Source organism: Pinus tabuliformis, chromosome 3_2 (assembly GCF_031772625.1).
Source record: "Pinus tabuliformis cultivar Carrire ecotype Pingquan chromosome 3_2, CPIR1, whole genome shotgun sequence".
Taxonomy (NCBI): Eukaryota; Viridiplantae; Streptophyta; class Pinopsida; order Pinales; family Pinaceae; genus Pinus; species Pinus tabuliformis.
In genome coordinates, this window is record NC_142302.1 from 956234829 (window position 1) to 956306917 (window position 72089).

The 72089-nt window shown below is 36.6% G+C and overlaps 1 protein-coding gene and 2 pseudogenes across 1 annotated transcript; 2 read left to right on the plus strand and 1 right to left on the minus strand.

Moving 5' to 3' along the window:
• Positions 1–17387: 17387 nt before the first annotated feature.
• Positions 17388–56697, plus strand: LOC149183816 (U-box domain-containing protein 13-like; annotated as a pseudogene).
• A 955-nt stretch (positions 56698–57652) lies between these two features.
• Positions 57653–58738, plus strand: LOC149183817 (damage-control phosphatase At2g17340 pseudogene; annotated as a pseudogene).
• A 7889-nt stretch (positions 58739–66627) lies between these two features.
• LOC149183818 (uncharacterized) lies at positions 66628–70944 on the minus strand. Its single transcript, XM_089415099.1, has 2 exons — positions 70039–70944; positions 66628–69852 (listed from the first exon to the last, which is right to left on the minus strand). The coding sequence occupies exons 1-2, from the start codon at positions 70942–70944 to the stop codon at positions 66628–66630; spliced, it is 4131 nt and encodes a 1376-aa protein (XP_089271225.1).
• Between the last annotated feature and the right edge of the window lie 1145 nt (positions 70945–72089).

A 72089-nucleotide genomic window follows, 5' to 3' on the forward strand; every position in this document is an offset into this window, starting at 1 on the left:
ACTCAGTCATAGGAACTGATATTTTCAATTTGGCCATCTCAGTCTTAATGTTGAAATGCAATTGAGTTTTACCTGATTGCGAGAGATCTTCTTGAGCAATTGTGGTTTGTGTACTTTTATCCTCTTTTTCGGCACTTGGTAATTCAGTTTGTGTACCAGCAGTTTTGTTTTCAATTCTCTTATTTGGAATAGTTTCACTAACACTTGAATTTTGAGTTTCAGCTGAATTTATATCTACAATTTTTGCGCTGGAAACCTCGTGAGTTCCTCTAGGGAGAATTTGTAAAACTTTAGCCACAATAGCTTCTGTTATTTTTTTAGTTTGTATTTGGACTGATTTCATAGTGGCAACTTCTGTATTCTTTTTACTTCTAAGGTTGTACTGTTTGTGAACTTCATCAATAGTAGATTCATAGCCTTGTTTGAAGTCAAGGGGCTCTCCAAATTCTAATTGTAATTGTTGTAACATGTACATTCGTGTTCTTCCTCAGTAAGAAAAGCAACATCTTTATTTCTAATCCCTAATAGGTTTATCTAGGTGCCATCCTCTTCTTCATGGTTTTGTGAACCTTCAGCATAATTTTCTTAGAAAGGTGGCCTAACCTGCTGATCAGATATAACATTTTTTCTAGTATTAACATTTCTCCTAATGTTGGGGTTCCTAATTTGGGGTGCCTTTTGATTTTCCCATTGAGTTTTTCTTTCCATATTTTCTAATCTATCCATTATCCTTTCTACACTTTTAGCTAAACTGCCTATTTTACCATCTGAAGTGGATGGTTCCTCTTTAATGGTAACTCTTTTCTCATTTCTCATCCTAGCTTTCTTACCTAATAAATTGGCTTCTACACTAACAACATTACTTTGCATTTGTTCCAATGTTTGATGGTTTCCTTCTCTCAATTGGTAAGACATATCAGTGTCAAAACCATCAAGAAATTTGATTAGTGCTAGGTCTAGTGGAGGTTTAATATTTGCAGGGATTGCATTATAGATATTGTTGAATGTAGTACAATAGTCCTGAACAGATTTAGTGGAGCTCTTCTAATTTTTTCATATTCAGACAATATTTGTAAAGGGTTTTTCTTTATTTCCCATCTATCAATAAACAATTTATGAAAAGCAGCTAAATCAACAATATGATGGGCAGGTAAACCTTTAAACCATTTCTCGACATCCCCTTCCAGTGTTTGTGCAAATAACCTCAATTGCACAATAGACTCATCAATCTCATGTAACTGAAAGTAATCATTCATTTTATCCACATGTTGTTGGGTAGTGTACTGACTAGTAGGATCAAACAGAAATATTTTACTTTGGTAATCTTGGGGCATGCCATGTGGTTGAGCTGGTAAGACCAAAGGTGCATATCTGTTTGCCATGGCTGAGGTTCTAGTTTGGCTGGAAGGTAAAGTAGTGGAGCTCGAAGTAGAACTTGAGATGGTTGTGGATGAACTAGATGAGCTTGAGCTATTTGGTTGAAGAGGAAGTTAAGGAATAACTGGTTTAGGGGAATGAAGTGCGGTTGATATTATAGGTGAGGTGGTAGTAAATGAAGTTGTATTTACAATTTTTGAAGAATCTTTGGAAATTTAAGGGTAGCAGTAGTTAAGGCAATGAATTCAACTAATTGTTGAAGATAGGCCTCGTCTATATGCCTTATCAATGTTGAGGTTAAAGCTTCTAGTTTATCAAAAGTATTAAAAATATGTTGATCTAAATCTGGATGTATAGGAAACTTCTTTGACTCAATAAATTGAATAAAATTGGGGTCTATTATGGTATCACGAATTGAATTTTTAGATTTAGTTCTAAAAAAGGAAAGCTCAAATGATAGATCAAATTGAATATCCTGTAAAGTTGATATCTCCTTAGGGAGTGAATTTTCTTTAATTAACTGACTACTACTTCCTTGAGTTTCTACGTTCTTTGGTTTTCTTAAAATTCTATCAGGATCATCAACTATTGTACCAGGGTTTGGATTTGGATTTTCCCTGGTAGAGTGTGTTCTGTTGGAAGCCAGAATTTTACTTTTTAATTATTTAATGAATTTTTTTTTAACAGCTCTAAAATGATCTTAAGGTGCAAAAGATGAGATTAAAGATTTCCCTAAAGTTTTATTAAACTTAGGACTCATCCCTAGTATAGGTCGCCAATATGTTATCACTCCAAAATTTCTCTAGAGCTGTTAGGCAAGAAATGATAGTGGTAACCTCAAACCAACTTTTGATCAAGATCTAGCCTTCCTAATGCTCAGAGAGGGCTCTCCCTTTATAATTTAAATTTTTTTATTTAATTGATATTAGGCTAGTTATTTAAGCTTTGGTTGGGTTTTCGTTTTGAGTTGGTGGTAACATCATTTACTTAGATGGATAGAGCGATGTATTTTACCATTGGGCTATGGGGCTAAGTGTCAAGAAAACAAGACTAGATCAAGTTCTAAAAATAGTCTTTATAGCGCAAGGTAGTTGAGTGAATTCAGATATTTTAATCTAGATGATGAAGTGGTTTTGAGTTGGGGTCAAGGAGAAATTAAGGGTTCCTCAAATCGGGTAATGTAGGAAATGACAAAGGTCAATCAAAACTAGGCAGCAATGAAGGATTCCCTAATCTGGATATCAGAGGAAAACATTAAAATGATTAATTGTTCAAGACAGAGTATACTTTAACAAATTTTGTAATATAATTCCAGTTAATTAATTCAATTAGATAACATGCAAGTTTGTGAAACACTTGAGAACATAACAATTTGACAAAGAGAAAATACTTCACTGAAGTGGCCAAACACATGAATCCTGTAACGCAATGTCTTTATTACTCAGTCCAGTCTGCTGGCTTGAAAAAATGGTACAATAACCCTCAAGTTTCAGATCAATACAGCTATAGTAATGTCAAGAAATCCACCCTCTATACTTCGAATTATGAAGTTTTTATACAAAAATTTATTAGAAAATATCCCAAACTATTTATGGAATTAATCTAGCAAAAAGAAACATGATCATGCAAGAAGATAGAGACAGATATTACACTACTGCAATCTGCCCTTGTTTATTATGCTCTGTTGTCAGGTCTTTCGCTATCTCCACTCACTTGCTGTTTGTTTTCCACACTGACTATCTTTCTACTTGGCCTTTTACATGATACTCTTTCATTTGATACTCTTTTATCTAGTTGATCTGTTACTTTTCTTTCACTCCCCTGTATTTCACTTTTACCTTGCAATTTTTACATTAAATAATTTAAATTTTCCCATGTCTCTGCATCTAGTAATTTAATATTTACCATTTTTCTGTAGATTTCATTTGCTTTTGTGTATTTTGCAAAGGTGGGCTTCTTCACAAAAAGGTGTTTTACCTCATGCTGGAGGTAAAATAGGTTCTCAAATGTTTGGTATAGAACCTTTCCTATAGGCATCCCCTTCATAGAGGAATTATGGGCTTGATTTCTTCCCACCTCTCTAATTTTCTTGTTGTAGTCTTGTGGCATTAGGCTATCATTTATCACCAACGGATTTGGAAAACATTTCTCCCTTAAAGCATCAAACATAACCATGAACCTACCTATAGCCAACTCCATGGTTTGGCATTTGTCCTCAAGGTTCATCATTATGTTTCTCTTGGTGAGCACTTTCTTCACATCTAGAATGGTGTTAGTCCTGCCAGCTATGTCCAGCTCCTCCAATTCATATTTGTTCTTAGAGTTAAGGAATTGGCTTATTCTAGTAGCTTCTTCTGGCATCTTTCCAACCTCAACCTTAAATATCTGAATTCCTTCTATAACCTTTTTGACTAAATCATTTTGTTCAAAGATGGCATGTATAGATTTCCAATTATCACTGATAGGGTCAGTGATATTGGCCCATAGTTGTTCTTTAGCTTTGGCAACTGGCTCCTTCAATGTTAATTCTTTCTCTCAGTTCTTTATCCTCTTAGTCAACCTGGTTGACTTCTGAACTTCATTCTTGTGCATAATTTGTGTCAGTTTCTTCTCATCCTCCAAATTTGTTATTTGTTCTTTTAGTTTATTTACCTTAGTGGTCTGAATGGACATGTCCTCCATTTCCTTGACTAGTTTTCTTGCGTGATCACTTGGCTGAGTTGTTGTTGTTGTTGAGCCTATTGTTGATGTAGATGTTGCTGCAGTTGGAAGTGTTGTAGGCAAAGGAGCTATGGGGGGCAATGAAGCTACCAAGGTTGATGGTACCGTTGTAGTGACTTTGGGAATGGCAATAGTAGTGGCTATCTCAAGGCTAGCCTGTTTCCGCTATATTAAGTAGTCCAACTCCTTCTCCATTTCTTTCAATTGATCATTTACTTGGAGAATGAGATCCATCATCTCCTCTTGTTGAGTTTGGCTTTCAAGGACCACCTTGGTCTGTCAATGATCCTCATTTTTCTTCCTTATCAATTTTTCTGCAACCTTGACATCATTAGGATTATATACAAGCTCAATCACCAAGCCTTCTAGTGACTTGATTTTGTTATCCTTGGCTTGTGAGGATTCCTTTTCCAACTTGTATTGTGTTGTAATATTATCTAGTGAGCTTTGGAGTTTGTGCACATTCATTGATTTATTTGTCACTATGGAGTAAATAATCTCACCTACCTATTTATGGAACTCAATTTGGTCTATGGTGTGAACGTCGCTAGCCAAAACCTAAAAATCTATTTTCCTGTAGTCTGTTGATGATTTCAGCTTCTAGACTCTAAGTTGCATGAATGTAATTTTCATCCTCCCAATCTTCATGTCAAAGGCTAACATTAATCTATTTTGATTTTCAGGTCTTTTCTTGAAGTACTGGGCATATGTCTTAGCCTTTAGTGCCTCATTCCTCAACTTGACTTCCTTGTACTTCTCTTTAATGTCTTTCTCTTTATCCACATAATTGCTGGATGAAGAGACTTCATTGCTGAGTTGTTTCTCAATAAGTTGAGAGTTTTAAGTACGAGGCTGGTGAGTTTCCTCTCAAACTATTGGGCCTTTGCTCTTTCCCACCATTTTGTTAGTGTCAATGATTTCCACTGTCCCAATGGTGTCTTCTTTCTCAGTTATAGGATTAATCTTGGAACTCTTCCTCTAACTGATCTCAAATCTTTCATTTGTAGTGTCCATTGCTGAGCTAGAACCTTCTTCCCTAGTTCTTTTCACATTTCTATCTTCATTGGCTGGAGTCTGCAAAATGGATTAATAGTCATATGTTATTTTACGGCTAGAACATCCAAAAAGGAACTATTATCAATTTACTTTTCCACATAAATTAAGTACTCTCAACATCTATTAAAGTGTTCTCTAACCATTATGACTGGTTGGCATATCTCTCAATGTGTGGCCTGGGATCATGTATGAAAGGACTCAATTTGAATTCGAGCCTTAATTTATTTATGACTCCATTAGGTCAGACTTCCACATAAAATAGGTCGAGGGAGATCCTAAAGGTTGTTCCTATTTTATCTATTGATATCTTTTGATGGAATTTGTCATGTTGCACTAATTTACCTACGGAGGTATGCATACAGTCAGGGAACACTTTAGGGTGAACACCCATCCAAGCAAGTAGGGTTAATAGTTCAACATTGAGGCCATCTTCAAGTTTATCTCCTATAAGATTTTCTCTACCTCTTGTCTAGCTTCCCTATTATTACAAATAAAAGGGACCAATTGGTTTTTGATATTAAATTGAGTCTTCTTCTTAGCTGACAGGAAATTAACCTCATCAAAGTTTATGAGTTGCCTAAAATACTCTAATGCAAATATCTTCATGGGGAGGTATTTGGGGAGCTTGTAGGGTGTGAGTTGGCATCCAGATATTATAATTTCTGTGTGGTCCTGGTATAGGTACTAGTCTCCCACTCTACTAATCTTAGTCAACTGTAAAAATCTCTTAATATCCTCTCTTATCCTGGGTTGATAGCTACTGCTCAGCATGTTTATAATTGGATGAAAAAATGAATCAATGAACTATTTATAAGTTAAAACAATGGAATACATTTGGACCAATGGTGTCCAAAAGATGTTAGATCTTGGATTGCCCTTGGTGTCTGACTTTTGGATGATGACTAGAAACTTATCTGACTGAAAATACAGGAGCAAGTGAAACAATACAGATGAGTACTTGAATACTCTATCATTTGGAAATTTGATAAATTTTTCATGGATTATATTTGGCAAGAAATGAACATAGTTGTAAACTATAGTAGGAGGCTTGCCTGGGCAAAAGATAGAAAGGAAAGTAAGAGCAACCTCATCCACATGTCACCAGTGGCGTACCCTAGAATTCAAGAGAGCATGGTTATAATTTTTTTGCCTCTCTCATAGAAAATGGTGGCAACATATCAAAGAATATATGTTGGAGTATGAGACTTTTCAATGATAAAAGTCTAAAAGATCTGAGCTTTCTTGGGATGGTCTATCTTTGTGTAGAGTTCAAGTAAGCCTTCAATGGAAAGTTGGGTCTCCTCTGGGCTTGGCTGGATCTGCATCATTCAATTTATTGATTCTGCAATTATGGTGAACAAAACTTGTTGATGAGGGGTGACTATGGCTTCTGACTTGGAATATAGAAATCTTGGCAGAAGTGGATGATTTTTGGGAATAGGTGTACCTGTGGCAACAAGTACTTGTGAAAATTTCATTCATAGAGGTGAATATCATCATTTTGTTTCAAAAACTTGTCTTTACTCGAGTAGTGGAGTTTCAGTAGGTATCTAGGGGAGATAGTATCCTTGATTTAAAATTCTCTGTCATCTAATGGAAGGTGGTCAATATCCAGGTGAGGGGTTTGCAAAGGTCTTACATCCAGAGAGGTTTGAGAAGCCATAATTTGGTTTATTTAACTAAATTACTCTTTATGTGGCTTTAGCAATAAAGTCAAAAGCTCTGGAACAATGGGGAGGGTAATAACAACCTAAAAAAAGGGATTTGGGTGAATAGTAAGATTTTCTTCAATTTAGGAAGGTTCTTTAATTAATTTAATTAATTAACCTTTGATAATCACTGTGTGAAACTTTAAATTGCAAAGTTGTTCTGGTTCTATCAAGAATACCTAGAAATTTGATGGTTTGGTGCATAAACTCGGTTCTGTGATGGCTGCAGAGGTTAATGAGGCTTCAATTTGTCAATTTGCTGCTTTAATTTGGTGTCTACAGCTTCTTTGAGTGGCAAAAGGTGGTCAAATTTGTCACGTAGAGGTTCAGGGTGTCAGAATTAGTTAATAGAGGTTTGTAGTGAAAATAAGCGAAAAGAGAAAAATGGAGCTTTTTCAGTCTTTTAACCAATAACAGTTATATTTTGGTGTGAGATTTATTGAATGAACAATGGGCAGTTTTGGTTTAGGTGGGGAGGTGGTTGCAGGCCATATCGAACTGCTTTTGGATGGAGGGTGGTATTTTTCGTGAGCACGCAATATAACCTGGTGCTACCACTTAGCAAAATAGTGCCTGACCAAAACAACGAATCTTGCATGCTCTCGGACCGCTAACCGATAAACGATGAATCTGCGCAATATTGACATGATCTGTTGGATTTAGAGGTGGGAGATCAGAGGGATATCACGCAGTGAAGTTTCACTAGCGGAGTTGGAATGTGGTTGGCAGGGCGTAGGGTTTAATTACAATGAATTGTAATTAATTAACAAATAATGATGGGATTTTAATATATGCAGCGGGTTAATAAAAGGTGGGAATCATGGGTTATATGGCAGAGTTTTTTTAGCTACACACCAAGGTTTTGTGTGTTAACCACACCAAACCTTAGGATAAAGGGTTTTTGTGGGTTTTTAAGGGGAAGAGGGAAAATTAAAAAGGGGGGAATGTATTACCTATGATGGGAATTTGTTTTACACTAGGAAAAGGGATTTTGGAAAGGGGGGATGATTTTTGAAGGCTAATGTCTAAGGAAATATGGGGAACAATGGTAAAAAGGTCAAAATGAGGGGAAAGGGTTTTACAAGTAATGGAGGGATAATGAGGCGAAATTAATAAAGTAAGTATGTGGGGGCTAGTGAAATGAGGGGAAATTAGTAAATAAACTTTAGTGAATATCCTTTCTCTTTCACAATTCCTCCTGCACATGAAACAAAGGATTAAGCATGATGAATGTGTTTTTTGACTTAGCAACCTTGTGCACTTGCAAAACTTCTTCTACCTACCCTTTATTTACCCTATCATTTTCTCTTCATTCATTGAGTGCATTTGAGCTTGCTGGCCCTCCATTTCCTTTTCTTTTGATAAGAAAATTATCTAATTCTAACCTTATAACTTCCAATGACATAGATTAAACTGTTGAGCTCATTTTTATTCTCTACATAACTACTGATCTTCCAAGATTAAACAGTTTGGCCAAATATTTTTTCTCTATCTATCAACATGAAATTTAAAACATGTATGAATAAAGTTTAAACTATTTGACCATCATGGATTGTGGCATTTTGTACAGGTTTCACACAATCTTATTCTGCAAAGTAAAGTAAAAGGTAGTTTCATTTTAATTTCCAAAATTTTGTGATCTACTTTTATCTCCTTTTTGGGGTTCATATTTTTTACTTTTTTTTTATATATATATTTTTCTTTCTTTTTGTCCTTTTATTATTCTTTTAGGACATACCCTCTTTACATTTTTTAATTTTAATATCGGAATTTTTTTTGCAGAAAGCAAAGGTATGTACAATATTACAAGACTAACCATAGTCAATTCAAAATTATGAATCCTATTATTATAGGACCCTAACAGTACCACCACCAAATTTCCTTCATGCAACTTGCATGATGATAAATGGATGACATTTGAATGTTACAACTGTGTATGTAGTCCATATTCAACTTTGTTGTCTTAATTGTCCTTAGTAATAATGAAAATTTTGAATATTTCCTTTATTTATCATCACAAAAACATAACTCTTTGTTGTCCTAGACATAGCTAATATTGTTGGTGTATGATCACTTAATTTTGGAATGGTCCCTTAGTGATGATAACAAACTCTCAATCTCCAATGCTCATGAATACGATGAATGAATGATCTAATGCCTTACTTGTATAGACACTTTATGATTCATTTTCTATTTTTATTGTGCCATTGTATATATCCTTCACTAGCATCTCATGCTATATGGTTAATTGAGAAAGCTTTATCTTTCATTTTTCAAGTATAATTTGGTTGCATGAATAAGCATAGTTGTGTAATTAAAACCATTCAAAATTTATTAATAATGCATGGTTTGTTTTACTATTTGCACACTTATCCCTGACCTTTTACTTTGAGAGTAACTAGTGTCAAACCACTAGACTTCATTAACGAACTTATTTTCATACTCAATGACCTAGGTGAGCTCGATATTTAATGATTCCCCCCTAGATAAGGATATCCTTCTTCTAGTATAAAGAGTGATAGAAGGCCACGAAGGCGACATTGGGTGGCTTGCTTGATCGGTGGGGTCAAGACTTTCATTTTTCTATGAGTGTGTTTGAGTGGAGATACAATTTAGAAAATGGTTACAAGAAAATTAGTTTCCTTTATTTACATCACCTAAACTACTTCTAAAAAAATAATGTGCTTTTAATAAAATCTAATTTTGATAGCCTGAATGTGGGTGGTAGATAGGAATTTAATGTGCATGAGCAGCCGGATAAGTAGGTGGCCCATCCGTATGGCCACTTGTGCCTTCACTTGTGTGATCTTATGGCAAGTCCTGGCTCTCAGGCTGGTGCCATTAACCAATTGGGAAAATCAAGACATTCCCTGCAAGTCCAGAGATATGGAACAAAGTCATCCTCATCACCTCATTCAGCCTCTCAATTGCTCCTGCCATCCCTCTGTCTCTGAGCCGAGCCTTCGCACAGCCACTGGAAGACGTTGCAGACTCTTAAGCTGCGTCGACCTGGGCAATGGTGACCATTACTCCCAGTCCCTTCTCTGCCATTTGCGTACTGAGGTCTTAGCTCCTTCCTCTGTCCCGATTGTGAATCCCTCGGACCCCCACCTCTTTCCTCCCGTAGCGCCTAGATTGATCCCTTACCCTGTTTCCTCTTGTTCTTTGCAGGCTCCCACTATCAAACCCATGCAATATCGTCACAGAATGAGGAGCAGGCATGGAGGCAATCGAGGTGGGACCAATCATCCTGGGTATGGGCCCCCTTCTGTCCCATCCTCCCCTTCAGTCTCCCCTTCCCCTACCCTCTCCAATCCCTGCTCCCTTGGCAAGTACCTGAACACTCGAAGCTGCCATGGAAGACTAAGCACCAGTGAGGCTCATCACTCTGGAGGCATCCCCTAGCATGTAGCAACCAATGCTACCTCTCAATAAACGCACTTCTATTTTCAAAGCACCTTGAACACACTGCTCATAATTTTCACCATCACAGTGGATTTCAGGGAAGTCCCTACCTCCAATCCCGAACCAACGCTCAGTCGGGAATTCAATCAGGACCCTCCATATAGTTTCGTTCTAGGGGAGACGAGCTCCAAACACTAGCCAAAAGAGAAGGATATCCCATCTAGCAGCAAACAGCAAATTCTGGGAAGTGAAGCCAACCGTAAGGATAAGGGCATCCAAATTGAGGACAGTGCAGGTGGCGGACATGCAGAGAACACGGGTTCTGAGGATTACTGGTGGTATCCGATCTTGGAGGCAGAACCTATAGAAGACACTATGCAGATGCTTCTCAGGTCACAAGGTGAGCCATAAACCTGTTTCTGTTTAATTTTGTTATATGTCATTTTGATACTTGTCTCATGTCGGGTCTTTTTCTATTTTAATCTCCAACTCAGGCGACAAAATTTTGAATTTTTTTCCCACTTGTCGACTTACAATGGAAAAGTCTGAGTCAAGTCTTGGAATTTATAGTCTTTTGATTACATTTTTTGAATTATGGAACTATAGCCCCTGCACGGGTAGCTGGAACTTTCCTAATTTTGGGTTTGGACTAGTTTCCCCATCTGGGGCAGTCACGATTTCAATGTCGGATGCTCAGAATGGTCATACAACTGACCCAGTACCACTGAGGCCGGAGCCTCCTTATACATTATGTCTTTATAAATAGATAGGTTTTACTTAGAAAAAAAATTCTAATTTTGGTAAACAATTAATTCAATAAAATTTAAAAAATTAGATTATTATTATTATTGTTAATTTTTTTTATATGAGAGAATATACAACTATAGCATGTCTATACTTAAGGATCGATTATATCCACTACCACAACTACCTCGCAGTGTACCCACATTGCTTCATGCATGGCACACTAAGATAATCAATGTTTAAACCAATAACATCATATGAAATGCCTGAATAATACATTCTATCATCAACTAATCTACACCATGGGGAGAATTAAAAATAACTTTTAATATTAAAAAATATAGTTGATTTTCTTACTTGCACTAGGTCCATTAATTTTAGTGTAGACGTTTTTTTATAATCCAATTTTATTACGTGCACTAGATGAATATGTTTCAGTGTAAATGTTGATTTATAATCTTATTTGATTGCTTTCATTAGATGTAGTGATTTTAGTGTAAATTTTATTTTCTAATCTTATTTAATTGCTTGCATTAGATTCATTAATTTCAGTCTAAATTTTGATTTTTGTTTCGATGTAATTGGATATATGATGGTACATTAATTTTAAGGTGATTGGATTAACATTGTACATTGATTTCAGTGTAAGCACAAAAGGTTATTGATAATGTACATTGTCTTTTGTGCTATAGTAATTCAACCTATTAATATTGGAGAGAAGTAGAGACAAGGAATGGTGTTTACTACAATAGATTGAGATAAAGATTTAAATGGTTTATGGTTTAACTTGTCCTTTTCATATAATCGATATGGAAATATGACAATCAATATGAAAAGATGACAAAATTAAAAAGGGTGACAATAAGAATAATAAAAGAAAATAGTTTTAGATTAAACACAATGAAGACTATTTATAATTGACTATATTTTTATTATTCACATTTTCTATCATTCAACACTATTACATTGTCCCTTTACATTCAAAATTTATATTTCATCATTTTTCATCATTAAAGTTATTATCTTCACAACAAACAGAGGCAACTGAGCAAACTTAAAATTTAAACATACAGATTAATTTGAGACATATTAGCATATTTAAAATAACTATAGTAATGTTAGATGAATTTACGTATTATTGATAAAATTAATCATATTTTCGTTAGATTTTCTTTGGCCACACATGATTGAATGCAACCTAGTTCTATCTTAATTCTGGATCTATGAAGCGATGAGACGGATCACACCTCTTGAGGTGCAAACCTCCTTTTTGAGTGCAAAACATGAGGAAAGGTTTGTACCTCGAGAGATTTGATCCCTATCGGTGCTTGATATATCCAGAGTTAAGATGGATCTAGGTTGGTTTTAGTGATGTGTGGCCAACGAAAATCTAATGAACATATGATTAATTTTATCAATAATACGTAAATTCATCTAACATTAATATAATCATTTTAAATATGCTAATATGTCTCAGATTAGTTTGTATTTTTTAATTCTAAATTTGCTTAGTTGCACCATTTTGTTGTGATGATAATAACTTTAATGACAAAAAGTGATGAAATATAAATTTTGAATGTAAAGGGAGAATATAATAGTGTTGAATGATATAGTCTTCATTGTGTTTAACCTAAAACTATTTTCTTTTATTATTCTTATTGTAACCCTTTTTACTTTTGTCATCTTTTCATATTGATTGTCATATTTTCATATCCATTATATGGAAAGGACAAGTTAAACCATAAACCATTTAAATATTTAGCTCAATCTGTTTTAGTAAACACCATTCCTTGTCTCTCCTTCTCTCCAATATTAATAGGTTGAATTACTATAACACAAAAGCCAATGTACATTGTCAATAACATTTTGTGCTGACACTGAAATCAATGCACAATGTTAACCCAATCACTTTAAATTAATGTACCATCATACATCCAATTACATCAAAAAAAAATCAACATGTACACTAAAATTAATGAATCTAATGCAAGCAATTAAATAAGATTAGAAAACAACATTTACACTAAAATCACTGCATCTAATAAAAGCAATAAAATAAGATTAGAAATTAGCATTTACACTCAAATCAATTCATCTAGTGCACGTAATAAAATTGGATTATAAACAAACATCTACATTGAAATTAATGCACCTAGTGCAAGTAAGAAAATAGCATAATTAAGCAACATCTACGCTCAAATCAACGCATCTAGTGCAAGCAATCAAATAGGATTAGAAATCACCATCCACATGTAAATCAATGCATTTAGTGCAAGATATCAAATAATATTGGAAATCTCCATCTACACTGAAATCAATGCATCTAGTGCAAGAAATAAAAAAATATTAGAAATCAACATCTACATTGAAATCAATGCATCTAGTGTAAGAAGTCAAATAGGAATAGAAATCACCATCTACATTGAAATGAATGCATTTAGTGCGAGCAATCAAATAGGATTAGAAATCATCTACATTGAAATTAATGCATCTACTGAAAGCAATCAAATATCATTAGAAACCAACATCTACACTAAAATCAATGCATCTAGTCCAAGAAATCAAATTGGATTAGAAATCACTGTCTACACTGAAAAAATGTATCTGGTGCAAGAAATATTCGTCCCTCTCCCCCCTCCCATATATATATCTATATCGCCCTCCATCTATCTTTATTTTCCACTCTATCTCAATGCCCCAAACACACATGCTATCTCACTTCATATCTATTAGTCTCTTTGTCCCTCCCTCCCTCTCTCCATCTCTCTCTTCTTTCCTGTCTTCACATTCCATATATATCTCTATCTATTTCCCTATGTATATCACCACCAAAACATACACTCTATTTCTTCAATCTATCTAGTTATCACTCCCTCCTCCTCTCCCTCTCTCTCTCTTTCTCTCTCTCTTCCCCTTCTTTCCCTCTCCCCAACTTCTATCTCTCTTCGCTACTTCTTTCCTCTCTCCCTCTCTCCATCCTCTTTATCACTCTCTCTTTCTCCCCACCTTTCTCTCTATATTTCTTTTTTCTGTCCTCTCTCTCTCTCCCCCTCCAACTCCATCTCTCTTTCCCTCCCTCACTCCACTCTCTCACATCCTCTCTCTCTTCCTTCCTCTCCTCCTCTCTCTCTCCCTTAGTATTATGCCTCCAACTCTATTACTATATCCCTCCCTCTCTCCATCTCTCCTCCATTCTCTCCATCTCTCCTTCTTTGTCTTTATCTCAGCCCCAATCATACACACTCTCTCCCCATCTCTCCATTTTTACTCCCTCTCTCCCTCCACTTCTCACTCTCTATGTATTTCTTATTCCCTCCCTCTCTCCCCCTCCAACTCCATCTCCCTATCCATCCGTCTCTCCTCCTCTCTCCCTCCTACATTCCTCCTCTCTCTCAAATCTTCTCTCTCGTACTTCCTCTTTCTCCCTTTCTCTCTTACCTCCCTCTCTCTTCCCCCATCTCTCTCTCTCTCTCTCTCTATGTTACTATATCCCTCCCTCACTCCTTCTGTCTCCTTCTCTCCCCACTTCTCTCTATCTCTCTTTATTTATCTCTTTCTCTCACACGTAAAAATACACTCTTTCTCTCCATCTCTCCCTTGTCAATCCCTCGTTCTCTCCACTTCTCACTCTCTATGTCTTTCTTCTTCCCTCCCTCTCTCACCCTCTAACTCCATATCTATATCCCTCCCTCTTTACTCCTCTCTCTCATCCTTCCTCTCTTTCCCTTTCTCTCCTACATTTATCTCTCTTCTCTCTCTCTCTCTCTCTGACCTCCAATCCTCTCCATCTTTGTGTCTCCCTCTCCCTTGTCACTCCCCCTATCTCTCCACCTCTATAACTTTATGCCTTTGTTCTTACCTTCCATATATATAGAGTTGATATAGATCATGATATAGTAATATATATTATAATATGACAAATTTAATATTGGATTAAAACAAAGTTATTATATTTTATAATATCAATATTATGATATATTAATATGAATATTAGATTTAATAATAATAATAATAATCTTTTAATATTAATATTATGGTTAATAGTATTTTTTGCATGGTATTAATAATAATTTGGCCCATGGTATTTTGCCCATAGGCTTCACCAAAATAAAACCTATTTTTTGAGTGTTAGTAAGTGTAAAGAGGTTTATGGAGAAAATATAAAAAGAGGCTTTATTTATTTAGCATACCTCTTGTTTATTTATATTTTTTTTTATTTAGCATATTTCTTTTATTTACAATGGCATTTGGCCCATAGGCTTGGTATATAATTAGATGTTGATTTCTAATCTTATTTGATATGTTTTTATTCATTTACCATACATCTTTATACCTCAGTATTTAAGATTAATCAGATCATTGGGATTGGATCGACGTTTCAAACCAGCTAATGTGGTTCATCCTCATGACAAGGTGAGAAATGAGTAGATCTGAGGGAATAAATAGCAAGGATGCATCGCTACTCAAATTTAGTCATTGGAAATTAGTCATTAGGTAACTTGTTAAATTGTTTAATAATTTAGTTTTTATGTAATAAATAAATATTATGTTTGTGAGAATAATTTCGGCAAAATCACATAAAAATTCATTTGTCGACACGTTTCGAACCAACCAGTGTGGTTCATCGTCATGACAAGTTGAAGATCCAATCTGAGTGATAAGTTAAATAGGGACAGCAGGCCATTCCAACAACTATATTTCACTGAGTAACGGATAAACAAGACCTCTAACGGCTAGGTTTCACCAAGGCCCAAGGGGAGGGATCAAAATTTATTTATTTATTTAAGAATATAAACTAATATCATATTACTAATATGATATTAGTTTATAGTTTATTCATAAACTATAAACTAATATCATATTAGTAATATGATATTAGTTTATATTCTTAAATAAATAAATAAATTTTGATCCCTCCCCTTGGGCCTTGGTCAAACCTAGCCGTTAGAGGTCCTGTTTATCCATTACTCAGTGAAATATAGATGTTGGAATGGCCTACCATCCCTATTTAACTTATCGCTCAGATTGGATCTACTTGTCCGGACAATGAACCACACTGGTTGGTTCGAAGCGCGTCGACAAATGAATTTTTATGTGATTTTGCTGGAATTATTCTCACAAACATATTATGGATCATAGAAGTCTAATCTCTAAATAAATATTATGTTTCGATATTATAAAATGATAATATAAATTTAGCTGGAAAATAGTTGTTGTGTGATAAATAAAAACTATATCTTCATATTATAAATGGAATAATAATTTTAATATTATATTAAATATTACAATAATATTGTTAGTTAGGGTTTGACCCATAATATTATAAACTAGTTATTATGAAGAAATAAAATAAATCATCTATAACTAATTGATTAAATAATGTATTTTAATAATAATTTAATATTATTAGTTCATGTAATAGTATTAAATCTTATCAATAATGTGTTGATGGTATTCTTAATATTACTATAAGTATAGAGATTCATAATATTAAAATTATTATTTTAGAATTATTATTGTAATATTTGAAATCAATATATTAATTTCTAGAATAATAAAATATAATTATTTTAGTCTACTATTTTAATATCTATAAGGATAAAATGACTATAATTGGAATCTCGTAATTTGTTAAATAATGTATTGATGGTATTTATATTAAAATTATTACTTTCGAATTATTATTATAATATTTTGTATTCAATTATAATTCAATACATTATAAAAAGACTATAATTGGAGAATGGTATTCTTATTATTTTAAATTCAATATATTAATTGTTTTGACATTTATAAAAATAAAAACTATATATGGAAGGAGGAAAACAAATCGCATGGAAAAAAAAAAATCCACCACCAAACAAAGAAAAATAATACTAGATCAAGGGGGATAAAGCCTAAAGGCGAGAAGGGAGACCCAGCAAGAACAAAAAGGGGAGAGGAGAGGGAAGGGAAGAAGGATCAAGAGGAGAGGGCTGGAATCCAACTTTTACTTAATTTCCAGCCATCATCCCTATTGAGGTTTTTGGCATGCCTCTCTATTTCAATTGCTTCTCTGAGTTTCCTGTGGTGGAAATGGTCAACCCTAGCGATGACTTTGGATTCTTCAATGCAAACATGGTGTTTCGATTTCACAGAATGCTCAGCAAGGGCTGATGTGCGAGAGCAATTATGTCTAATGTCAGCTACATGCTCACCGATACTATGTTTAATATACCTACCCGTCTCTCTAATATAAGGGATACCACATGAACAGGGGATACGGCAGACCCCTTTCATGTCTTTAGGGTCAATAGGGTCCTTAACGGACCTAAGGGAATTTTTAATGGTCTCGATAGGTTTGAAAGAAGAAGAGACATTCATCTTTTTAAGGATATGGGAAATGCTATCCATGGTCCCTTGGATAAACGGGAGATGAACCTTGGTGATAGGATTGACGTGGGTCGGTTTTACTCTACGCACTTTGCTGGCTTTATGAAACGCCTTGAGGCCCTCGGTCCTACTGTACCCATTATTTTGAAAAACTTCAAGAAGATGAGATTTCTCCTAATCAAGGTGGATATCATTAGAGATTCTTAGAGTCTGGTTAGCAAGAGTGTTGAGAACACTGAATTTCTGAGAAGGGAAGTGATAAGAACTAGGATGGAGATACTGTTTCGTGTAGGTCTTCTTTTGAAAAACTTGGTCACAGATGGAACCATCATCCCTCCTTTATTTTATTTTTTAATGCGATTAGTTTTCCTCCTTCCATATATAGTTTTTATTTTAATAAATATCAAGAGAATTAATCTACTGAATTCAAAATAATATGAATACAATACTCCAATTATAGTATTTTTATAATATATTGAATTGTAATTGAATAAAAAATGTTATAATAATAATTTTAAATTAATAATTTTAATATGAATACAATCAATACATTATTTAACAAATAACCAAATTCCAATTATAGTCTTTTATCCTTATACATATTAAGATAATAGATTAAAATAATTATATTTTATTATTATAGAAATTAATATATTTATTTAAAATATTACAATAATAATTCTAAAGTAATAATTATAATATTATGAATCTCTATAATTATAATAATAATAATAATAATATCATCAACACATTATTGATAAGATTTAATATTATTACACAAACTAATAACATTCAATTATTAATAAATTACATTGTTTAATCCATTAGTTATAGATGATTTAACTTATTTCTTCAAAACAACTAGTTTCTATTATTATGGGTCAAACCCTAACTAACAATATTATTATAATATTTAATATAATATTAAAATTATTATTACATTTATAATATCAAGATATAATATTTATTTATCACACAAGAGCTTTTTCCTGCAATTTATTCCATCAGAACTACTAATTTCTCACCTTGTCCTGAGGATGAAATAAATTAGCTTCTTCGAAATGTAGACCCATTCCCAACAATGTGATTAATCCGAAAGGCTGATATATACATTATGGATCACAAAACTCTTAGATCTAACATCTTTATACCTATTTTATATTTATTTATTTATGATACCTCTTTTATGAATATGGTAATTGGCCCATGGTATCAATAATTATGTGTCCAATAGGATCCACCCAAATAAAACCTATTTTTTGAGTTTTCATAAATATAACAACGTTAATGGAGTAAATTTAGAAGAAGGTTTTATTTATTTACCATACCTCCAGGTTCTTTTTTTTTTTTTTTTCTTTAGCTTACCTTTCGAGTAAATATAAAAAAGTCTTATTTATTTACCATAGCTCATTTTTTTACTATTCCTAAACCTCTTTATATTTTAAATTTATGTTGTGTTTATACATAATAATAATTAGATTGATTTTTAAATAGGGCCGACATTAGATTATCAATGTTAAAAGTTAAATATTAATGCTTCGATTTACATTTATGTTTACATTTACATTTAAGTTTACATGTTTATGTTTTTAAGTGAGATCTACCCCATGGGTGCAATAATTATTTTATTTTTAATTTGAAGTTACAAATAACTTTGAAAAATATATATAAATAACTAGAAAAAATTTTATATTAATTAAAGTAACATAAATTTCAATTAATTGAAAGTTAAAATAATATTATTTGAATGAAAAGTTTCTTTCTATTTTCAAAGAGAGTAAAAAGATTTGTAATTATTTTATTTAAACTTTGAATTACAAAAAAAATTAATAATTTAATAATTTAAATTGTTGTAAATTTGGGGTTTTGGGTTATTTTTCCCTAAATTGTAGGGGTTATAGATCATCTTGCCTTCATAATTGCCAATGTAAAGGCATTGTTTTACATTTGGGATTGTTTCTACTAGGGTAACACCTATCTGAATCTCTAGGAGGATAAAACTCATCCAGATAGTGCCGCTAGATTTTCAGTCGATCCATGTGTTTGGAGCCCCTGAAACTGAACCATCAGAGTGATTTTAGATTCTATCTGCATTGAACTAGCGACAACTAGTTGGGAGCTAGAGAAAGAGAGATGCAGTGAGCTGCTTAAACTTGGGAAAAATGAGTAGGTTTTTAGATTCGAAGTTCCTTGTAATAAAGACCTGGTGGGTGCTTCAGATGTTGGCTACATGTCAGGCAGTTCGCAACGATGCCAGATCAATGGATGTCAAGGTTTCATGAAAGTTGGTCTTTGACAAAGTTGAAGAATCCCTTGGATCCAATGTTGGATTAATCTCACATTATTGTTGAGCTCAGAATGATTGATCCAGTGGTTACGAGATTAATATCATATTGTTGTTGAGCGAAATCAAATATTCAACTTGCAAAATGACTGATATAGATTAAAATAATTATATTTTATTATTATAGAAATTAATATATTTATTTAAAATATTATAATAATAAGTCTAAAGTAATAATTATAATATTATGAATACCATCAACACATTATTGATAAGATTTAATATTATTACACAAACTAATAATATTAAATTATTAATAAATTACATTATTTAATCCATTAGTTATAGATGATTTAAGTTATTTCTTCCAAACAACTAGTTTCTATTATTATGGTTCAAACCCTAACTAACAATATTATTATAATATTTAATATAATATTAAAATTATTATTACATTTATAATATCAAGATATAATATTTATTTATCACACAAGAGCTATTTTCCTGCAATTTATTCCATCAGAACTACTAATTTCTCACGTTGTCATGAGGATGAAATAAATTAGCTTCTTCGAAATGTAGACCCATTCCCAATAATGCGATTAATCGGAAAGACTGATATATACATTGTGGATCATAAAACTCTTAGATCTAACATCTTTATACCTGTTTTATATTTATTTATTTATGATACCTCTTTTATAAATATGGTAATTGGCCCATGGTATCAATAGTTATGTGTCCAGTACGATCCACCCAAAAAAACCCTATTTTTTGAGTTTTCATAAATATAACAACGTTAATGGAGTAAATTTAGAAAAAGGTTTTATTTATTTACCATACCTCTAGGTTTTTTTTTTTTTAACCTTACCTTTCGAGTAAATATAAAAAAAGTCTTATTTATTTACCATACTTCTCGTTTATTTATATTTTTATTTATTTACCATAGCTCATTTTTTTACTATTCCTAAACCTCTTTATATTTTAAATTTATGTTGTGTTTATACATAATAATAATTAGATTGATTGTTTATCAATGTTAAATGTTAAATATTAATGCTTCGATTTACATTTATGTTTACATTTACATTTAAGCTTACATGTTTAGATTTTTAAGTGAGACCTACCCCATGGGTGCAATAATTATTTTATTTTTAATTTGAATTTACAAATAACTTTGAAAAATATATATAAATAACTAGAAACAATTTTATATTAATTAAAATAACATAAATTTCAATTAATTGAAAGTTAAAATAATATTATTTGAATGAAAAGTTTCTTTCTATTTTCAAAGAGAGTAAAAATATTTGTAATTATTTTATTTAAACTTTGAATTACAAAAAACTTAATAATTTAATAATTTAAACTGTTGTAAATTTGGGGTTTTGGGTTATTTTTCCCTAAATTGTAGGGGTTATAGATCATCTTGCCTTCATAATTGCCAATGTAAAGGCATTGTTTTACAGCTGGCATTGTTTCTACTAGGGTAACACCTATCTGAATCTCTGGGAGGATAAAACTCATCCAGATAGTGCCGCTAGATTTTCAGTGGATCCATGTGTTTGGAGCCCCTGAAACTCAACCATCAGATTGATTTTAGATTCTATCTGCATTGAACTAGCGACAACTAGTTGGGAACTAAAGAAAGAGAGATGCAGTGAGCTGCTTAAACTTGGGAAAAAATGAGTAGGTTTTTAGATTTGAAGTTCCTTGTAATAAAGACATGGTGGGTGCTTCAGATGTCGGTTACAGGTCTGGCAGTTCGAAACGATGCCGGATCAATGGATGTCAAGGTTTCATGAAAGTTGGTCTTTGACAAAGTTGAAGAATCCCTTGGATCCAATGTCGGATTAATCTCACATTATTGTTGAGCTAAATCAAATATTTAGCTTGCAGAATGATTGATCTAGTGGTTACGAGATTAATATCATATTGTTGTTGAGCTAAATCAAATATTCAGCTTGCAAAATGATTGATCCAATGGTTAGCTATTAATATCACCTTGTTGTTGAGCTAAATCAAATGTTCAGCTTGCAGAATCATTGATTCAATTATGCACTGTGGCAAAGGTCAACTATCTTGATTCTTGGTCGATCCAGCTAGATTTGGTGAGTAACTCTTAACAAAGTGCGAAGAAGCATTTCGTAATTAATTTTAGATTTTCCAAAGTATTTCCAAATTATTATTTTTTTATTAGATTACATTTTTCATATATATCTAGACGATGAGAGTGGATGGCTCCAAACTTAGATTTGACATTTTTTAATTATTTAAATCATATTTATTTGATTTTTCTATAGCTTCTCTACATTATTTATTTCTCTTGGAAGATCAGATCTTCCATATATGTCTTCAAAACTTTGACCCAAAAAACCATTATCATTTTTCTCTTAAATGTGTTATTTTTTTTTTGGTTGAATTCAAATTGCAGATATCGGCAGACATGGTTGCGAATGCAACTTTAGCAGCCATGGCAAAACACATAGGAAAGCATGGCATAAAGGTTTATCAGGTTTCTTCTTTGGTGGTAAATCCCATAACAATTCAAGAATTTTTAAAAATAATATTTGAACATTTTAAATGTAATCCATACATTGATAGCAAAGGAAACCTAGTAAAATTGTTGAAGCAATTGACCTACATTAATACTATGGAGAATTATGGGCAGGATCTAGACACAGTGGTTAGTTCACCAAAAAACTAAGTTGTAACGATACTCTGTGTTTCTTACTCAAAATTTTGATGAATATAAGTGGAATTTGAAAAGTTAAAAATTTATTGATGTAAATTTTACTTTGCATATAATTTTTGTTCAAGGAGTATATTCATTATTTAATCTAGAAAATTAAATGAATCACTGCAAACTGATAGTCATATTGCAAATAGCGGGGTTATCAATATCATCTAAAAAATATATGTGATAGAAATTGAAGCACGTGGAGAAGATCTATGAGCCATATGCATTCTACTAAGGAATGTGAATTATGTGGAATGGAGATGAAATACAAATTTCTTGGTGTTGTATTGTTTTAAACATTTTGATTGGTAATCAAGGAACATACATAAATAATTTTTTAATATATTTGTGCAAATTCGATACAATTCTGAAAAATGGTTTAAGAGATCTATGAAGATGAACAAGACAGTTTTAGATTTGATGTGAAGATGAACAAGACATTTTCGGATTTGATGTTAAGATTATCTAGTGGAAAAATTACATCAGAAATATTTATATTCCCTCACTTGGTGAATATATCTTAAATGGGTGAATATGTATCATTGGATCATAATCATTGCAATGGCCATGAAGACATCAATTTTCCCTTCATATGGTTCACTATTTCTAGGATAGTGATGGGGCTTGTTGGAGTAGAAAGTTGTCTATATATATAAATGGAGGTTGCACCAATGTGAACGTTGAACTCATTTCCACCATAACTGATCTCATTAATGATGTGTTTATATTGCAGGGAGGGATTTACATGTTCTCAAATATTACTCCATGGAAATATAGGCTGGTTTATTCCCATCATGAATACATAAACTACATCAATCATTGAGGAATATACAAATATCAGGTCATATCAAATCCCACTAAAATTATTTTCAAAAAGGAAAGGCCATGATATTTTTCTCTCTTTGCCTTCATTTCATACATAGGATAAGTTTGGAGATTCCTTAACAATGAGTGTCCAGAGGACAGAGTAGCCCTCCATGAAATCAAACGTGAATAAGTGGAAAGAGCAAGCTCTATGACCCAATTGTTAAACAGAGGAAGAAGATACAAGGTCATACCTAATATCGATCCTAGCTAGGATGGCACTACGCATGAGGTACAATTATTGAGTTTTATAGAGTATATCTTCTATAATATTATCTTTCAAATATTTAATTCTCATTTTCCCTTAACAATTATCCAAAGAGGCTCTACAAAGATGGATTTGGGCTTTGGAAATCTTGTAGTAGATGACATCTTTTATGTCCCAAGTTACGATATGGATGGCTTACAGGGGAAATTTTAAGAACCCCCCCTAAATTTATAAATATAATAAATGGGCGAATCTCCATGGTATATAGGAAAAATGGAAGGCGATTTTATCAATAATATAATATGTATATATAATTTTTTGGCGAATCTCTCACCAGGCATGGCGAATATTTTACTCAATTATAAAATCTTGTAAGATCTTGGCGAGTCTTTAACTAAATAATAAAACTTTGTAAAGTCCTAGTGAATCTTAGCATAGGCTACATGCTGGTTTAATTCCCCCTTTTAAATAGGCTACCTTCCAGGTGAATACCATGGGTCAATACCATGTGCCATTTTGGTGAATACCATGGGTCAATACCATGTGCCATTTTTATTTTTATTAATTCTAATATTAGGGTTAATAATGGTTTTTTGCATGGTATTAATAACAATCTAGTCCATGGTATTTGTCCCATAGTATTTTGGCCATAGGTTTCACCTAAATATAACCCATTTTTTGAGTGTTTGTAAATATAAGGTGACTTATGGAGTAAATATAAAAAAATGTTTTATTTGTTTACCATACCTCTCGTTTATTTATATTTTTATTAATTTATCATACCTCTTTTACAAATAAAACCTCTTTCTTGAGCCTTCATAAATAGAACGAGGGTTATGGACTAAATATAAAAAGAGGTTTTATTTATTTACAATACGTCTAGTTTATTTATATTTTTATTTATTTACCATATCGTTTGAGTAAGTATAGAAAGACGTTTTATTTATTTACCATACCTCCACTTTACTTATATTTTTATTTGTTTACACCGTTACATGTATATAAGGTGACTTATGGAGTAAATATAAAAAATGTTTATTTATTTACCATACCTCTCATTTATTTATATTTTTATTAATTTACCATACCTCTTTTATAAATATGGTATTTGGCCCATAGGATTCACTTAAATAAAACCTATTTTTGAAAATGGGCGAATGGATTCACTTAAATAAAACCTATTCTTGAAAATGGGCTAATGGAAGGTTGTAAGTCCTAATTTCAAGGGCTAAATTTACCTTTTTTACCCTCTCCCTTAAAATAAGGTGGGCTATTTGAGGTGATTTGTAAAAATGTACTATGATACAAAATATTCGCCCACTAAAAATTTAAAACCCCTTAATTTCGCCAAAGGGCGAACATTCGCCCCTAAAATTATCCTTGATGGCTTAGTTGTTTGTCAGGGTAACTCTATTTTAGGTGTTCATGTATGCCTTTATTTAGGTAATTTCCATGAGGTGAAGTTCCCTCAAAGAAGCCCCTTGGCCAAATCAAGCGCTTTGTCATGCAATATCTGATGCATATGGGAAATTTCCTTTTAATTTTATTCCATGTGGAAAATAAAATTTGTTTCCATTCTACAAGGTTGAGAATAGAATATTTGATGTTTCACTTCCATCTATAGAGGTTCTCGTTGAGCACAGTGATTTTAATATATCTTAGCCATTTCAAGTCACATGTTTCTCAGTTGGAGGACTTATGGTCACTTTTGAAGGAGTCTGTTTTGAAGGTGTTAAGATATTAGTTGATGGACGAGAAAGAGCTACAACATATGTCTAGGGATATTAAAAACTTGATCATGCAACATCGACATGCTACACAATCAAGGCTGGGAAGGATCACTTCGCGTTTAGCAATTTCGAGAATTTCATGGTTGTGCCAAACATGGCTTTAATTGAAAATATAGAAGAAACACATTATAATATTTGTGGTTCCCTAAAATTAATGACAAATGGCTATTATGGCAAGCATCAAGTTAGATTGACACATGGGCCAAACAATGTTAAGCCTCAACTAAAAAGGATTGATGATATGGGAAATTTCTTTTCGAGGTTCAACCATGTTAATATCGAATATGCCACTGACCACAAGAGTAGAACGTGATTATTGTCTTCAACTTTCACCATCACATATTGATGTGATAGTAACTAGACCAATGTTTGGGATTGAATTTATAAAGGCCCTTGTTGATATCCCTAGATCGATGATATGCAAGGAAGGATGTGACTCCTCGGTTTCTATATCACTTACTTTTCTAGTTTTTGAACCCTAGGTTCAAAGAAGATTAACTCTTTAAGTTTAACAAATGAGAGTAGTGACTTCATATTTGAGAAAGCCATACATGTTTCATTTCATCTTGAGGTAAAACATGGACCTTCATCTAATTTGTTAGAGTGGGATGATGACTAGTGTTGGGAGAGAAAGGTTATTGATGTCATTGTTGGTGTTTCTGATCATTTAGAGATAGTGTTTATCCAAAAAGGCTATTGGTTGCATATTATGTCTACTCATTATGTGGCTTCTTACATCGTACAACCAAATAAATAACCAATGAATTTGTTTATTAAGAAAGAATGGTAGCAAATCTTCTTAGAAGCTTCTCATGTGCACATGCTTCATTTCTTTAACTTGTGCATTTTCTATGAAATGTCCTCATTAGAATTCAATGTATTGAACCATAAGCATATATATTTGACTAGTGAAAAATATCTAATGAGTGGTGAAATACATGTTGGTTCAAGTTCTTGTCCCAAAGCAAATGGTTTGTCTCGAAGCATTATCATAGACATATGGCAAAAGGAGGGTGCATTTATAGATATGATCAATAATGTCAAAATTGTTTCAAGTGATAATGGACCTAGCAACATTGTTGTATATCTTTACACTCACTGGGTTAATCTTGAAGATGAAATGGTCTTTGTTTTGACAGATAAAAGGAATGCTAGTGAGAAAAATAGTTTTGAAAATGTGTTATTTCAAGAGGTCGACACGTTGTTGTTAAAACTGATGGATGCAAACTTGCTATTACTTCCTTTGTGGGGTGCCTAGAAAAGTAGATTTAGGTTTAGTGCTTCCAGCAATCCCAGTTGTTGACATTAAAATAATTTCTCAAAATTAGAGTAGCAATGGTCTTCTGAAAAAGGGTGACTTGGTTCTTCAAACTTTGATAGGATCAGATGGTCTGTTTTTGGGTGGTCCTTTGTATGATGATACTGAGTACTATGTTGAAGCTTCCAAGGGATATCATTCAAAATAAATTTTGTAAGACACTTTCTAAAGCTTAGTTGTATGCTCATCCAATTTGATCAGATGCCCTACTTGACTAGCCAAACCATAAAGAATATTTGATCATCAGTATTCGACCTTCTATGCACTCCCTACATTTGTGGTCCTCAGTAATGGAATCACTGAATCTGCATCACACAACAGTTAGATATAGACAAAACCTCTTCAATCGCATTGCTTCAAACCACAACCATGTAAGTCTGGATTTTACTATTACTTTCAACAATTTAAAATGAAACCAATGTAAATGCAAGTTGTATGTGGATAAAATATAAACCACTGTAAACGCAGGTTGTCTTGTATGTGTATGCAGGGGCATATATGGTAAAATATTTGAGAGTGAATGGGATACTATTTCAAGAGCTTTCATGCTCTATCTTGAGACTCAATATGCAACGTGGAAGTAATTTGATCGTAATGGAAATAGACTCATATCTCGATAATGCATGCAATTTCTTTGTGGACATATTGATTGAGATGATGGGGAGATTTAAATCATTAAAGGAGTTGGTGATATGTGTTGTGCCCTTGCTTAAAGAAATATGTATCTTCTCAATTTGTTGTTCAAGATGCTTCCTAATCTCCAATATTTGTTAATGAGTGACAACTTTATCTTGGTAAAAACATAATTTCGGATTTTCTTTTACATGTGCAATGAACATCATGTTTCAATGTTTAAGAATGTTTGCATTTTCTACATAGTTGTCAGGTATAGCATAATTGTTTTTTATACAAAGCATATGTTGGTGTACCTTATGTTGACTATTATGTTTTGGTTCATTATTATGTCCTGTTTGCAGTGTTAGCTACCTATACCAATAGGTTTCATATTTCATGATTGGCTATGGAAGGTCCAAATATGCTCTGCTTTGATGACTCAAAGATCACATATTTCCTAGAGAATCTGATATGTGCTTATAGTTTGGTATGGACTTAAAATTTTGATGGATGGTCCAACAGTCTAATCTGGATCATTCCATGGTTTAAATTTGCAGTTTTAGAATAGAGAAAGGAGTCTGTCCAAACTGTTTAATCTTGGCAGACAAGTAGTTCAGGTAGAGAAGAAAAGGCTCCCAACAACTTAATCTGGGACCTTGGAAGAGATAAGGGTAGAAGTAGATAGAAAAAAACAAAGAAAAAGCCAAAGAAAAGAAAAGGCAAGTAAGGGTTTGCAAGTCCAAGTGCACCCTCCAAGAAGAAATAAAAAAATGCTAGGTAAGTAGCTGGGCAAGTAGTTGGGGTTGCAGAAAGGTTATCTTTACCATTGCAGATATGTTAACTGTGTTTACCAGAGTAAAATAAATCAATTGACAAGGTGTTCATCTTCATCAAGTTACAGCAAGGAGCATGACTAACCTCCCTTCTTCCCCCTTCCATTTCATTACTAACATCCCCTCATCAGGTGAGATTCATGGAAGAAGATCATGGTTTCATGGTGGTTCTTGTTCATTCAAAAGCCACATTTCTTGTGTAAAAATCTTTTCATTTTGATCTACTCTTTAAACCAAGTGTTTCACAAACAAACTCAGTGTTTTCCCCCTTCATTCCCCCATCCATATTAACTCTAACTTTACTATGTAAATCCCTATATCACCTATCCCCTACTAATATTAAACACCATGGTGTATAAACCCTAAAATTTGTATAAATATCCCTCCTTTTGGCACTATAGCCAATAAGTTCTCTGTCAGGGATCAAATGGCATCTGGTCACTTTGATGAACCTAACCCTAACCCCCTCCCCTCCTCTGAATTCATTTGGCCCCTTGAAAAGCTTCATTTGTTAAAAAGAGTCTCACAAATGACCTAGTTTTCCCTATACCCACTTCATTTACAAAAATAACCCCTAAATACCCACTTTATTCTCTTATCCATTGTATTGGGGCTATCTTATTGCGCATATGAAAACCTTACAAAACCCCTTTATCCATGAAACCCCTTTGAAACTACCAAAAGACCCAAAAAACCCACTTTTGACTGCTTAACCAAAGTTTGCGCATATATTCAATTTTTCGGAATATGTTGAAAAGATATTAAAACATATATAGTTATTCCTCCGCCCGCGGGCCCTATCCACAGTACATGTCATCCCCCCGACAGCCGTCCGATTGGATCTTGAGCATCCAACGGCTCTTATCACATCGGAGCGGCTCCGACGTCTGCCGTTTACCCGCCGTATATACCGGTCACGTCACTCCCCCGACAGCCGTTGGATCGAGCCCTCCAGATCTGACGGTCAGCGTTGATATCGGAGCGGGTCTCACGTCCGACGGATATCGTCCGATATCCGTAAAAAGGTTACGTCACTCGGCAGCCACGCATCCTCACCACAGCTTGTCAGAGGTACGTCTAACAGATTCCCCCCCGTACCATTAGCGGTGCGATATGAAACCGCTGGCTGTTTCCAGTTTCGGCTTTTCCGCCTATGCTACGTCACCTCCATGTCATCCCACGTCACTGCCACCATGCCGTCATGTCAACCCTTGCACTCGACCATCTGCTGACCTGTCCTGCCACTTCACCATCCCCGTGGACCAATCAGAGCCCGCCACCTCACCTATGACATCATGCTGACGTCAGCAGAAAAACGCGCCAAAAGTCCAAAAAACCAATTATATGGTGAAATTTCGCGTTTTTTCATACTTTTCGCTCATTTGCTATTATTTCCTCTGCATGCTATTTCACGTCCTGAACTGCGCCACCTGTGGGAATCAACCTGAAGACCTCCAGAGCATCAATTCCACCCACAGTTACGACCTCTGTTCGCGGTTAGCCAGGTATTTCTCATAGTTCATCCTCCATACGCCTAAATTCACTGTAAATTGCTCAGAACGCTTAAGGAACACTGAAACTCACTAGTTCACTGACAATTTTCCACTGTAACACTTCTAAATCACAACTGCAACCTTGAAACCACCGGCTGAGCCTTCATTTCCTGAGTTTTGGTCAAAAAAACTGTAAACTGCTCGCGCAAACGTGAGACAGTTGGTCAAGCTATTTAAAACCTGCCATAGAAGACAGAGGGAGACCAGGCATTGGTCTTATTCATAATTCGAGCAGTATTTCAATTGCTGCATATCCACTCCACTCTCTGTTCCTGATAAATTCACCTCCCTGAAAAAGAGGCATTCCTCTGAACTGTCCTGCTCAATCAAAACTACTTTGCACTCAATTCAAAATCCTCTTGCGCAATGGAGACACCTGTAGTACTAAATGTTCAACCTCTCAATGCCCCTCAAAAGAACTTGAAATGGCAAACCTTGGCAGATATGGATTACCAAATTACAGAAGAAAAGCTTATGAGCAGCAAATTCCACATTCATCTGTTGAATGAGTTGAAAGCCAAGCATGAAAATGGGACAGATATATTAGGCTTATGGGACTCTTTCCTCCCTATTTTCAAGCTCCCTCAGCTCAACCAGTTCCCTGAACTAATCCACCTCTGTGCTGAACAATATGATGTTTCTCAGAGGCCTGTTGTTGACCCATCTGGTTCAGTACTTTTTTATGTTACCCCTCAAGCTATCAGAGACATGCTTTGCTTCAACCCTCAGAAGAAGTTGGTCCCTTTGTCACTAGTGAACCTGATAAAACAAGGGGATAAACTGACAGATGCCAAAATCATCAAATTTAATCAATTATACATCAAAACTGACATTGTGATGTACCCTCCAATTATTCATGTATATCTTAATGAGCTGGGCAGAGACCTTGCAGATATGATTTCTCCCATCTTGGGATATAGTTCAATTGAGCATATTGATGCAACTGTGCTGGTAATGATGCTTATGTTTGCTCCTGGCAAGTCACCAATCTGCTATGACTATGCCACCTACATATCAGACAAGATTCATGAGCAATTGATGAATTTGAGGAGAGATAGGATGTTCAGATACACCTCCTACATTTACCATTTGATCTTGTACCATCAACATGAGAAATTTCATTTTTCAATCAAAAGAATGGATGCCCAAGGCAATCCCAGATCAGTGGTCTATTGGTCTTCTGTCTTCCACATTAGACCTGAGTCTCCATAAACTTACTGTGAATTCATGGATCTGTTCATCCATCCAGCTATGGCAATGCTGATGAGCTCACCTCCTCTGAGACTCACCGATGACATGCAGAGAATTCTTCAGCTGTCCAAAGCTTACAACATTGGGGATTGGTACTTCTACCAAAACCACACTATCATCAGGATATATGGGTGTGATCTACCTCCATTCAAACTACCTAAGTATGTGCCTATGAGGCTATTTGCCCTAGAATACTTTAGGCAATTTGGCAGAGTTGATGTGCTTCACTTTTCAGGAAAAGGAAAAAAAGCACAGTTGAAGGTCAAAAGCCAACTTGGCCATTTTATCTATAACGAGAGGGAGCAAGGATGGAGGGAAGCAGAGAGAATGCTTGAGGCCCTTGGCCTGCAAACCAGTTTCCTATGGGTTCCCTATGACCCTAATCATTTCATATCTATGAGGAGGCTCAAATATAAGTTATCTGCCTATGATCACCATAATATCCCTCACATTGAAAAATATGCAAACCAAGACAAATGGAGGAGAGGGACCTTAGAAGAGCCCATGTCACAAGAAGAGCTAAATAAGAGGGCACTAAGGAATCTAAGGAAGATGGCTGACCTTGAACATTGTTCCCAGGTATTCACACTTCCAAGCACACAAGCGGGAGCTGCTGCGTCCTCCTCAACTGCCAAACAGCAAACTACCAAGGCCACTGAAAGTACATCCAGCAAAGGCAAAGAAAAGGAAATGGAGACAGAGCAACCACATCAAGAGAAGGAGCAGTCACCTCCAGTGACTCAAGAGCAGACAGATAAAGAAAGGCAGCAGCAGGCAGAGCAACAACAGCAACAAGATTTGCAGCAAGAAGAAGGGCAACATAACAGACAGTAGCCCTTACAGCAGGAAAGAGTAATTGATACTCCAATTTCCACTGAGCAACAGGCTCAGAACATAGTGACTCCTAGGCCAGAAGTCACCACTGATGCCTCGGTCCTCCAAACTCCACAAAAGGAGGACTTAAGCAGAAAACGGGATAGAGAGACTCCTCTGACTTCATCTATCAACCAGGGAGAGAAAAGACAAAGATTGAATGATTCTTCAGAGGATGACATAGCAATAAGATAGGCATTGGGCATGGGCCCACCCAGCAGAGAAGCTTCAGCAAGTTCCTTCCAGCAGGAACATGACAGGACTATGGGAGGGGAGGTCAGCTCCTCCAGCCAACAAAGAGAAGGACAAGTAAGCATCAAACAACAATTTATAGACATCAAAAGGAGGAATGATCCTATCAAAATATAGCTGTACAATCATCTGCTAAACATGGCTCCTACCAATCAGCAAACACTTATGTCTGCCTTTGATGTAGGTGAAGGCAAAATGATCATGAGTCATTTTATGCCCACAGCACTGCATCCCCAATCTGCCTCAGATTACCTCAGGACCAACCTGGAGGTCATGGCCAAAGACATACACCCAATGGACAAAATTGAACTGCATAAATAGACTGGTGAGATGGTGTATGCCTCCTTGGCAGATGAAACATTAGAAAATTACAAACTAAAGAGGAGCCTTAATGCCACAGCCTCTCAACTAGAATTGGAGAAGGCATCATCCCAGGCGAAGGACAACAGAATAAGGTCCCTGGAAGATATAATCATTGAAATTGGGCATGATCCCAAAGATATTTCAAGAATACAGGAAATCTTGAAGTTGAGGGATGCTGACATGGCTGCCATGAGGAAGAAAATCAAAATCCCAGCTACCATTCACCCTCAGACAGATGAGGTAGCCCAACAAAAGCATGAGAAGGACAACACATATTTGTTGATCTCCATTTATAAACAGCTTGTTCAGGCACAAGAGAAATTGGGAGAATCAGAGGCTGCAAAGGCAACATTACAGGCATCTCTGAAACAAAGAGAAGAAGGGCAGACTTCTCAGCCTCCTCCTCAGATCATCAATCTTGAGGAAACTGCTCCTATCACTGCTCCTCCTCCTCAACAGACTGAAGAGACAGCAACATCTACTTCAGTAGCGCCAACAACTACAGAGCAGGCCCAAAGCCTAGATATGCAAAAGCTGAAGAATGAAATCCAAATCCTGGAAGCTCAAATGACAGAGTTAAATGAGACCAGGGAAAAGTTATCCAAAATCAATGATAGATATGATAAATCCAAGCAAACTGTGGCAGAGAAGGACAGGGAGGTGAAAGCCCTCAAAAACAAAATAAAAGAGCTAGAGAATGAGCTCAAGTTAGATAAAGTGGTGGCTGAACTTAAAATAGTGCTGTGGGCTAACATTGGTCAATCTATCAATGAGCAGTGGCCATATATTGAAACTATCCATGAGCAAATAGAGCTCATCCCAAAGGCACAGAGGGAGGTTCACAGATCAAGAGCTTTATTGAGCAATATGCCTGAAGTGGCCACCAGAATGATCAATGTACTTAACCATAAAACAAGTTCTCAGTTAGCTACCATGGGAATTACAAACAGAACTGAGACTATCCAAATGGTCAAAAGGGTTCTCACACTGAGAAACTTAGTGCAGACATTAGAGAGAAGAACCCAGGATATGCAGACTGAGGTGAACAAATTTTTGGAAAAATTTCAGGTGTTAGAAAGCAGAGGTCTCCCTGGCTTACTGAACAGCGCAGGGAGATTATTCACACATGACCAATATGCTAAAAGGGTCAACACATTTTCCACTAGCCAGATCAATGAGAAGCCCAGTACCTCAGAGGAGACAGGGCCAGCCACAGGACAGTCCCTCTATAACAGAGTAGAGAATCTGTTTTTTATAATGAATGAAATCAATCACATGTTTGGGGTGGCTCCCGATTTCTTCAAGTATACAGAGGCAGAGGAGACAATGGATGCCATTCTCAGGCATCAACTCCCTACGCAAGACTGGTGGACAAATGCAATATAGAAGATTTTGTAAACAGGGAGCCACTCACCAATTTTGTTTCTTAAAAATATCAGTGGTCATGCAGAGCACAGTTTAACAAAATCAGCATGCCTGGGGGATTAAAGCTGAGCCAACTCAGCAGATGAATCGGCCAACAAAGCAGAAATAGAAAATTACATGTGGCAGGGCCGAGAAAATACAGCGCAGCAAGAAATAAAGACACATTATTCAGCATTAAAGCACAACGGCTCAACCGACTCAATGACCCCCAAAAAGTCAAATTATTCTCTGACAGACATAAAGAGCATTTATGCTGTATTCAAAGTTGTAATAACTTCTCTTCTACTTTCTGTACGAATTTATGAAGATATTTTCTCTCTCAGATGACTCAATGCCTGAGATATTTTGTATAAGCATTCCTATAAAGTCCCCTTCGCATGAGCTTGCAAGGGTTGTTGGTGATTTCTCAAAAAGAAATTCTTATGCTGTAATCCTTTCAGAAGTTAATAAAGAAAGTGATGGAATTTCTCGGATTTTTGAAGTGTTGAATGCGTCCTGGTGTCTGTTGGAAACTACTGGATTCCCGTGTATCCCATCATACAATAAGTCTCTGTAACTCTCTCTGTAATGTATTTTGTTTGTTAAAATCCATATATGATATCTAATTTTCAATACTAAGCAACAAGGAAAAAGAATAACTTTCAGGATTTATTCACTGAGTACCCTGAGTTCAATCTGCGTTGTTAATGAATGTTTTCTTCAGCTGTAATCTAGATAAGTGTAATTCTTAATTGCTGCACTTTCAGAATACACCTTTCACAGTGGCCTTTGTCACAGGAATTCAAGTTTTGCTCCTGTGCAGCGTGTTCACTTTCACCTCACCAGCTTAATAGAAAATTCTTAATTGCTTTGTGTTGGTTGACATACATCACCCTTTAAGCTAACTTTGTTTGTCTAAGATACACAATAGGCCCTGCAGTTTGAACACCACTGATCCTGCATATCAAATCATTTCACAATTCCAGACTCCATTGCCCAATGGTATTTTACTCTCTAAACACTATATCATAAGACCTGAAAGAAATCCTTCAACCAAAACATAAACCAAAAACCTGAGCATAATAGCTAGCCTAAAACACCATCATAACAGAGACAAATCATAAAGAGAGAGCCCTCTCTGATTACAGTTTGGCTAGAAACTGTGATCCAAAGATTGGTTAGTGGTTACCCCGGCCGTATTCCCTTGGGAGTCATAGGGAACAACCTGGGTGTTTACATTATTGGTGACTCCACTGGGGACTTGCTTGATTTTTTCAATTACTATATATTTTCCATAGCTACTATCAAGCCTGAAAATCAGTCAAGAGGCCTTAATCTGTTTCAGTATCACATTGACAGCTTTAAGGAGGAGCTTGTTTAGGGAATCTTCATCTTAGCTCTGATAATATATAAGCCATTCCAAAATCTTCATCCAGTCCTTCAGATATAAAATTTCCCACAAAATCCTAAAAAACAGTTAGAAACTGTCTCCTAAGAAAAATCCACGGCATACTAGGGCAAATCCTGACCCAAATCCACCTATCATTGTCAATAATCCAAATACCATCCCAAGAAACATTAGGAGGCAGCAAAAGCAGGAGCAGCCTGCTGATTTGACTTCAGAGCCAGATCATCCTAGCCTTATACCTACTCCATGCAAAGTCCTTTTTAGGTCTACCCCTAGTTCCCCTAGCTCACCATCCACATCTCAAAGTCCCCCTCTCATATCTTCATCCACTGCACATATCCCTTTGACCAACCTTCTAGGTTCACCCCTACCTGTTACCCCTGTGATACCCACTGTTCCTATTATCCCAGATGCCCCTGTTAATCCTCTAAACCCTGTAAATATGGCTAACAGATATGCACCACTGCAGATACCAGCTAATGCTGCAGCCCTACCCCAAGATTACCAAACCAAAATTTCATATTTTGACTCCAATGGCCCTCTGACAGCTGCCCAGCATGCTAAAAGGATGCAAGACCATTTCGAGACCTATGAAATAGATGATGACAGTGTCAGAATGAGGATGTTTGTTCAAAGCCTAACTGGGGATGTAAGAACTTGGTTTAGATCCCTGAATGCAAACTCCATTACAACTCCTGCTGAACTGTATCAAGCTTTTACTAGTAGATGGGAGAAGAAGAAATATCCTCTGCACATACTTGGGGAATATGATACTATCAAAAGAGGTCCCCAAGAGACTGTTTTGGAGTATTGTGCAAGATTTAACAATGTATATAACTCAATTCCACAAAATTTAAGGCCTCCTCCTGACCTAGCCTTGTACAAATTCCCTGATGGTTTTGACCCTGACATGGCCTATCAATTGAAGGAAAGAGACTGTCAATCCCTTGAAGAAGCCCAAAGGGTTGCTGTCACAGTGGAAGCCAACCTGATTGCCAAAAGAAATAGGGCAAGGTTGGAAAAGAGGACAGTTTTCAAAGAAGAACCCTCTGCCTTTGATCAAAAGCTTGATGCTATACTAAATGGAATGAAAAGATTAGGTGATAGAGTGGAATCGGTTGAAAGAAAGTCATCATGGGAAGCAACACAAAACAACCCTCCTAGGAATCCAAATTTTAGGAGAACCCAAAACCCAGGCATTGGCAAAACCAGTGCTGATCAAGATATAAAACCCCCTTTCCAAGAAAATTATGCTGAAACCTCCACTTCAGCAGAGCCCAATGAAGATCCTGAGATTAATTTAATAGGGCTAGATGGTGAAAGTCAAGTTTTCTTAACACAAGAAGATCATGAGGATGAAGAAATCAAACTGTTCCAAACTAAATCAGGTGAATCCTTTGACTTTAAACAAGGCTATGACACTGTCGTTTATGAAGTCCATAAACAGTACAAGCTAAGGAGCAGAACTGTGAATGTTAGCCAGCCTGAAAAGAAAAAGGATAATCAGTAGCCTGAAAGAGTTATAGTCACATAACCTAATGACAAAATAAATTCACCTACAGAAGAAGTGATTGTTGAGGAGATCACTGAACCACTGTCTTTAAGACAGCAGTCTCTGGACACTTCATCTTCTCATCCTAATTTAAACATTACTCCTCAAGAGATGAGTAAAAAGGATAAGTCCCAAAGTCAAAACAAAAATCAAGAAGAAGATGTAATGAACAAGGAAAGAACTGTCACCTATAACCCCAAGACCCAATCTGAAAAACCTTTTGATCTTGAAACAGAAATTGGCAAAATAAAAATAGCTATTCCTCTCTTGGAATTAGCCAAGCACGACATCTATAAATTGCAAATCAAAAGGTCCCTTCAACTCACTAGTAACAGAGATGATGTCAATGTGATGGATGACACCCCAGAACTCCTGTTTGGCCCAGAAGTGGATGGGAAAACAGTAATCACAGGGGTTCTGCCTTTCTATGTCAGTTTACATATTCATGACAAAATATTACATAATGCAATGTTTGACTCAGGTGCCTCTCACAATCTCATGCCAAAAGCAGTCATGGAGAGGTTGAATTTAGACATAACAAGACCATACAAGGATTTGTTTTCCTTTGACTCCAGCCAAGTCAAGTGTCTAGGTCTCATAAAAGACTTATGTGTGTCTCTAGTTCAATACCCAAACAAGACAATCCTAATGGATGTGGTAGTTGCTGATATCCCACCTAAGTATGGAATGCTGTTATCAAGGTCATGGGGAGCTAAACTCCAAGGTTCCCTGCAATTAGACATGTCATATGCTACCATCTCTGTGTTTGGGCAACCAAAAAGACTGTACAGAGAAACACTAATGAAGTACATGGTCAGAAGTGAAGAAAAACCTCAAAATTTTCCTATATATGCTGTCCATTCAGACATAGACTCATACATTCTCTTCAATGATACCACTACTCCCTCAAAAGGTGAAGTTGAAACCAAGATATTCATACAAGAGGAAGATGCAAATGAAAGTAGTATCACTCATGAAACAACGGTCAATCAAACTTTAGATAGTGCTGTTGCCTTAGTTGTCAAGAACATCCAATTAAATGATGAGACTGCCCTAGATGACAAGCTAGAGAAAAAACCACAATTGCTACTTACATTACCAGCCCATGAACAGATCACAAAACCTCCTTCCCAACAAGATATTCTATGGTTCCTTGAATTTGATGGCTCAGTCAACAAATTAGGGGCAGGAGCTGGAGTTTGGGTACACAATAAAGAAAATAGTCATGCAGAAGGCAGAGCCTATAGATTGAATTTCAGATGTACTAATAACATGGCAGAATATGAAGCCCTTTTACTAGGACTCAAGTTGGCAAAATTCTTACAAGCTGCCAGGGTTTCAATCATGGGAGATTCAGATTTAGTTATCCAACAAGTGAAAGGAAACTTTGTCACCAATGACAAAAGACTAAGGACTTATAGGTCTGTTGTTGCTGAGGTACTAAACTTTTTCTCTGAATTCCAAATTACTAAAATTCCCAGAACCCAAAATCTACATGCTCATAGTTTAGCCACCTTTGCAAGTACCTGCAAGTTGCCCTTTGAGCCCCACCATTGTTTCACAGCTGAAGTAAAACACAGACCCTCCATTCCAAACAACATCAATGATTGGCAAGTATTTGAGGATGACAAGCAAATAAATCATTTTTTAACTCTGCAGCAAGAATTTGCAGGATTAAATATAGACATTGAGACAACAAGTCAATCACAAATACTTGAGACAGCAAGTCAATCACAAATACTTGAGACAGCAAGTCAATCACAAATACTTGATGGAGCAAGTCCATCACAAATACAGTTTCAACAAACTGCTCAGCCAATATCACCTAGAACTGCAAAACAAATGCTGAATCCAACTATTTTCAATATAGAAAACATCCAGCAAATTCAACAAGTTGACTGGGAAGAGGGAGTGTCCAATGCTGAAATTGAAATCATTGAGCTAAAAGACAATTTTCTACCAACAGGCCTAACCCCACTAGAGGACATCTTTGATTCAAATGATATTCCCAGAAAACCAAAAATGCAGCCCCTAAATGCAGCCATTGAAGAATGTAACATAGGTACAATTGACAAACCCAAGATAATTAAATTATCTGCTTCCTTACCTCCTGACCAAAAGCCAAAATACATTGACCTCTTCAAAGAATTCCAGGATGTTTTTGCATGGAGCTATGAGGACCTAAAGTCCTATGACACCTCTGTAATCCAACACACTATCCCTCTCAAACCAGATCAAAAGCCCTTTAAACAAAAACTGAGGAGAATCAATCCTATGCTTCTCCCAGCAATGGAACAAGAGGTACAAAAAATGTTCAAAGCAGGCATCATAGCACCAATCAGATTCTCTGAATGGATCTCCAACCTAGTCCCTACAAGAAAGAAGACTGGAGAGATTAAGCTGTGTGTGGACTTAAGGAATCTAAACCAAGTATCCTTAAAAGACAACTACCCCTTACCTAAGATGGATCACATTCTTCAAAGGGTGGTAGGGGCCTCAAGGATCTCATTACTGGATGGATTTTCAGGTTTCAACCAGATCTTAGTTCACCCTGATGATCAGGACAAAACAGCATTTACAACCCCATGGGGAACTTTCAAATATGTAAAGATGCCTTTTGGATTAAAAAATGCAGGGGCAACATTTCAAAGAGAAATGGACATTGCTTTTGCAAAGGAGATTCATGAATTTTTAGTCATTTATCTAGATGACCTAACACCTTTCTCAAAATCAGACCAAGAACATATAAAACATCTGAGACAGATCTTCCTAAAATGCAGAAAATATGGAATCTCCTTGAATCCTAAGAAGTCCCTCTTTGGTTTAGAAGAAGGCAAGCTCTTAGGACACATCATCTCAAAAGATGACATTAGAATTGACCCAGATAGGATACAAGCTATCCTGCAAATGCCTCACCCAAGGAATGTCAAAGAATTACAAGGATTCTTGGGAAAAATCAATTTCTTGAGAAGGTTTATCCCAAAACTAGCAGAGCTAATCAGATTATTAAATAACATGCTGAAAAAGGATTCAAAAGTGAAGTGGACTGTTGAAGCCAATCAAGCATTTGAAGGTATAAAATTGGCCCTCACCCAAACCCGAGTCTTGACCAATCCTCAGTTTGACAGAGAATTTATCATTTTTTCTTTTGCCTCCCAACATACTATTGCTGCTGTTCTATTACAAAAGGATGACCAAGGAAATGAGAAGCCAATTGCTTTCTTTAGCAAAGCTCTCAGAGATGCACCTTTGAAGTATCAAATCATGGAAAAACAAGCTTATGCTTTAGTCAAAGCAATTAAAGACTTTAGGATTTATATCCTTTATTCCCATGTTAAAGCATATGTGCCAAGTCCTATTGTCAAAGACATTCTCACTCAAGAGAATTTAGAAGGCAGAAGGGGAAAATGGATTGCTAGCATTTTGGAATTTGACATTGAGATAAAACCTACAAAACTAATAAAAGGGCAAGGCTTGGCCAAATTAATGACAGAAACAAATTTTCAAGCCTTAGACATCAATCAGCTGGACAGTGAAACAGAGATGGTGACTCCAAAGATCAATGTAGCCTTTGAACAATCCCCCTGGTATTCTGATATCTGTTATGTGTTACAAAACCTGTGTGCTCCCCCAGGACTGTCCAAAACTAAGTGTAGGTTCTTAAAAATGAAAACATCAAGATTTTGTCTGATGGATGGCAATTTGCTTTGGAAAAACCATGAAGGTATATTGTTGCACTGTTTAATTGAGAATGAAATTAAAAATATCATGCAAGAGTTTCATGCTGGAGACTGTGGTGGACACTTGTACTGGAAGTCCACTGTGGATAAAATACTAAGGGCTGGATACTACTGGCCCACCATGTTCTCCGATGTCAAGAAATTTATTACATCATGTCATAAATGCCAAGTGTTTGAGGGAAAGAGACAACTGCTGCCACTTCCTTTAAGGCCTATTGCAACAGAGAGACCTTTTCAACAATGGGGATTGGACTTCATTGGGGAAATTCATCCCTCATCTTCAGGCCAACATAGATGGATCTTAACAGCCATAGACTACTTCACTAAGTGGATTGAAGCTGCCCCATGCAGACAAGCAAATGATTCAATAATCATTCAGTTCTTGGAAAACAACATACTGGCTAGATTTGGCTGCCCTGATAAAATCATTACAGACAATGCTGCTGCTTTCAGATCCAAGAAAATGGTGAATTTCTGTCACAAATTTCATATTACTTTGGGCCATTCTACTGCATACTATCCCCAAGGAAATGGCCTTGCTGAGTCATCAAATAAAAGCCTGGTAAATATCATAAAGAAGGTGCTGGAAGAGAACAAAAAGAACTGGCACAAGAAACTAGTCAATGCCTTATGGGCAGATAGACTAACAACAAAAAGATCAATTGGGACCAGCCCATATGAGTTGGTTTATGGACTAGAAGCCAAATTTCCCTCATCACTAGGAGTGCCTGTTATGAAGCTTCTTCAAGAAAGCCAAGCTGAACCAAATGATATGCAAAGAAGGATAAATCAAATCATATGTCTGCAGCAAACCAGAGATCAAGTTTTCAGCAGAGTTCAGGTATTACAAGAAAAACTAAAGAAGGCCTTTGACAGAAGAACCAAAGCAGAAGATTTTAATGTTGGTGATAAAGTCCTCAAGTGGGATGCAAGGAGAGAAGACAAAGGAAAACATGGAAAATTTGATTCCTTATGGAGAGGTCCATTTGCTGTCCAAGCAGTGCAAGGTAACAACACTTACTTCCTAAAAAGTCTTAGTGAAATTGACCTGGATGAAGGTCCTGTGAATGGCAGGATGCTGAGGCACTATTTTGACTATTCCCCATAAGTGCAGTTCGGGTTCCCTTGTATATATCCAGATGTATATATTATTTTTTGTTTAGATTGTAAAAATGCAGTTTTTTCAAGTTTATTGACTGCCAGCAAAAGGTAAATAGAATCAGAGGTCTGCCAAGAAGAGAAGTACACAATTTTGGCATCTCAAGGCAGCAAGACTTCATGTTCATAAAAGCAGTAAAAGGCCAAGGCATTCTGACCTGCAGTTCTTGGTATTTCAAATGAAAAACCATCCCCATGTGGAGCCACTGTTAGCTACCTATACCAATAGGTTTCATATTTCATGATTGGCTATGGAAGGTCCAAATATGCTCTGCTTTGATGACTCAAAGATCACATATTTCCTAGAGAATCTGATCTGTGCTTATAGTTTGGTATGGACTTAAACTTTTGATGGATGGTCCAACAGTCTAATCTGGATCATTCCATGGTTTAAATTTGCAGTTGTAGAATAGAGAAAGGAGTCTGTCCAAACTGTTTAATCTTGGCAGACAAGTAGTTCAGGTAGAGAAGAAAAGGCTCCCAACAGCTTAATCTGGGACCTTGGAAGAGATAAGGGTAGAAGTAGATAGAAAAAAACAAAGAAAAAGCCAAAGAAAAGAAAAGGCAAGTAAGGGTTTGCAAGTCCAAGTTCACCCTCCAAGAAGAAATAAAAAAATGCTAGGTAAGTAGCTGGGCAAGTAGTTGGGGTTGCAGAAAGGTTATCTTTACCATTGCAGATATGTTAACTGTGTTTACCAGAGTAAAATCAATCAATTGACAAGGTGTTCATCTTCATCAAGTTACAGCAAGGAGCATGACTAACCTCCCTTCTTCCCCCTTCCATTTCATTACTAACATCCCCTCATCAGGTGAGATTCATGGAAGAAGATCATGGTTTCATGGTGGTTCTTGTTCATTCAAAAGCCACATTTCTTGTGTAAAAATCTTTTCATTTTGATCTACTCTTTAAACCAAGTGTTTCACAAACAAACTCAGTGTTTTCCCCCTTCATTCCCCCATCCATATTAACTCTAACTTTACTATGTAAATCCCTATATCACCTATCCCCTACTAATATTAAACACCATGGTGTATAAACCCCAAAATTTGTATAAATATCCCTCCTTTTGGCACTATAGCCAATAAGTTCTCTGTCAGGGATCAAATGGCATTTGGTCACTTTGATGAACCTAACCCTAACCCCCTCCCCTCCTCTGAATTCATTTGGCCCCTTGAAAAGCTTCATTTGTTAAAAGGAGTCTCACAAATGACCTGGTTTTCCCTATACCCACTTCATTTACAAAAATAACCCCTAAATACCCACTTTATTCTCTTATCCATTGTATTGGGGCTATCTTATTGCACATATGAAAACCTTACAAAACCCCTTTATCCATGAAACCCCTTTGAAACTACCAAAAGACCCAAAAAACCCACTTTTGACCGCTTAACCAAAGTTTGCGCATATATTCAATTTTTCGGAATATGTTGAAAAGATATTAAAAAATATATAGTTATTCCTCCGCCCGCGGGCCCTATCCACAGTACATGTCATCCCCCCGACGGCCATCCGATCGGATCTTGAGCATCCAACGGCTCTTATCACATCGAAGCGGCTCCAACGTCCGCCGTTTACCCGCTGTATATACCGGTCACGTCACTCCCCCGACAGCCGTTGGATCGAGCCCTCCAGATCTGACGGTCAGCGTTGATATCGGAGCGGGTCTCACGTCCGACGGATATCGTCCGATATCCGTAAAAAGGTTACATCACTCGGCAGCCACACGTCCTCACCACAGCTCGTCGGAGGTACGTCTGACAGATTCCCCCCCGTACCATTAGCCGTGCGATATGAAACCGCTGGCTGTTTCCGGTTTCGGCTTTTCCGCCTATGCTACGTCACCTCCACGTCATCCCACGTCACTGCCACCATGCCGTCACGTAAACCCTTGCGCCCGACCATCTGCCGACCTGTCCTACCACTTCACCATCCCCGTGGACCAATCAGAGCCCGCACCCTCACCTATGACATCAGCCGGCCCTGACCCCACCTATGACATCATACTGACGTCAGCAGAAAAACGCGCCAAAAGTCCAAAAAACCAATTATATAGTGAAATTTCGCATTTTTTCATACTTTTCGCTCATTTGCTATTATTTCCTCTGCATGCTATTTCACGTCTGGAACTGCGCCACCTGCGGGAATCAACCTGAAGACCTCCAGAGCATCAATTCCACCCACAGTTACGACCTCTGTTCGCGGTTAGCCAGGTATTTCTCATAGTTCATCCTCCATACGCCTAAATTCACTGTAAATTGCTCAGAACGCTTAAGGAACACTGAAACTCACTAGTTCACCGACAGTTTTCCTCTGTAACACTTCTAAATCACAACTGCAACCTTGAAACCACCGGCTGAGCCTTCATTTCCTGAGTTTTGGTCAAAAAAACTGTAAACTGCTCGCGTAAACATGAGACAGTTGGTCAAGCTATTTAAAACCTGCCATAGAAGACAGAGGGAGACCAGGCATTGGTCTTATTCATAATTCGAGCAGTATTTCAATTGCTGCGTGTCCACTCCACTCTCTGTTCCTGATAAATTCACCTCCCTGAAAAAGAGGCATTCCTCTGAACTGTCCTGCTCAATCAAAACTACTTTGCACTCAATTCAAAATCCTCTTGTGCAATGGAGACACCTGTAGTACTAAATGTTCAACCTCTGAATGCCCCTCAAAAGAACTTGAAATGGCAAACCTTGGCAGATATGGATTACCAAATTACAGAAGAAAAGCTTATGAGCAGCAAATTCCACATTCATCTGTTGAATGAGTTGAAAGCCAAGCATGAAAATGGGACAGATATATTAGGCTTATGGGACTCTTTCCTCCCTATTTTCAAGCTCCCTCAGGTCAACCAGTTCCCTGAACTAATCCACCTCTGTGCTGAACAATATGATGTTTCTCAGAGGGTTGTTGTTGACCCATATGGTTCAGTACTTTTTTATGTTACCCCTCAAGCTATCAAAGACATGCTTTGCTTCAACCCTCAGAAGAAGTTGGTCCCTTTGTCACTAGTGAACCTGATAAAACAAGGGGATAAACTGACAGATGCCCAAATCATCAAATTTAATCAATTATACATCAAAACTGACATTTTGATGTACCCTCCAATTGTTCATGTATATCTTAATGAGCTGAGTAGAGACCTTGCAGATATGATTTCTCCCATCTTGGGATATAGTTCAATTGAGCATATTGATGCAACTGTGCTGGTAATGATGCTTATGTTTGCTCCTGGCAAGTCACCAATCTGCTATGACTATGCCACCTACATATCAGACAAGATTCATGAGCAATTGATGAATTTGAGGAGAGATAGGATGTTCAGATACACCTCCTACATTTACCATTTGATCTTGTACCATCAACATGAGAAATTTCATTTTTCAATCAAAAGAATGGATGCCCAAGGCAATCCCAGATCAGTGGTCTATTGGTCTTCTGTCTTCCACATTAGACCTGAGTCTCCATACACTTACTGTGAATTCATGGATCTGTTCATCCATCCAGCTATGGCAATGCTGATGAGCTCACCTCCTCCAAGACTCACCGATGACATGCAGAGAATTCTTCAGCTGTCCAAAGCTTACAGCATTGGGGATTGGTACTTCTACCAAAACCACACTGTCATCAGGATATATGGGTGTGATCTACCTCCATTCAAACTAGCTAAGTATGTGCCTATGAGGCTATTTTCCCTAGAATACTTTAGGCAATTTGGCAGAGTTGATGTGCTTCACTTTTCAGGAAAAGGCAAAAAAGCACAGTTGAAGGTCAAAAGCCAACTTGGCCATTTTATCTATAACGAGAGGGAGCAAGGATGGAGGGAAGCATTGAGAATGCTTGAGGCCCTTGGCCTGCAAACCAGTTTCCTATGGGTTCCCTATGACCCTAATCATTTCATATCTATGAGGAGGCTCAAATATAAGTTATCTGCCTATGATCACCATAATATCCCTCACATTGAAAAATATGCAAACCAAGACAAATGGAGGAGAGGGACCTTAGAAGAGCCCATGTCACAAGAAGAGCTAAATAAGAGGGCACTAAGGAATCTAAGGAAGATGGCTGACCTTGAACTTTGTTCCCAGGTATTCACACTTCCAAGCACACAAGCGAGAGCAGCTGCGTCCTCCTCAGCTGCCAAACAGCAAACTACCAAGGCCACTGAAAGTACATCCAGCAAAGGCAAAGAAAAGGAAATGGAGACAGAGCAACCACATCAAGAGAAGGAGCAGTCACCTCCAGTGACTCAAGAGCAGACAGATAAAGAAAGGCAGCAGCAGGCAGAGCAACAACAGCAACAAGATTTGCAGCAAGAAGAAGGGCAACATAACAGACAACAGCCCTTACAGCAGGAAAGAGTAATTGATACTCTAATTTCCACTGAGCAACAGGCTCAGAACATAGTGCCTCCTAGGCCAGAAGTCACCACTGATGCCTTGGTCCTCCAAACTCCACAAAAGGAGGACTTAAGCAGAAAACGGGATAGAGAGACTCCTCTGACTTCATCTATCAACCAGGGAGAGAAAAGACAAAGATTGAATGATTCCTCAGAGGATGACATAGCAATAAGACAGGCATTGGGCATGGGCCCACCCAGTAGAGAAGCTTCAGCAAGTTCCTTCCAGCAGGAACAGGACAGGACTATGGGAGGGGAGGTCAGCTCCTCCAGCCAACAAAGAGAAGGACAAGTAAGCATCAAACAACAATTTATAGACATCAAAAGGAGGAATGATCCTATCAAAATACAGTTGTACAATCATCTGCTAAACATGGCTCCTACCAATTAGCAAAGACTTATGTCTGCCTTTGATGTAGGTGAAGGCAAAATGATCATGAGTCATTTTATGCCCACAGCACTGCATCCCCAATCTGCCTCAGATTACCTCAGGACCAACCTGGAGGTCATGGCCAAAGACATACACCCAATGGACAAAATTGAACTGCATAAACAGACTGGTGAGATGGTGTATGCCTCCTTGGCAGATGAAACATTAGAAAATTACAAACTAAAGAGCAGCCTTAATGCCACAGCCTCTCAACTAGAATTGGAGAAGGCATCATCCCAGGCGAAGGACAACAGAATAAGGTCCCTGGAAGATATAATCATTGAAATTGGGCATGATCCCAAAGATATTTCAGGAATACAGGAAATCTTGAAGTTGAGGGATGCTGACATGGCTGCCATGAGGAAGAAAATGAAAATCCCAGCTACCATTCACCCTCAGACAGATGAGGCAGCCCAACAAAGGCATGAGAAGGACACCACAGATTTGTTGATCTCCATTTATAAACAGCTTGTTTAGGCACAAGAGAAATTGGGAGAATCAAAGGCTGCAAAGGCAGCATTACAGGCATCTCTGAAACAAAGAGAAGAAGGGCAGACTTCTCAGCCTCCTCCTCAGATCATCAATCTTGAGGAAACTGCTCCTATCACTGCTCCTCCTCCTCAACAGACTGAACAAACAGCAACATCTACTTCAGCAGCGCCAACAACTACAGAGCAGGCCCAAAGCCTAGATATGCAAAAGCTGAAGAATGAAATTCAAATCCTGGAAGCTCAAATGACAGAGTTAAATGAGACCAGGGAAAAGTTATCCAAAATCAATGATAGATATGATAAATCCAAGCAAACTGTGGCAGAGAAGGACAGGGAGGTGAAAGCCCTCAAAAACAAAATAAAAGAGCTAGAGAATGAGCTCAAGTTAGATAAAGTGGTGGCTGAACTTAAAATAGTGTTGTGGGCTAACATTGGTCAATCTATCAATGAGCAGTGGCCATATATTGAAACTATCCATGAGCAACTAGAGCTCATCCCAAAGGCACAGAGGGAGGTTCACAGATCAAGAGCTTTATTGAGCAATATGCCTGAAGTGGCCACCAGAATGATCAATGTACTTAACCATAAAACAAGTTCTCAGTTAGCTACCATGGGAATTACAAACAGAACTGAGACTATCCAAATGGTCAAAAGGGTTCTCACACTGAGAAACTTAGTGCAGACATTAGAGAGAAGAACCCAGGATATGCAGACTGAGGTGAACAAATTTTTGGAAAAATTTCAGGTGTTAGAAAGCAGAGGTCTCCCTGGCTTACTGAACAACGCAGGGAGATTATTCACACATGACCAATATGCTAAAAGGGTCAACACATTTGCCACCAGCCAGATCAATGAGAAGCCCAGTACCTCAGAGGAGACAGGGCCAGCCACAGGACAGTCCCTCTATAACAGAGTAGAGAATCTGTTTTTTATAATGAATGAAATCAATCACTTGTTTGGGGTGGCTCCCAATTTCTTCAAGTATACAGAGGCAGAGGAGACAATGGATGCCATTCTCAGGCATCAACTCCCTACGCAAGACTGGTGGACAAATGCAATACAGAAGATTTTGTAAACAGGGAGCCACTCACAAATTTTGTTTCTTAAAAATATCAGTGGTCATGCAGAGCACAGTTTAACAAAATCAGCATGCCTGGGGGATTAAAGCTGAGCCAACTCAGCAGATGAATCGGCCAACAAAGCAGAAATAGAAAATTACAGGTGGCAGGGCCGAGAAAATACAGCGCAGCAAGAAATAAAGACACATTATTCAGCGTTAAAGCACAGCGGCTCAACCGACTCAATGACCCCCAAAAGTCAAATTATTCTCTGACAGACATAAAGAGCATTTATGCTGTATTCAAAGTTGTAATAACTTCTTTTCTACTTTCTGTACGAATTTATGAAGATATTTTCTCTCTCAGATGACTCAATGCCTGAGATATTTTGTATAAGCATTCCTATAAAGTCCCCTTCGCATGAGCTTGCAAGGGCTGTTGGTGATTTCTCAAAAAGAAATTCTTATGCTGTAATCCTTTCAGAAGTTAATAAAGAAAGTGATGGAATTTCTCGGATTTTTGAAGTGTTGAATGCGTCCTGGTGTCTATTGGAAACTGCTGGATCCCCATGTATCTCATCATACAATAAGTCTTTGTAACTCTCTCTGTAATGTATTTCGTTTGTTAAAATCCATATATGTTATCTGATTTTCAATACTAAGCAACAAGGAAAAAGAATAACTTTCAGGATTTATTCACTGAGTACCCTGAGTTCAATCTGCGTTGTTAATGAATGTTTTCTTCAGCTGTAATCTAGATAAGTGTAATTCTTAATTGCTGCACTTTCAGAATACACCTTTCACAGTGGCCTTTGTCACAGGAATTCAAGTTTTGCTCCTGTGCAGCGTGTTCACTTTCACCTCACCAGCTTAATAGAAAATTCTTAATTGCTTTGTGTTGGTTGAGATACATCACCCTTTAAGCTAAGTTTGTTTGTCTAAGATACACAATAGGCCCTGCAGTTTGAACACCACTGATCCTGCATATCAAATCATTTCACAATTCCAGACTCCATTGCCTAATGGTATTTTACTCTCTAAACACTATATCATAAGACCTGAAAGAAATCCTTCAACCAAAACATAAACCAAAAACCTGAGCATAATAGCTAGCCTAAAACACCATCATAACAGAGACAAATCATAAAGAGAGAGCCCTCTCTGATTACAGTTTGGCTAGAAACTGTGATCCAAAGATTGGTTAGTGGTTACCCCGGTCGTATTCCCTTGGGAGTCATAGGGAACAACCTGGGTGTTAACATGCAGATTCATTATATCTAATAGATATGAAACAAAAGCAAGTAATGACTTTGTTTCATATATATTCCTTAATGAAGATATAAACTACCTAAATCAAAGAATTTAACCTACTATAAGATGTGAAAATACCATAAAATTCTTCCATGCTTCTTTTCCATGATGTTTTTAATGAATAGTTATGTCTTTTACCTCTTAAATGAGTGCAGAGTTGGCTTATTCTGGTTTTCAAATGCAATGCAGGAACTTTCAAAATATCCCATACCTTGACGTCTCAGATCCCCACTCTCTCGTCTCCATATATATAGGTTTGTGTAGACATAACTGAATTTCATGATAGGGAAATTAGTGTATTAGGTTACTTTATTCAGAGCACCACTACTCTAGATATGATAGAACCTCATTTAATTGATGACTTGAATTATGACGATCCACGATATGTAAAATTTTTGGAAGAAGTGATGTATTTGAATAGAGTTTCAAAGAAAGAAAGGATACCAGTATGAGAATCATCTTTTTAAATACACGCTTCAAAATCTTTAAACTGTTGACCAGTAAAAAGGCTTTCGAGATTGATTTTCTTTTATTTTCTTCTTTGTGGAAGGGTATGAACAATGCAGGTTGTATGTGGATACAAGGATGAATTCTACTATGGATACGAGGGTGTGGACACTGGTGGAATGACCTACTTATTCTTGGTCAACATCGAGTATGGAAGTCGATGGCAGTCTCATGGAGTGGTTATGCGACATTTTTCCCCATTTTCATTTTGTTTATCATTAATTTTTTGTGCTGGTTCTAATAATCAATTTTAATTATTTATCTTTTTATCATTTATATCATTAACATTCCATGTTTCCCAGGCAAGGTAACATCTTCAGTTGCTTTATATGAGCAACCTATCAGATTAGGATGTTCCCAATGAGTTTTGAACATTTGTACAATACACCGTGTCGATTTTGGATTGTCATTGTGGGTTATCTCTTTAATTGTTATCTGATTTGACATTTGATTGACAACGAAATTCCATGCTTTTATAAATTATTTGTATATGTTAATTTTTAAAATTATTTAAGAAATTTGTCTCCAGTAGCCACACTTCAAACAAGGGATTTCACACTACTAGGTTTAAGTTTTGGGTTATGTATTTGGTTAAAGTTTCCCAAGATTTATATCATATATCAAGTGTCAGGTTTGGGTTATTTATTTGCTCAAAATTTCCCAAGATTTATATCATATCTCAGCCTTTTCAGATTCATGCATTCATGCCATTCGAATATAATAGATCACGATAAGGATGAGCCCTCTTAAGCTCACCAACTCTACTACTATGCTTCATGAGTCATAATTCAAATGGACTATGAATTTGGTTCTTTTCGTTGACTAAATAGTATTAAGCAAAGTCCTCTCATTGAAACTCAACCCCAAGATATACTCAAAATTTTGACATGTGAATAACATTGGCTCAGCAGCAAGTTAGACACCCAAGTCCTTGCAAGTCAGACAAGACTGTCCATTTAAAAAAAAATTGATCATATCCTTAAATTGATAGCCCTTGGACTCCTTCATTAAAGAAAATATCATTCTATGATCTTGATAATTGGTCTATCAAAATGTGGATGGGGTGAAATATGAGTTAGGGAGTAGAGAAAGAAAGTTTCCCTAACATTGCCTAGAATATTTTGAACTTTTGGGGCCACATCACGTGACACTACCATCACGACACCAACATTTTTTGGTAAATTTCCACTGCAAGAGGCATCCATTGATTCAAGTTCCTCAACCTGTGACCGTAAAGATGATTCTTCCTCAACATTTTTCCTAGATGATGATCATGATATATAGTCCTTATCATCATAAAGTATGGATTTTCTTTCTTCACCCGTGCTCCACCTTCCCCCTCCCAATTGTATATAAGCATGAGTTTCTCTTACATGCTTCCCTTCGATTGCAAAGTTATACCCATACCCAAAATCCTCTTCTTGATCTTGGGTCTTATGCTTCTCTTCTTCTCCTAAGCTAAGTAATGAGAAAAACATTACCTCCCTTCCACCACAAGTAGATAAACCATTTTTCCTATACTATATTTCAAGGTCCATAAGAGGAGTACTAAAAAATTCTTGAGTCGTTTCTCCCTCTCCAATCACCATAACAACATCTTGATTTGGACCAGATCAATCTATCATGTTTCTAAGATTGGATTCAAAACTATCAAGGTCCTTCAATGGTGGGGCATTTCCACATATTGAATGAAAGGGAGGGTCACCTGAATTTCCAAATTTAATAAAGGTAGTGCTCCATCCATTCACATAAGCATATGAAATGAGAAACTAGTATGACCAAACCTAGATAACTTTCGTCACTCTCTCCTATAATATAAATGTAAAAAAATTCACAAAAAGATCCACACAATCATTACACTAATTATGATATTTTTTTTACAAGTAAAAATTGTCGGCCGCCTTGCTAATTGATGACCAATAGGGGGCTTAATCTTAATACATTATTTATTTTCATCATTACTATCCTCAACATGTTCTATTATTTAGAGTGATATTTCGTGAATTGGCAGGTGTGTTTTTCCACATTTTTGTTTTTATATCCCACACAGTTGGAATCCTGCTACATTTGGCCTCCTCTACTTACCTAGGCTACATGTGTTAAAGAGGGTGCAAAACACTAACGATATGTTCCTTTTCTATAACTTCTTCTCATTTCTTGGATGAATTCTATTGAAATTTTATTCATACCAATTATGTGGCAGGTAATATTGATCCATTACTCTTTTTTATCATCTCTTATTTATGAGTTACCATGCTTCTATTGTACTAGTTCATTATGACTATGTCATGTAATGATCAAGTTGAGTGGGTTTTACATTTGATTTAAACTATAGTCAACAACTAAATATATAATTTTTCTCTTAGGTTCAATGATGTGACAACACACATTGATTTCCACTAGTCCTCTCCTTTTCGTATACTACCACAAGTTCACAAATACAAACTCTTTTATTTTTACCTAGATAAGCAAATGATGACAACTTTGTATTTTGTAGTGATAAGGATAACTATGTCTTGGAGCTAGACCTTGTGCCTTTCAATTCATCCTTTCCTTACCTAACACGCACATCTCGTATTGGTAAAACCAACATTTGCCTTCAATACTATTTCATGATAAATAAAGAACACAACCGTTGTTGGATTTCCTTCGAGCACACAAATACCAAAGCCATGTCATTTTTCTTTCCTTGGTTAACATATTGCATCATTACGTTTGATAGTTAATTCATTATTATTCTATGTGAATAAATCTCTATCAAATAGCAGAGAAGGATGAACTGGATATTTTAGAGATATATAATATGAATTAATTAAAAATTCATAGGGTTATTTCGATTCTCATATTTCTATTTCACTTATTTAGAGAAAAATAGATATTCAAATACAAACTCAACCCAAACTAAACTAAAATAGAGAATCCTAGTTATGAAGATGTGTATCTCTCCATACCTTATAATGGCATTATTTTTTTGAATGATACTTCAAGTTCTCTGATAATAACATGGATTTATCTAATTCTTTTAGCACCAAATTAAAATCATGGTAAAAATACAAATATCCCATTAAATATGACCTAAAGATGATTAAAATAATATCACCTTTAGTCTCATCACGTGACAGATTAATTTTTGAGGTGTCAAGTTTGATTAGAGGCATTGTTTGTTTATTTGTCTTGGTTAGAAAATGGTTTTCTCTTGTTTTTACGTGCCTTTCAATTTATCATATCGAGCATGTTGAGAAATGGGAAAGAATAATGTGTGACATTTATCTTGCAGAAATTGATGTTGAATGAAAGGATAAGAAGTTTAACCAAGCTACAATCCGCTTTGGTAAAGTTAGAGGGACATCTTAAAAACTTGCCTAACAATACACCATATACATAGTTTAAACATAAGTAATATATGGCTTTTTCGTTTGCAGATATGTTCTTTTTTTATCCAAGATATCACAACAATAAAAATACCATATTGTAGAAATTTTTAGAGGATCTCATTGAGGTCAATTTTTCTGATGTTATACTTGATTGATACATTCTCATGATAGGAAGGCTTTAAATATGAATTAATATGTTACCAAGACAAATTATATTCAAAGTTTATACATATAAAAGATATAAAAAAATGTCTATTCCTTCATTTGATTGTTACTTGACTCTAGTGTGAGCAGGTTACGTGAAATGTGATTGGAAAAAGGATGGGAAGACAATATGGAGATCATGTCTTGGATATGATTCATTTGTTCTTGGAGATCCTTCAAGCACTTCATCCATCGACTTTGGAAATGTTTCTAGTAAGTATTCCTACGATTTTTAATGTTGTGATTCTTTCACCTCATGGTTATTTTGGGAAAGAAAATGTTTTAGGAATGCGTGATAAGATAACGATGGATAGGTAAACAATGTAATTGCAATGTCCATTCCATGACATCCTCTATTTATTGTTTGATTGTATTTTGAAAGTTTATTTCGATTTTTCTTTCTATTTTAACTATGAAATTGAAAGTACTTGGTATTATGTCTCTTTAAACAACAACCAAAGCTTGAACATGAAATTAATATTTCACGATATTGATTGAAATCATTTAAACTATTTTGTATTGAAATATTTTCATGATTGTTAGAAAAGTTTACTTTCATGTTGTTATTTGAAAATATTTTCTTATTTGAGAACATGTTGTTTATGTACTTCACCAAGTTCACGCATTAGACAACAAATTGTTGTTGCTAATAAAATGACAAGGATTAGACATCACACCTCATATTATTTATTTTAACAAGTTATTTATAGCTTGTTCTTTTTATCATGTAGCTTAGTTGGCATGATTGTTCCTAAGCTTTCCATAAAGGTTGAATACTAAGTTACTAAGGTGTTCTTTTCTATGCTGACTTTAATTTGTTTATACAGGTCATCTAGCCACATAGTGGCCACTATCACTCAACTGAAGAAAACTTGTTCGAGTTTCTTGCTCTTATGGGGAAGAACGGCTTTAACATTGTTGATTTTGAGGTATATGTAATATAAATCCTTTATAGTCTACTTTCATTTATATTCTACTCTTCATCATCTTTCATGTCTTACACTTTTCATTCTAGGTTCTTTTGTTTTCAAAAAAAGAACTCAGTATTGATGGTAAGCAACGGGATTTGAAGAAAGAGGAGAACACTAACACTGGAGGAGCAAATGAAAAAAGAGAGAGAACAGAACTAGTCTAGTACTACCCTTAAAGCCAATATCCCGCATAAGACACACACATAGAGATTGACGTTCAAGTCTTCATAGTCGGCGAATTTACCTGCAATGAATTGACAACATAATGATAATGTTTTATAGTGATGAAACAACATTTCATGTGTAAATTGTAGTCCAACCAATGTTAAATTGAAAACTGACACTGTAATACTCGACATTTCATATAATATAGTTTCTGTAGTTGAAATTATTTATGGTTGCACTTGATATTGTTTAGCATTTTAACTAACATATGTAATTTTGAATTTTCATATTAGATGAACCAATTCTCATTGTATGATGTTTTTATGATTTAGTCACAAAATCATACTAATTAATCTGTGTTGATTAATAATGAACACATAAAATAAATCTGAAACTACTAAATTAGTAGTTTATATTGATTATGATGAACACAAATAAAATGAATATACGACTAAATTAGTCGTTTATAATGATTATTAATGAAAATAAATTAAATGAATATAAATTAGTAAATTAGTCGTTTATATAATGAATATGAAACTACCAAAAAAATATAAATGACTACTGCAAATGATTAATTCTTCATTACAAATGGCAACTAAATTTTGCATATATATGACTATTAGTAACGAATCTATAGTCTCTTATAACACGACAAAAATTTAGTCATATTTCTTTGGTCATTAATTGGTTCCAAACGACCACTAAATTTTGCATATATGTGACTATTAGTAGCTAATGTACAATATCTTATAACATGACCAACATTTTAGTCCTATTTCTTTGGTCATTAATTGGTTTTCTCAGATGATCAGATAGTAATATATCTTGTCATTAATTGTGGCAATTAATTACTAAATCAATAACTAAATTAATGACCAATTTATGACTAAATATACTGCTAGATGATAAAATTGAGATAATCAATTAATGACTAAGTTAAAAAAGACTAAAAGTTGGTTGCTTATAAGATACTGTAAATTAGCTAGTACTATTCGTCGACTGAGAAATAGTCATTTATATGAAAATTTTAGTCATTGCTTTAGTAACTGATTAGCCATTTTGTACTAGTGTATTATTCCTGATCAATTTTGTTGTCCAATTTTACTCGAGCTAATGAAATATCCTGTTATTGTGCATATAGGACATAGATATGAACAGTCTTGCATACATAAATTGATAGATTCTAGACATAGAACTTGACCTAAAACATAAGATATGTTGCCGCATGTAGTTTTGAAACCTAACTATGTATTACGAAGTCTGATTGCACAATGGTGTGAAACTAATGGAGTTGAACTACCAAAGAGATTATGTTGTAGCAGATCTAGAAAGCCATGTAGGTCTATGCTTAATAACACTGATGAGTGAGAAAATATCGATGTTCTTCTACAAAATTTTTCAATTGGGACTCCTAAAGACCAAAGAGCATTAGAATCTTCTACCAACAAAAATGAAGATAATAGGATTTGTATTGCAGAGGATGGGACCATTCCTTTTTTAGTTAATTTGTTTTCCACACCATATGCTAGAGCATAAGAGAATGTTGTGACAACTCTTCTTAACCTTTCCATTTATGAAAACAACAAGGGTAAAATATTTATGGCTAGGGAAATTCCTCCTATTGTTGAGGTTCTCAAGGTTGGTAGCATTGAAGCAAGAGAAAATGATGTTGCAACTTTGTTTAGTTTTTCAGTTGTTGATGAGAACAAGATAACCATTAGTACATCTAGTTCACTTTCGTTGGCTTTCTTTTTCAGGGGAGCCAGAGAGGCCATAAATATGTTGCGGTAACACTCTTAAATTTATCAATCTATCAAGGTAACAAGGCAAGGGCTGTGAGAGCTAGTGTTGTGTCCCCATTGATGCATTTGCTGGTAGATCCCAGTGTAGGGATGGTTGATGAAGTGCTTTCTATACTAGAAATTCTTGCAAGTCATCAAGAGGGGAAAATAACTATCGAAAATGCTGATGCAATCCCAATATTGGTAGAATTAATCAGAGTTGGCTAACCTCAAAACTGAGAAAATGCAACTATTGTTTTTCTTACATTATGTACAAGTGCTCCATAGCATCTTGTTGTAGCCTAATAAATTGGAGCTTATGAACCCTTTTCATATTCACAGAAAGAGGTAAGAGCAAGGTTGCTTCATTATTAGAGCACATCAATAGATTAGAGCAAGCTCCAAGTAGTTAATTACAATATTTGGAATAGACAAGCAATCAAGCATTGGTTGGCTCATTCATGCATTCCTTTTTAGTATGGTGGTCAAAGATCATCTCCTTGTGGTTTTATTGTATATTTATTAGAAAATTGAAACTTGTATCATAGCCATAAGGTGAAATACTCCAAGTGGTTGTGAGATGAGGATGTAGGGATGTGTGGAGAGTAATATTATTTTGTTATATGTGAAGGCTATGTGGTGTGGATAAAATTGTTGAAGCACGACATCCTTTTGGAAAAGCAAGATTTTTCTTGGTTAAAAAGATAAATGCTTTCTCTCTTTCCTTTAGAATCCTCAATCACTAGTGGGTTTGATCAATCATTCAACGAATCTACCATTTGCAATGCCGCCATTTCCTTTACTAGCAAATTACAATTCCCATTCAATCAACATATACCTTGTGTAGTTCATTTGGTGGTTAAATTGTGCTTTATGCCCCCCTCCCTAATCAATCAATCATTCACTCTCATTCTTCCTATGGAATTAGGCAATTATGATTGAAAGTTAATAAAATTTGGGTGTGTCACAGTTTATTGCTAAGGGTATGAAGTTAATTGCAACTCAATTTCAGTGCCACACGCTGCGAAAGGTGGAAAATTGAAATTACAGGGAAGTGAAAGAGGTTGAAGCCCATATTGTAGTGAAATTAGATTTGCATTGAGAGCGAGCTCTATAAATCTTCATGACTCCTAATGTCCTTCAACATTATGTATATCATCATGAGAGGGAATCAAGTTGTTGTTATCAGGACTGAAATAAGCACCATTGAAGCTTGTATTGGTGATGGTGGAAAGAAATATGTGTTGCGTTCATTGAATGGCCTGTTGTGGTGGTATTGTATATAACCCATATGTTCTGAAGAGCCATTCAATTTTGTTGCCATCAGATTTATGGTGGAGATATTTCGTTACTTAGATAATCTGTGATATGCACTTTGTGGGTATTCAAACTCTTCTATCGCGTTCGTCCTTTGTTCAGTGGTGCGTGCCTTTTCTGGTTAGCAGCAAGGATACATTCATCATTGTGTGTGCTGGGTCAACAATGAGCAGCTCATCGGGCAAGGAAAACTTGTGAGGATCTCCATCTAACTCTAACTGTTGGATCAACCATTCCATAGTCTTTCCATCACGTTTGAAGCCAAGTTCATGGTGAGCTCAAATAGCGGCTCGAGTTGAGCATGCTTCAATCGACGTCTTCAGGAAGTCCATCGCCTCCTATAGGGAACATGTAGAGCTAGATGATTTTGTTTCAAATACCCACGCTATAACAACTAAATTTACACTGAGGTATGGAAAAATATTAGATGAATTACAGGAAGATCCTAAAAGCCACAGAAGACCACCTGATTGTGTATTTTTGTGCAGACTACGAGAGTAGTGCCTAAGGGAAGTGGGTTTCAGAGACATATTTAAAAAAGTCAAGGAAGAAGAGAATGAAAATCTTTGATGATATTTGAACAAGTTCAAGTTGTAACACTCTTTGATAGTACTGAAGATGGAGGGAAGCATTTAGAAAACTTGATAAGGGGAATATTTGCATGCAATATTTTTGATTTGGGTGTTGCAAAGCTTGTTGAAGTGTTCGAAAGGGATGGAATGTCCTTTTTGGCCAGTTGTGAAAAGTTACTACCTCGATCATCGGTCATTGATGAATTGCAAGCATTCAAGTCAAGCTTCGATAATTTTGGCGTAGATCTTGTACTAGGGATATTACATTCTACAAAACAGTTTCTATGATGAGGTACATAGGTGGTTTTAGCTGCCAATGATTTACCATCCATTAACAATGTTACTTTGTCTCAATGGGTGGAAATTGTCTCAATAATGAAAGAGATGAAAAATGCGAGAGAATATATTATGTGGGTGGATGCAAAGAATTCTCTTATTGTAAATTCTGGAACTGATTTATGTATCGCTTGAACTTGCATATTTATCAAAAGATGTTAATTTGGTTGTTTTGGAGGGTATGGTCCGTGAGATTGAGACCAATCTCTAAGCGCAATTCAAATCATAGTTACCTAGTTCGAATTCAAATTTGACTTCAAATTTCAATAAAAAAGTTGTAATTTGAAAAAAATATCAGTAATGTATATTATAAATTTTTTAAAGATATATATTTCTCTTCCTGTAAGTGTGATACCTTCCATTCATTTTCCTCTTCATTTTAATATTTAAATAATCTAATAATTATAAATAATATAAAAATGGTTAAACACAATTAAAATCTAATAATTATATATAATATAAAATTTCTAAAACACAATTAAAAAAATAACACTACCTTCGTACCTTCAAAATCTCTCTTAATTTCAAAACTTAAATATATTCATAACAAAATATACACACTTTAAGTGTTGAAACAAATTCTCTTTCAGCGTTCAAATTTTTTCCCTCACTATTGTTTAGAGTTTCGCATTTAAAAAATAGAAATTATAAAAAAGAAAATTTTAAATTAATAATAGCCTTCCAATTCATTTCCTTCTATTTGCATGCATCAATGTGCAAGTACCCCTATCTATTGTGTGTTCAGACAAGCCTTCTAAATCGATTAGAATACTAAACTGATCAAATTTCCTCCTACTATTGGGTTTTTCCGCCTCGATTAAGGCTAATTGGGTAACTATGGTTCAAATGTGAATTATAGTGCAGCCAAAGACCTAGAAACCAAGCTTTATGGCTGCCATTTCGTCAAATGTGGACAATGTCCAATGTGTATTCATTGGAAGGCCATGCCCCTTCTTATATATAAGTGCGTTCCATCTTTTCACGCTTGAGAAGGCCCGTGTAGCTTTAATTCTAACCCGGTTTCATTGTCCATTCCAACTTTTGATGGAGCAAGGTCGCGTTGCCAGCAAGGACCCTCCCACATGGAACATCATCCGTCATCCTCACTCTCCTCACCAGTATCGTTGTTTCGTTTCCTTATAAAATGATCCACTTAATTTTAACTTTGTTAATAGTAAGCGACCACCCGCTCATTCGCTCCACAATAAATAGGGAACCATGCTGTCTGTGCGAAATATTTAGCCGGAAAAGATTGGGAAAATTTCTCTGCTTCTTTATTTTATGCTCCCAAATACCTTCACGCGTGTCCATGGTGTATTTTGTAATTGCCTCCATCACGTGGGCTGACATTTGTAAATTGTATAAGAATAAACGACAAATACATTAGCCTTCATCATGATGCCCCACAAATCTCCCATCGGCGTTGGGAGAGAATAGTATCTAGGCTTGCTTGCCCTCACTAGCAATGGGGCGTCATACATTAACTTATTCACAGTGGAGTTTGATACGATCAAGACACTCGAGTTCTATGACCCCGACTACAATGCCTCACCTCAGTGGAGACCAAGATGTGGAGACCAAGCCTGTAGAATATTGTAGTGGGGAGGACCCTGTGGTATTAAAAGAGAACTGGTTGGCCGTGATATAACTGCTTAGCAAGTTCTATCACTGTTTTGTGGAACAGTGTGCTCATCTAGTGGGGCTTATATTCGATAATTAGGAAGATCTTATGTTTAGAGGCCGTCATTAGTATATATTAATATTGTTCTTGTTTTATTTTTTAAAACACATAATATTCGTTGGTTTACATCCATTCAAGGTACAGTCAAAGTATTTCATTCATCAAACCTAATTGTGATGAGCAGTCAATGAAACTACGTATGCCACTATAGCACCTCCGCATTTATCGCTATCAGTTCTCTTGTCCAGCAACTAATCGCTTTATGTACAAAAGACTCTTTTAGAATATTTGAAGTCCCTTCCTTTCATGTGAACCTATCAAATCATCTGTAGCAACATCATCTTGAGTTGAATTACGACCTACTTATCAAATCGATATGGTGTACTGAATACGGAACACATTCATATCATTCTCAAGCAATATCAAATCCATGCTCTGAAACAAACCATCTAAATCTGGTGTCTTATTATTGCAGTCCAGTGATTTATCACGGCCCGCTCCTGGTGGCATGGCACATTTTGACCATGGAAACCATTCGAGCGCTTTTGATGTTGACTATGCTGGTTAAAAAGAAAATTTATCTACGAAAGCTAATTATTGAAATGACAACAACGGCAAAAAACAAAAATATAAGGCTGCAAAAAACAAAAATATAAGGCTGTTAAATCGGTAGTGGGGTAAGAGTTATATGTTAAGACACTAATCTTTTGAAATCGGCCAAGGGGCGAATCCATCAAATATATCGTTATAAAATTTTCAAGCGTATTTATTTTCGATATAATAATAATGAAAATTAAAATGATTAATAATAATAAAAAGTTGGAAGAAGAAGATTGATTTCGTTTGGAAAACTTAGATGTAGTAGATGAAAAGTTTGGTGATATTTAATAGAAAAATGCAGAAGCATATGAAAAATTTATGGCCTTGTCCAATAAAACAATATATATAAATATGTAGTGGTAGACACTATTAAAGTGGTAGTGGTAGACATTGTTAAAAAGGCAGCGGTGGACCATAGATGATGATGTGTGTATTGTTGACGCATTCAGTGATATGAAAGTAACTGGTTTCAAACACTGTGGACAGTGACTGCTCTAAGCCAAATAGATCCAAAAATCTTAAGACTCTTCTCAAAACTCCAATACAACTTAACCAACAAAAAATAATAATATCTAAGACTTAAAAATTGCAATAAGGTTTATAAAAACGTTTGTTTATCTGTATAACGAACGTTTTGAAGCGGAATGAAATCGTATATTTCAAATAAATAAATTACTCCAGTTTAATACCACTTTCAAAAATATTTGTTTATATTTCATAGTTAAAATTTTATAATTTCAAACAATTTGATCCTGAGTTTCAACGAAAATATCATTATCAAATTTCGCTGGACGTAAATGAAAAAATCCCAAGTAATCAGCCGAATCAAACTCCTGCAATGATATCTATGAGGGTGATTGAAAAGATGTTTTTCTTACCGGGTTGTTGTTGAAATACTCGCCTACCTCTTCTTCCACCGAATGATTGACAATTGGTACCAACAATTCGCAGAGGCATACGCCATTCTCTTCACTGCACTGTCGTAAGCTATATCATAATAAAAGCATTTAACTGTGTACGTTGAAATACTAAATCCACGCTTTGTACGTCGAAGTGGGACACAATGTCGTTCATAACATTATGGTCAAGGTGAAAGGGCGTAGCCTAACGATGTAATTTTGGTTTCTTTGGCCGGAATATTGTGACATGACATTTTCTTTTGGTGGGATCGCAGAAGTAATGTACTAACCGTGAGGTTGTGAGATAGTAGTCGAGTCGTATAGGGTTTAAAAAGTAAAATTACATGATTTTTGAAATAGTCAATTTTTTCAAAAATGGTTTTACTTTTGATTTTTATTTTTTTACTGATTTTGTTTGTTTTTTTATTTTTTATTTATCATTTAAACATCATGTATTAAATGTTTTATTAAACTTTTTATGGTCAATGTAAAAATAATTTTTTGGAATATAAGTTTTGTGTTTTTTAATTAAATTTTTTAATTATGCTTAATCATAAAATATATGTCTATATTTTATATTATAAAATATGAAATAAATTATTTTCTATTCTAGAAAGTTATTTTTTAACTATGTATTTATTTTCCTAAATTTTGAGGAGCTCACCTTTTTTTGGTTTCCTTGAGGCAAGAAACTTCTCTCAAGGGATAAATAAAATTCCACATAAGAGTTTAATTACATTAATCAATTAAATAATAATAAAAAATAAATTAAAACTACGATTTAATTTTCATTATTGAATAATCATATTTATATTATTAGATTATATACTTTGATTTTAAAGCACACTTTGCACTTGAAAACAAACACACTCAAATTAAAACTCATTTTTTATGATTTTAAAATATAGTTTTAGTCTTAAGCAACCATTAAAATTTTATCAATAAATGTCACTTTGTAAATAAATAAACTCAAATTATGAGTAGAATTTTTTTTTGGTAAGTTACGAGACATAATCTCACCTTTTGGTATGACACTAGAGAGACTAATTATTTTGATTAAATAAATAGTAATAAGAAATTGAAATTATAGTTTATCTTTGATTATTGAATAATCATATTTTTCTCATTAGATTATTTACTATAATTTTAAAACATATTTCAAGTCCTAGAAAACCATTAAATTTTTATGAATAAACATGACTTTACAAATAAATAATCTCAAATAAAAACTAAATTACAACTAAATTACTATGATTTTAAAGCATACTTTCAGTTTTATGTGACCACTAAAATTCTATCAATAAACATGACTTTAGAAATAAATAAATTCAAATTAAAAGTAAATTACTATGATTTTAAAGCATACTTTGAGTCTTATGTAACCATTAAAATTTTATGAATAAATATAACTTTAGAAATAAATAAATTGAAATTAAATCACAAGTACAATTTATAGTGCTCCTCCTCTAACTTTGGCTACAACTTACCTATTGAACATCTTCTAACAACTTTCCCATTGAACATCCTGTAGCTCCATAGTCACGAACAACCCTGCATACATTATATAAAATTCATTAATATCAATTCAAATCAAAATAATTGAATCTTTGATAAAACAAAATTGTCCTATACAAAATCTAACAAAACAATTAAAAATGACATATTTTGCATCAAGTAGGTGTGTTGTGCTTGACTAGATTGATATATAGAAATTGATTACACTACTCTTACATTTCATAATGCATTTCCTTGGGCCTTTCAATACTATGAGAAAAATCGTGGGTTGTTAAAACCTGGAGCTAAAAAACGTCAATGTTAAATTATTAATTTTAATTTATTATTTTATTTTATTTTTATTTTACTAAGTCAAAAATTTTACGTAACATAACAATGCATTACAACAATTTTGCGTGTTGACTTAATAATTTGCTATATAGAAAATCAAAATTTCCATTATTAATTATAGAAAAATTATTTTAAAATTACTTACTATTTTAGAGAAAAATCAAAATTTTTTGTTACTCCATAAAATATTCAATTATATATATATATATATATATATATAATAATTAAATGTCATAAAATTTAAAAGTACACTAAATGTTAAAAATGTGAAATACTAGTAAATAGTCATGAAATTTAACAACAACATAAAACATTCTTAAATTTTAAATACAATTAATTACAAATCTAAAAATATGAAATCATCTCCTTGTCTCGTGCACACTGTACATGGTGGAAATGTTACAAATTGATTGTTTTCGGGCTTCCCTCCATGCCATCGTTAAAGTGATGGTGAAATGTTACAAATTGATTGTTTTCGGGCTTCCCTCCATGCCATCGTTAAAGTTCATATATCGTGTCCTTCAATGTTGTTAGAATTTAATATTTTATATAATTATTTTATTTATTAATTCTCAATGTTAAAAATCATAATAATTTATTTATAATTAAAAGTTTGATATAATTTTTTTTATTTAATTAACAAAAGCGACTGTTATTAATTAGAAAGTAAGATTGGGTGATGGTTACAGTTCAACTCATAATTATATTTATTTAAAACTGTTTCGTTTAGACTCTAAGTTATCACAACAATAATTATCAAGACATTAAACATTAGTATCACTATTATAGATTTGAATATAGATAGAAAAGATAATAATGGTTTGTAATACTTTTTGAGAAAATTTACTACGTGACTTTTATTTATTTGCTGGTTGAAAAATTAAAAGACATGTGAGGAAGTATGTTAATATAAATATTAGTTTTAATAATCAAAAAAGAAAATATTTTTGGATATATTAATCCTCTCAAAAATATGTTAATGGCTAACATGGAAAATTAAACCTAAAATGTCACTACAACAGTTGAAGTCAAGCATGCCTAGAGGGGTATAAACAAAAAGGAAGAAAATCTTCCTTCCCCTTGATGATTTCTCTTTATCTTTTGTAGGGAGTGGGAGAGGACAAAGAGAAAAAAAACAGAGAGAAGGAAACCACTAATAAATGGAGATGATTGGAGAAAAGTGTCATCAATTATGGGAGATAAAGAGAATTGTGCTTAAAAGAAATTACCAGTGAGAGAGAAAGATTGATCGAACCTAGAAATTAGGAGGACTTTGCTAAGGGTTTAGTGGGTGAATCCTGATAAATATTTCTACATATTTTTCATATTTCTACATATTTTTCTTCAGAGATAAGGTTGGAGCTGGAGGGGAACTGATAGAGAGGTGTATCAACACTAGGAGCATTATGGAAGCCTTTATCCTATTATGAAAATGATAGATAAGTTTAACATTAATTAACTAGTAAGTGAAAGAAATGTAGAAATAGAGACATGCATTAGATAGATTCTATGTAAGTTAATGGACTAAAAAAATAAACTGTTATTTGAGTATTTTATTTATTGATGTATCTAAGTATTTTTTTTTTTCTCCGTAAAAACTAGCTAAGTCATGTATTATATTTACAAGTAAAAATTACAGACAGTAAGACATGTCTTCCAGGGCCTGTGGTAGCACCCTGGGGACCTTGACCAAAATTCTGAAAGCTCCCTCGCTGGGGTAGCTTCACCAAAACCATTCAGACATTGCCATGACACCAAAAGCTCCCACGCAGGGGCAGCATCGGATCGATTTTCCAAAACAGTTCCAGAAACTATCAGACTCCCAGAGGAGCAACAAAGAGTAGACCCAACACATTCTTGCCCACGCAGGGGCGAACTACCAAAAGAGACTGACTCAAAGACCAGACCGAAGTGAGCATGACAGAGGCGCTCATATCATCTATCAACTTAGACCATTTGAAATTAACACTAGACCAGAGACTAAACAAAATTACACTCGGCGATGGAAATAACAAGAGAAGAGTACCCGCGGCTGCGCTAATCCTGGCGATGGGCTGAAGGTGGACGTAGGGACGCGAAATAGGCATCTGCCTCTGCAGCAAGGCTTTTGTCCTCAACCACGTACGCCCAGCCATCACCCTCTGCTCGTCCCTCCCACATCTTACTCCATAACTCTTCGTCGACACCTGGAGGGGGTGGCCCCACTGGAGGAAAGGTGTCTTGCGTGCCTTGGTCTTCCATTCTTCCAGCTTCATACGCTGGAGGCACCATTGCTGAGCTCTGCTCCGCCGCTTCTTGTTCTCCTTTGTCAATTTCCTTGCCCTTTCCTTCCGGTTGCTTCTCCTGCAGGCTCTGAGGGGGGTTCTCCCCATTGCCTTCCAGAATTTTTGTGAACATAACTGATATGTGGGCACTAAGCCCTGGGTTGTCCGCAGAGCCTTGCAGCTTGAATACCACTGAACCAAAGGAGGGAAGCTCTGGTTTTCCTTCATTAGCACTCCCAACCTCCAAGAAATGACTAATGGGGAGTGGGGTTGCCCTGGTTCTCCTGTGGCAATAACAGCAGCAGCAGTGGTGATGCTCATCCACTGCAGGGGCCCGTGATGAGGAACCTCTTGCTGGACCTCTCCTGCATGGCTGTCGTTGTCGAATTTTGACCATGGTGAGTCCGCTTCTTCTTCTGTATGCTTGCAGGTAAGTTTGGAATCGATGGCAGAACCAATTGCTTTCCAAATCTCCCTCTGGTACCAAATCTTCACTCTGAAATCCTCCCCTTGGTGGCAGATTGAACCATTTCCAGGACTGGTGTTGCAATTGTGCCAATTGCCAACATCTGCTCGACCAGCAACCAGAGTGGCAATGGCAATGGCAATGGCCACGGGCATCCAAGTCTCTGGGTGATAGAAACTGCCACCGCCGAGGCCCTCTGTAATTCCGCCTTTCCCAGCTCTTCTCAAACAATAATTCTTTGCCCGCTCCATCGTGCTTGTAAAACACTGCCTCATTCCCTCGATACAGGCGCGCCTTAAATTCCTTCTGCAATTCCATCTACCATATTCCCTCGCCATTAACTGCATTAACGCAGCAGGGGGTTCATTTATCAGTTGACGGCCTTCCCATGGTGGCCGTGGTGTTAACACGGGGCAGCCCATGCGTGGCATGTGGCTCGCCCGTCCTACCCTTTCCGCCACCCGCATCCGGGGCCTCATTGTCCCTGTGGATGAGACTCTCACATTCCTGTTTTCGTTGATTGTTTGGAATGATGTTCAGGTGTCCCTCAAGGAAGGGCTGATCTGAGTCAACTCCTATGTTGGCAAGAAGATCAGCTACCTTATTACCTTCTCTTTTAGTGTGATGGAAAGAGATGGCATTGTAGTAGCCAATTTCCTCAGCCATGCTGCTGAGTCTGGCCTCAAGTCTCCAACTATTGGCTATTTTCCTGGCATGCGATCCATTCTGAATTCGAATGGCCATGTTTATGAGAATTTGGGAGTCTCCTTCCACAATTAATGGTTGAAGATTATGTCTCCTTGCTGTGAGTAGTCCTTGCCACATGCCCTCCAGCTCTGCTGAGTTGTTGGTGTCCCAGCCTAAGTTGCCAAAGTAGATCTGTTGCAGAGTTCCTTGGTGATCTCTGATGATTCCTCCAAATCCTGCAGGGCCAGGATTGCCCTTAGATGCTCCGTCAAAGTTGAGCTTGTATGAATGTATAGGTGGGGCTTCCCAGCTTTCCTTCTCTTTGCTATGGCAATTGGCTGCCTGCTGTGTAGTTGGCCCTTGTGGCATTTGCAGTCCCCAGTTTGTTAGAATGTTTTTCTCATTGTCTGCAGTGGGGAGATCTTGTTGGGTCCAAGTCTTCAGTAGCATGGTTTCTTGGATGTTGGCATGCATCCTGTTCCATATGTCCTCCTTATTCGAGCTGAGGTTTTTGAATATGCGCCTATTCCTTTCCTTCCATATATTCCATAGAAGAATGCCTGGAATTATGTTCCACAGGTGGTTGAGCAGTCCACTGTTGTAAGGGCTTTTTGGCCATTGCCGTATGGTGTTTATTATGCCTCCCATTTCTCTGCATCGCCTTTGACTTCTGAATTCTACCTTCTCCCACAGTTGAGTAGCTAGCGGACATGAGTCCAGAAGATGCTGCAAGGTTTCTTCACTCTGAAAGCAGTTGTGGCAAACCGAGGGTCCATGGAAGTTGCGTTTCTGCAATTTGTCCCATGTAAGAATCTTTTTATGCCCCACCATCCAAAGAAAGTGAGTGATTTTGGGCCATGTTTTGAAGCTCCAAATTCTAGCCCAGAGAGGATCCGGAATGATGGGGGGGTCTTCTAAAAGATTGTAAGCTTCAGAAGTGGAGTAAGAGCCCTTGGGAAGATAGCCCCATCTGAGAATGTCCTCATTGATGTTGTGCCTGATTCTCCTTTTTGCCAATTCAGTGTCAAGGGCTGCTGCTTCCTGCGTACTGTTGGTGTTGAATATTTGATTGCTAGAAAGCCATTTCCTGAAGCCCGTTCCCGATTCCGGATTCCAGTATTGGTGAACTTTGGCTTGCTGCTGCTCTTGCCTACCTGGGATAATGGCCGTCGGTAGAACATTGGATAGTTTAGGTAGTTGGTTCCATGCATCGTGCCAAAATCTGGCATGTTGACCGTTCCTTATTTCCCAGAAGCTATGTTTCTGAATCAACTTGTGATGCTGTTTGGCCGCATTCCAAATGAGTGAACCTGTGCTTGTGGGCGTGAATCTAATAAGCTCTGCTTGTGGCATGTTGTTGGTGTATTTGGCGATCCAAATTTTGGCCCATGGTTTATCCGGATTTGTTAACCATTGCCACCAAATTTTGGCGGTCATGATAATATTGCTGTGCTCAGGGTCTCGGAGACCAATACCACCTTTATGCTTGGGTTTGCAGGTGGTGTCCCATTTTACAAGCGCCCATTTGCGGTTGGTAGCTGAACTTCCCCAAAGAAAATTGCGCTGCAGATTTCTCAGTCTTCTCAAGACCCATTTTGGAGCGGCTAGGATGGAAAACAAATAGAGGGGCATGGCTTGAAGGATGGATTTAAGGAGCACAGCTCTACTTGCTAAATTGAGGGAGCGGTGCGTCCATAGGTTAAGTTTGAATTCCAGTTTCTCAATGAGTCTTCTCCAAGCTGGTTGCTTTATGGCAGAGGCTGTGAGAGGCGCTCCCAGGTAAGTGGAGGGGAGAGAAGCAGTTTGAAAACCCAGTATGCGGGAGACAGCACGTTTTACAGAGGGAGGGGTGTGGAAGAAGAAAATGTGGGATTTGGTGTTATTGATTTGGGTTCCTGAAGCTCTAGAGAAGTCGTTGAGCAGAGATTTCAGACATGAGGCTTCCTGAGCAGAGGGATAGCCATACAGCATGGTGTCATCCACGAATTGCTGATGGGAGGAGGCAGGGGAGTTGTGGATTGAGATGCCCCGAAGTTGATTGGCTTGCCGAGCCTGCTTGATGTGCCGTCCTAGGCCCTCCGCCATTATCACAAATAAGAAGGGGGATAAGGGATCCCCTTGCCTAATGCCCCTGGATGGTTTGAAGGGGCGAGAGGGCAACCCATTGACAAGAATAGAGAAGTGGGAGGAGGAAATGAGGCTCATTATCCATCTTACCCAAGTGGCACAGAAGCCAAAGGCTCTCAGCATGTTCTGAATATAGGCCCAGCTGAGTTTGTCGAATGCCTTGGATAAGTCAAGCTTGAGTAACATGCCCGCTTTTTTGGAGAGCTTGAGCGAGTGAATGATCTCATGGGAGAGTATTATACCATCCATAATCTGTCTGCCCTCCACATAGCCAGATTGCTCGGGAGAGATGATCTGAGGGAGAAGGGGCTTGAGTCTGTTGGCTATGACTTTGGTAATGACTTTGTAGAGAACATTGCATAGAGCTATGGGCCTGAATTTGTCAGGGGTGGTGGAGTTCTCTTCTTTGGGAATGAGGGTGATAAAGGTGGAGTTTAGAGAGGGCAGCATCCAACGAAGGGCCCTAGATTCCTCTACTATTTGCCAAATCTCTACCTTAATCATATCCCAGAAAGCATGAAAAAAATCAGTGGTAAAGCCATCAGGGCCAGGAGCCTTACCTTCTTTAAGCTGCGCCATTGCTTCATCCACCTCTTGGCTGAGAATCGGGCTCATGAGCAGATCGTTTTGCTCCTCCGTTATTATCCTGGGAATGTTGCTTGTGATTTTTTCGATAGCTGCCTTCCGATCCATTGTCTGTTCTTGGTGAACTTGTTTGAAGTGATTGAGGAGGGTTTCCTCTATTTTCTCATGCTCCTCCTCTTTACCTCCCTCCTGATTTTGGATGAATGAGATCTTGTTGTGCATTCTTCGTTGCACTGTTGTGTTATGAAAGAATTTGGTGTTGCGCTCCCCTTCTTTAAGCCATCTAATCCTCGATTTCTGTCTCCAATAAATTTCTTCTTGCTTCCTTCTTTCTTCAAGTTGATTGTAGATATGCTTTTCTTTTTCCAGGGTTGCCTCTGTATGCCCTGAATTGATGACTGTCTGGTGGAGTAGTTTGAGCTCCTGATTGAGTTGCTGTTGGGCTTCAAAAATGTTCCCAAAGGTCTCCTTATTCCATTGTTTAAGGTGGCTCTTCAGGTACCTTAATTTCTCTTGGAGTTGGAACATTTTGGTACCTTCTGGAGGAACAAAGGAGGCCCAAATAGTTTTGACGAAGTCCTTGAATGCCGGGTGGGTTAACCAGAATCTTTCAAATCGAAATGGCTTCCTGGTACTGTTCCCCGGTCGTTGCCATTGCAGGGCTATTGGCCAGTGATCCGACCCTGAGTGAGCCAGAATCTCCGCATTGAAATCGCCCCCGATGTGCACTGCATTGTCCGAAATCAGAAATCGGTCCAGCTTGGAGGCAATCTGATGTTTCCCCTTTCTGTGATTGCTCCATGTGTAGATTCCATTGCAGAAGGGCATGTCAATGAGTGAGGCGTTTAGGATGAAATCCTTGAAGTGTTCCACTTCAGGTTCCAATCTGGTTCTTCCCCCTGTTTTGTCCTCGATCTTGGTGATCATATTGAAATCCCCCGCCACAATCCAGAGAGGGTGCTGTCTGTTGATGCTCAGGGCCTCGATAGTGTCGAGGAGCACTTTTTTACTGCCCCCATCCTGTGGGAAATAGACATTGGATAGGTTCCCATGAACCTTTGTGCCTACAATGTGAAAGGCAGCTTGTATGAGATGATGGGAGGCATGGAAATCAGTGAGTGCTATAGCTTGAGTGTTCCAGGCTATGGCGAGCCCTCCCGAAGCTCCAGTAGCATCCACAGCCACTGAGTGGCAGCCCGGCCAGGCCTTTGAGAGTATTCGACCCAGAGTGGCGCTGTTGCATTTAGTTTCTTGGAAGAAGCATATGTGCGGTTTCTCCATCTTGATCATGTTTTTGAGCATTCTATATTTTGCAGGGCCGTTGAGCCCTCTAAGATTCCAAGAGATGAGCTTCATTGATAACTGAGTTGAGAGGGGCTGAAGTATTTCGTAAGCTTCGCATAGTGGCCTGAATCCACTAGGACTTTGCCAACCTCTATTGTTCTTTGAAGAACTGTTTTCCTTCCTCTTTTTTTGAAATCTTTGGGGCGCAGTCTCCCATCCCAGGTGCTTCCCGCTTGAATTCCTAGCTGATGTTGTTGGTAGGCTTTGGAGATGACCATTTCCAACTTTTCTAGATCTGTTTCAGCGATGGATTCATACGCTTCTTTCCTGCATGCCAACTCTAGCTCATTGATATCCAGTCCATGAAGGTCTACATTTTCAGCTTCTTCCTCCATTATTTCAACAACATTGGTGTCTTCCTGTGTGGTCTCTGAAGTCTGAGCGGGCTTCAATCTCCCATCTATCTCCATGTTCTTGGGGGTATTCATCGGGTCCTCCTGATTCCTGGTTAGAATGGTTGGAATTATAATAGGGGATTTCGAGTTGGGAGGGGGGCTGGAGGGGGGGGGGCGGCTTGAGGAGGATGGGAGATCGGTTTTGCTGGGGTTTTCCAGGGGCTGGTCTTCCGGAATGTCGTTGAGGGTCTCAAAACTGTTCTTGGACGCTTGATCTTTGTGGTTATTCTGCTGAGACTTTTGCCCATTGGCATTTTTCCTGTGCGAGCGCCTTCTGCTTGTTACTTTGGTGAACCCGTCTTGATTAGGCTTGGCCGAGGGGTTCTGAGACAGATCTGGGACATTTAGAGGACAATCCCTGAATAAGTGCCCAAGAGCATGGCATCTTCTACACCGGAAGGGCACATGCTCATAATCCAAGGGCTGGATCCATTCTTCATCCCAGTGGGAGAGTGTTATCGACTCTGGTAGCGCTTCATTCAACCTTATGAAGACACATATGCGAGCATATGATATGAATCTGCGTGTTTTGGTTTCTTCAGCCGTCCTGATGTATTCTCCCACGCCATTTCCAATTCTCCTGAGTGAGTCTTCGTCCCAGTATTCATCAGGGAGTCCATACAATCGAATCCATACTGGTGCCCAGGTTAGGTCTTCCTTATCTGGGTTGAATCTGGGTTTCCAGTC

Bases quoted from the DNA above. Each gene is read 5' to 3' on its own strand.
- LOC149183818 (XM_089415099.1), bottom strand. From the start codon at position 70,944: ATGGAGAAACCGCACATATGCTTCTTCCAAGAAACTAAATGCAACAGC. The intron at 69,853-70,038 runs GCAACCCTGGAA...ATCCAAAATCAG, and splicing joins TCAATTCAGGGCATACAGAG to GAGGGAGGTAAAGAGGAGGA.